We start from the raw sequence: 72,089 nt of genomic DNA on the forward strand, positions 1-72,089 counted from the left end.
TTCAGCTTTTTTCTTAATGAGGAGCCGAATGCACTGCGGTGTGCTCCAGCTAGCACTGCACCCCTAGTCATAAGGAAAGATTACATAGGCTAGGTTAATTCTCACCTGAATGTAGTAGCTGAGGGATGACTTTACTAGGTTTATGAAATTAAGAGGGGCATAGATAGGGTGTACAGTAGGAAATTTTTCCTCATTGCTGAGCTATCTATAGGGTGCATGAATTTAGTGTAAGGATAAGAAATGATCTGAAGAAGAACTTGCCGTCATGTGGCTGAAATCAGGAATACACTGCCTGAATGTAGTGGTGGTGGCAGGTACTGTCAGAATATTGTTCATGTGCCTCGTGGAGTATTCCTTTCAATATTGGGCACCTGAAGGACACATTTTTGTCTGACTCAGGCAGCCTAGAAGCGGAAGGTGCCACCTTCCGAGGCATGTCCTGGCAGTCCTTAACACTACAACCTGCCTGAGTCCGTTTGACAGGTGGAACCTCCAGCTTGGCCTCTAACCCTCCCAGAATGGAGGGCTCTGCAGTCCTAGGTTGGGATGGACCGTGCATAGTGTCAGGAAGTCTGGCATGTGGCCAAAGCTTATCTGCAGGGCTAATAGCTGTCAGCATTCAGAGAGGAGGCATCCAAAGCAGCGGGGTTGGAAAGATTGGACATGAGCAGCCTGAAGTCATGTGGGCTGAAGATATTTTAAGTTAGGGAATTAAAGGCCAAGAGTAACGTGCAGATGAATTGTTCAGAGAACCCGATGACAGGAGTACAGAATTATAATAGATGAGCAAATGCAAGCAGGCTTTTCTACTGAGGTTGGGTGGGACTATAACTATAGGACATAATTTATGGGTGAAAAGTGAAATATTTAAGGGCAACCTGAGGGGGAACTACTTCAGTCTGAAGTGGTGGATGTGGGTTTGATTTCAGCATTTGAGAGAAATAGGTTAAGTACATTGATGAGAGGGGTATGGGGAGCTAGGTTCCATATGCAGGTCCTTGAGACTGGTCAAAGTAACAGTTTGGCACAGTCTGCATGTGCTGAAGGGCTTGTGTCTGTGCTTTTGTGCTGCGTATCTCTATGACTCTATGGCAAAACCCCTCTCAAGGCTCACTACTTTTGCTGGATCACTAATCTCCAGAAAGTCCTTCTACGGTTAATGGGGTGCACACACCACTGTTGTAGGCGTCAGGTCAATAAACCCTTTTCTACATGGAATCTCAGTCTCTTTACTAATGCTCTTCCACTGATTCTGCAGTTACCAGTGTTTGCTGGATATTAGATCCGTACATTTTCCTGGTTGTTAGAGAATCTGTCCATCCTTAGTCTCGTTCCCCCCATGTGATCTTCTAAGGAGGAACTAGAAGGCCTCCAAAAGAGGTCAAAGGGTTTTGTTCAACACCCTTACAACAAAGACTAAATAGCTGAAGTTATCCTCTTTATTTTGCGCACAAATCCATTATATTATTTGATGGTAATAAGCCATAATTTTCCCCACAACAAATCATAGTCTGAAAGAGTTCTCAAAACAGCACTGGAGTGGTTTACAAATTTAAAAATGTGAGAAAACAGGTTGTCACCTGTTGAGAATATCGGTCTAATATACTCTTTTTGGTGTGATTGCTCACTGAAAATCATAGATTGCACCTTGAAGTTCTAATTCATGCTGAAAATAGAATTGCACATATAGTCTTGACACCAGGAAAGCATGAAGCACATTGATGGGAATAGTAGATATACAGTAAGTTCTCAATCTCTTGCTGTGGAAATGATTGACTATACTGGGCTGAGTTGACTTTATGTGTGATTTGTACTTAATAATTGGGTACTAATTGACCCAGTTGCTAGGTTGACCTCTCAAAGGTCAATTCCAATTTTCATTTTGGGAAGGAATTGTGCAGTGAAAACAGATTATTTGGTTACTTTCAAATTAAGCCACTTAAAACTATTTGAATAAGGTCTGGGAGGTCAGTTACCTCGGTTACTGATTCAATCATGTTTGTCACTTGCTCTGCTGAGCAGATCCCATTCCTGGACTGAATTATCCCTCCAGTTCATGTGCGGCACAAAATGGATGTTTCTGATCCAAGTGAGAATGTAATATGGACAATACTAGATTGGCCACCTTTATACAACCTCCCAAATTTAAACTGGAAAAGAGAATGTAAAAACAATGACTGACCTTCATAGGATGATTTTGTAAAATTTTAACAGCAAAAGCATTCAGCTATGCAGAAATCAGTCCTGATCACTCACCATTGTTCTTCAAGATTACTTTTACTGATGATGCAAATCTCTCCACAAGTCCATGACCATATTTCAGCTTCTCCCTGCTGCAGCATAATTTAGTTTTATTCTATCTACCATAAAGTAGTTAATAAGTTCTATAGAACTTTTGAGTGTATTACATACCAAACCTGGCAGGTTATACAGCGTCTATGGAAATGAATAAACAGTTGATGTTCCGAGCTAAGACTCTTATTGAGGATTGAATAGAGTCATAGAGTCACACAGGAAACAGACCCCTCAACTCAACTAGTCCACGCTGACCAGGATTCCTATCGATGCTAGTCCCATTTACCTGAGTTTGGTCTGTATCCTTCCAGTCCTTTCCTATCCATTTACCTGTCCAGTGTTGTTCATATGCCTGCCTCAACTACTTCCTCTGGCAGCTCATTCCATCTATGGAAGATGTTCCCCCTCAGGTTCCTACTAAATTTCTCCCCTTCGCACGGCAAACCTAAGCACACTAAGCCTTGATTCCCAGTCTTGAATCCCAAGGATTCATAGTCTTCGAACAAAAACCAGCCCTTCAGGCCATCTAGTCCATGCCAAAACCATTTAATCTGACTACTCTCAACGACCTGCATGAGGACCATAGCCCTCCCATGTCCCTACCATCCATCTACCTATTCAAACATCGCTTAAGTGTTGACATTGAGCTCTCACCACCCTCTAAGTGAAGACATTTCCCCTCATATTCCCCTTAAACTTTTTGCCCTTCAATGTTCTAAGGAATAAAGTCCTAACCTATTCAATCTTTCCTTATAAATCAGGCTCTCCAGACTTGGTAACATCCTTGTAAATTTCTCTGCATACTTTCAACTTTATTTACATCACTCCAGTAGGTAGGTAATGAAAACTTCACGCTTTACCCCAAATGAGGCCTCACCAAAGTCTTATACAACCTGAACATGACATCCCATCTCCTGTACTCAGTACTTTGACTTATGAAGGCCAATGTGCCAGGAGCTTTCTTTACACCCTATTTGCCTGTGATCTTATAATCTCTATAACATCACTCATTTTGTTACACTCAAATGAGTAAAATTTCAACCTGTTCAGCTTCTTTCCACAGCCCAGTCCTTTGAGTCCACGCAACATCCTTGTAAATCTCCTTTGTACTCTTTCCAACATAATGACATCATTCCTACAGCAGTCTGTTCCCAGCTGAACACAGGGTGGCTCAGCAACTTCCTGTAGAACTACAACGTAACATCCCAACTTCTGGGCTGAGTGATGACAGGCTTGATGTAAAAGCATCATTGAAGAGACCAAGATATCAAACAACCTACTTAACTTTAGGGATAAACCTTTGAGATTGTTGGGATAGCAGGAGGGTGAATCAAGCAGTTTATCTGTAAAGAATAATAATTAGTCTTCAATTGATCATCTGATCCATTTTCATGCGAATGAACATGGCCTTGAGGCATTACTGTGAAGAGATCAAGGGAGATATTTGTGGTATGCTGGCTAATATTCATCCTTCAATTAGCAAGTAGATTATCTTCTCACCTTAATGACATTTGTGGGAGTTCAATCTGGATTACTGAGTTCAATCTGGATTTTGTGTCTTCTAGATTACAAAGGGGATGGTGCTTCAAGAAGTACTTTGTTGGCTGTACACACTTTAGGACTTCTGTGTCTACTCCTATCCCCAGCCATTTCCAGAGTTATCTGCACTTGATTGCAATTAAACCTGCAAAATCCTTAGGGACCTTGACAGGGGAGATGTGGAGTTGGTTTCCCTTGTCTGGGATATCTAGCACCTGGGGGGTGGAGGGGGGTTCACATTCCTAACAGAGGTGAGAAGTGATTTCTTCATCCAGATAGAATAGAATAGAACTTTGTTGTCACCACTCAAGATAACAAGATTGTGGTGCTACTCCAGTTCATGCAAAAGAGATATTTACAAAGCATGCGGTACGGCTTAATTAAAAAAAATAATTCCCATATTTACATGCAACAAGTGATTTGGATAGTCCACACCACTCAAAGGCCATTCACAAATGGGGTGTAACATTATTCAGCTGTACAACAGCCCTCGGGAAGAAGCTGTATTTCAATCTGACTGTTTTGGCTAAGATGTTTCTGCATCTTCCTCCAGATGGCGGGAGGTTGAACAGACAGTGTTCGGGTTGGGATGGGTCTTTGAACGTGCCGTAGGCATTGAACGTTGTAGGCTGTCTCCAGTCCGGTAGTTGAGCCCCAGTGATGTGCTGAGCCATCCTAATCACTCGCTGGAGTGCTTTGTGATCTGTCTTGCTGCAGCTAGAGTACCCCACTGTCATTCCGTATGTCAGTATGCTCTCTATCGTATATTGGTAAAAGCTGGCCTGCAATTTTTGGGTGAAATGGTAAAATTTACCCAGAATTTTTCACAGATGAAGAAACAGATCAGCTTTGGACCTCACTATCCAGGAGAGCCGTGGGGCTCATTCACTTAGTGTATTTAAGGCAGATGAATAGATTCAAGGGAGATGGGGTTAATACAGGAGAGTGCTTTTGTGGTTAAAAATAAAATCAGTCACAATCGTATTGAACAATGGACAGGATATGAGGGATTGAATAGGATACTCCTGCTTCTATTTATTATGGCCATTTTACGTTAGCACTTGATTGTGTAGCGACACTTGCAGGCTGCTCCGGGCTGTATATTAATGCATACACTGCATTTCACTATATGTTTCAATGTACCTATGTGCATAGGTTCCTTAAGGTTGCTACAACCAGTGATGGTATGGGGATAAGTGCCCATACCTATTAAATATTCCCATGGCGTGTGCCTCAAACAGCCTCTGACAACCAAGTCCAGCTCCTGGCCTTTATGTGTGTCTTAGCTACTAAGCTTGGAGGAACCATTTCTATTGACAGCAGAAGGAGCAAACGCGGGTTACTGGCCACATAAAACCGGTTGCTTCAGGCAGATGGGGCTCATCAACCATGGTTGGCAGCTCACCTAGGAGAAGGAAAACTCTAATCTCAAACGTCTGCTGCCCTGTGGCTATACCCACTCATGGGGAAGGCTTCGGGAGTAGACGCTGAGTGAAACATCAGGAGCTGGACTCCCGAAGGCAGTCCTACATTTGAGTTCATCACTGACTGGCAACTCCTGCAAAACTGCTGGTACCAAACTGCATCGGTCTCAGCCATTCCTTTGAGTTCATCAGGTGCATGGGGGTGGCAAACTTGCTACAGGGCCAACATCTTGCTCTCCATATCGTACTGCCCAGACTTGTGTACCTAGACAGCTAAGGTGCAACATCCATGGTCGACCCTGACCGACGGAGCAACATATGATTTATAAATAATTCTAATCTAATCTATTGGGTTGTCCTGGGAGGCAGGTATTTTACTGCTGGTTTTCTTGAGGCTTTCAGAAGCAGTGATAAATATAATTTTATAAACTTTCTATTTTTCTCAGTGTCAATGAGAAATCATCACGTTGAATACAGAATAATATCAGTTTCTTAACTTAAGAATATAGGCAAATCCCTTTTGTCAGAAGAGACCATTAGCATGTAATTTTCTGATGCCCTTTAAATGCTGCATGGTTCTTTATGACAGATAAATGTTTGAAATATGTATCTAACTTCATTTGGTCTGCAGCTTATGTTCCTTTACTGAGAAAGCTCTTCCCTATTGCTTGCAGCAGACAGTAGTAAGCACTAATTAATTATTTTATTCAGATCATGGAAAACACTTCTGGAAGTTACAGATAAACTTTACAGCCAATCTACCAATACTTTAAACATAGTTCAATTTTGCAAATTCTAATACATGCTCCAACCTGAAAAGAGCTTTTACATGCTGAAATTAGCTCTTGGATAATTTATTTACAGTATATGGTCGAGGTTTAACATTAGAATTCAGCGACCACAGAAAAAGACAGATAGCATGTAGTGCATTCACCTTAGTTATCTGGACTGGCTTATAAAATCTAATACAAAATCCTCTTCTGTTAATTACTAGTTTCTAAAAATATTTGATTCAAAGGCATCAAAGTACATTGCTGACAATGTTTATTAAAAAAAAATAAATAATAGACACAATAAATAGTACAGATCTATTTAATTGAACGGGCAGACATCTCAATAACCATGCCATTTTCATTTAAGCTACCCTAACCTTCAAAGATGAACAGTTTTAAAGGTCAAAATATATATGTTGTAAATCTGAGGGGCACTGCCACTTCCTCAAGTATTCATTAGCAGGTATGTTAGCCTGCAAAGAGTGGTTTTGTGAAAAGCAGAAACTATTTCCATACCTGTCAACAGAATCCAGGACCTTGTGAACAGGCATTGAGTTAGCTGGTTTCTATCAGCTCAGTACCATTACACACACAGGTATTGTGAAGTATATCTTCTTGCTGAGACCTGAACCGAAATTAAGAATAAATAAAACTATGTATGTAAAATTCCATTTTAACATCAGTGTAATGAGTAGCCACATGCAGTTTTGAAATACTGCAGCTTTTACTAGCTTTGGAGTTATGCACTAGATTAATCGACAAGAGAAAGCACAACCAGGCAGGTCACCATATGTCATCTCCAGCACTGCTTCGGGTGCTGGCTCTTTCCCTGTTCTTGATCCGTAACATTTCCATAATACTGCGAGCATAAATATCTCGCAAGTTAACGTTGGCAACTGAATCGAATGCCGAATTTTTGGTGAGCTTCTTCAGAGCGTCATGGTGTCGAAGGGCTGCCTCTTTCATCTTCTGGGTGATGTAGCAATTAGAAAACCTATCATTTATGATAGCTATGGGCAGTGACAAGACCAGGATACCAGTCAAAATACATAAAAAGGCAATGATCTTCCCACTGGTGGTTTCAGGTCGGATATCTCCATAGCCAACAGTGGTCATGGAGGTTGTTGCCCACCACCATGCACAGGGAACACTAGAGAACGTTGTGCCTGGGACGCTGTGCTCCACAGCGTACTCCACCGTCGAGAAGATGGAAATTCCCACAGAGAGGAAAAGCAGAAGGAGGCCAACCTCTTCGTAACAGAGAGCAATTGTCATTCCTAGAGATTTCAGACCTGTAAAATGAATAATATACCAGTGAGATCCAACATTCCATAAATTATGACAGATAATTCAACAATACCCGTCCAATCGATGTCCCACTACACCACAGATAATTCAATAGTACCCATCCGATCAATGTCCCACTACATCCCAGATAATTCAACAATACCCGTCCAATCGATGTCCCACTACACCCCAGATAATTCCATGGTACCCGTCCAATCAGACATCATAGTGCCAGTCCTGAATTAAACAAACATCAACAATTTGAATGACTATCGTCCCGTTGCCCTCACACCAACAATAATGAAGTGCTTTGAGAGATTGGTCCTCTCCCACATTAAAGTCACTATCCCTGCTACACTGGACTCACACCAGTTTGCCGATAAAGCAAACAGGTCCGCGGAGGATGCCATCTCATTAGCTCTTCACACTGTCCTGACACACCTGGAGGGAAAGGGCACATACGTGAGGATGTTGTTTGTTGATTATAGCTCTGCTTTTAATACTGTCATCCCCAGCAAGCTCATCTCCAAACTCCACCAGCTAGGCCTCAGCTCATCACTCTGCAACTGGGTCCTGAATTTCTTGTCAGAGCGCTCACAGGCAGTGAGACTGGGCCCTCACCTGTCCTCCACTACTACCATGAACACCGGTACACCACAAGGTGGTGTATTGAGTCCCATACTCTACTTCCTCTTCACTTACGACTATGTACCTGTACTTAACACCAATACCATCGTCAAATTCACAGATGACATGACAGTGATCGGGTTGGTCTCCAACAGAGACGAATCAGCGTACAGAGCGGAGGTACAGAACTTAGTGAGCTGGTGCTCAGAGAACAACTTGTCTCTTAATACAGCAAAGACTAAGGAGCTAATTATCAATTTTGGAAAGTCATGGGATGACTAGTGCACTCCAGTCTACATTAACGGAGACGTAGTGGAGAGAGTGTCCAGTTTCAGGTTTCTGGGAAAACACATCTCAGAAGACCTTACATGGTCCACTAACACCACTATCATAGTTAAGAAAGCACAGCAATGCTTGTTCTTCCTCAGGACGTTGAAGAAAGCTGGTCTACCTGAACAGATGCTGGTGACCTTTTACCGCTGCACCATAGAGAGCATCTTAACATACTGCATCTCTGTGTGGTATCTCAGTTGTACAGCAACTGATAGGAAAGCACTTCAGCGGGTCGTCTCTAGCGCACAGAAGATCATCGGGACACAGCTCCCAGCCCTGGAGGACACCTACAGCTCTCGCTGCCTAAGGAAAGCTACAAGCATCTGTAAGGACAATACACACCCATGCAGTCATCTGTTTGAACTTCTTCCAGCTGGCAGACGTTATAAGATATTCTATGCCCGCACTTCCAGACTGAAAAATAGCTTTTTCCCCAGAGCTATAATTGTTCTGAACCAATTGATCAAGCATCATCCATAAATGTGTTATATTGCTACTTTAATACCGGTTTTATGGCTGTCATGCATCTGAGTTGCACTTTTGTACTGCTGGACATTGCTTGTACTGGCTGGTTACTTGATTTTATTTATTGTTTATTTATTTTATTTGTTGTTTTATAGCATTGAGTATGAGAGTTGCAAACTCATTTTCGCTGTGTTGGTGCCTGACAAATTGTACTATGCAATGACAATAAAGATATTTCAATTTCTATTTCAATTTCAATCGATGTCCCACTACATCCCAAATAATTCAAAGGTACCCATCTGATCGATACCCCACTACATCCCAGATAATTCAACAGTACCCATCTGATCGATACCCCACTACATCCCAGATAATTCAATAGTACCCATCTGATCAATGTCCCACTGCACCCCAGATAATTCAACAGTACCCATCCGATCGATGCCCCACTGCATCCCAGGTAATTCAACAGTACCCGTCTGATCTATGTCGCACTACAGCCCAGATAAACATACCATTGAGTCATAAAGCACAGAAACGGACCCTTCAGCCCATCTAGTCCATGCTGAAATAACATTCTACCTCGTCCCATCGACCCACACCTGGTCCATAGCCTTATATATAATTGTAATAACAAAATTGTGATACTTAAGGTAATCAATTATTTTTAATTACGAAACAGAATTGAAAGTCATTCGAAAATAGCAGCAGTATTCCACTTTGAGGACTGTGGGCGGGCTTTGACAGAGAGTTCTATAAACAGCTGATTTTCTCAGAGACCATTATGTTAGATTTCTCTCTATGCTTGCTGTCATTTCTCTTGCAATTACTCATCCTCACCTGCAGATTTGGGGCAAGACTAACTCCAGGTGGATACTAGCTCAATAACTTACCCATTGCACCAGTGCAGACAAAATGAAAGAAATCCAAATTAAATCCTAGAGTTATGATGCCCAATACATTTGGGTGCAAGGTATGATTTTCAGTGAGAGTTTCTTTCTAAAAATGAAAGCTAAATGGAGGAGTGTGGTATTTATAAAATGGAGCTAAAGCAGTTGCTGACAGTACTCCATTCTTCTGATTTAGCAGCTGTGCAAATCGAGCAAATATTTCCTCGCAAAATGGTTCTCTGTGTTTGTAATCACCCTCATACATAGTAAAAAGTCTCTCATATCACTGATATTAATTGGATGTCCTTGTACTTGGCTGATGTGTTTAATTATCCAATTAGCCCTGTCTCCTGCCACACACTGCACCCAGTGGAGCAGAGAAAGACCACTGCATGATTGCCATCCTGTGTAATACTTTGGCTAATTACCTTGGCGTGCAAGGCAAAATATTTAGTCTGCTCTGATATCAAAAAAGGTAGAAATTTAAATCTGCAAAGTGAACAGCAAAGTAAATTTTAATAGTCAATCTGCTGTGTGACTATGCTGCTTTTGGTTTGAAGCTCACTTGATGTACAGTATTATTTCAATCAAGATAATCACAAATATTCTACCTTCAGTACGATCAGGTCTGTTACACTATGCTTTTGACTTACCACCACTACAAACACACGACCCAACGTCACTTTATGTACATACAATGTCTATCTATCTATATATATATATATATATATAAAACAGATACGTGTACATTGTGTTTTATAGGATTTCTTTTATACTTATATATATTTTTGTTTTTTTTGTGTGACTGTATTATACTGATATCTTATATGTGCCTTGTGCTGTGCTGTGTGATTGTTGGTACTGTGTTTTACACCTTGGACCTGGCGAAATGCTGTTTTGTTTGGCTGTATTAATGATTTTCATGTATGGTTGAATGACAATTGAACTTCAACTTGATAATAAACAATCTTGAATCTTGAAACTTGAATTTGATCTCTCCCTATTCGGGATATTTCCCCTTTCTCTGGCTCATATGGTACTAAAAACTAACTTGCTTTCCAAACGCAAGAAAATCTGGAGATGCTGGAAATCCAAGGCAAAAACTTACAAAATGCTGGAGGAACTCAGCAGTTCAGGCAGCATCTATGGAAGTGAATAAGCAGTCGAGGTTTTGGGTCATGACCCTTCATCAGGACTAAACTTCTCATCTACTTTTTCCACTCCTGAGAGATTTGCTTACTCATTGGTTTTGCTTCTCTGGAGAAAACTTGCATTCTGTTTCCTTTCCGTCAGAATGTTTCTTGTATTGACTACCTTGTAGGTTTTTTAAGACTAAAACACAGAACATATAATATTATAGCAATACTGTGCTGATCTTTTAACTTACTCTAAGATCAATCTAACCTTTCCCTGCCACAGAGCCCCCCCATTTTTCTTTCATTTATGTGCCTATCCAAGGATCTCTTAAATGCTCCTAATGTATCTGCCTCCAGCCCACCCCTGGCAGCATGTTCCACGCTCCTACCATTGCCTGTCTAAAAATCCTGCCTCTGACATTCCCCCCCCCCCCCGTACTTTCCTCCCAAAACCTTAAAAGTATGCCCCTTGTGTTAGCCATTTCTGGACTGGGAAAGTGTCTGGCTGGTAATTTTATCTCTGTCTCTTATCATCTTATACACTATCTTATCAAGTCACTTCTCAGTCCTTTCTCTCCAAAGAGAAAAGCCCTAAGTCGCTCAACTTTTCTTCGTAAGACATGCTTTCTAATTCCGGTGGCATCCTGGTAGATCTCCTATGTGCCCTCTCCAAAGCTTCCACATACTTCCTAAAAAGAGATGCCCAGACCTAAAGACAATACTCCATGTATGGTCTAACATGAAGCAGAGGTACTTCCTAGGATGAGCTGGGAGACATAATCAGTGAAGTAACCTGGTGTGATCAGGTGTTTTGGGACTTCCAGCATCAGGCACTCTCACTCAGGTGACCTTCTGGCATGTCCCAGCAGCATTGGCCGATGGGCCACACCTCTTGATCCATAGCCATCAGGAAACTCTCTCAGCAGCCTCTGTGACGGTCCTGATGGCTCTTTTCTTTGCAGGCACCATAATGCCAAGGAGGAAGTAGGTTCTGTGCAGCAAGTAGCCAAAAAAACCTTTACACTCCACCTCTATAAGCTCACATCGTGCCCTCCACCCCTGTCTCTGGCACTGCTCTACCAGCTCCTGGTATTTGGCTTTCTTACGCTTAAACTCCTCTTCAATCCCAAGGAACCGTCAGCTCTACTGTGACCACCTGCTTTGAGGTTTCTGACAGAGTGACCATGTCAGTCTTCTGGGATGACGATGCGATGAAGTCAGGGAACATTCATTGCTGGCTAAGATCCACTTTCGGTTGCTAGTCAGACACCGTGTCAGTCAGAATTTTATAGAGATGCTACATTACCTCATGGCTCATGATCTCAACCTTCAGACTAACTGGGAGAAAGACTGCATTGGGAGATCTTTCTGAATTGGCGGAGGAAGGATAGGTTGCTGGTTGTAGGATAATAACTACAGATGAACTTGGTGGTATTGAACTCCTGTACCTCCTACCTGAAGCTGAAGAAACTTGGCCTGGATAGTGAGGGTCCTAGATCGATGGATGCTGCTTTCCTGTCACAGCACTCCTTGTCAATGTGCTCAGTGACAGGGAGGGCTTTGCCTATGATGCGCCAGGCTTTATCCACCACTTACTGTAGACTTTTCCATCAATAGGGTTAAAGACTGTAAATTATTTCATGAAGCAACTGCATTAATTAAAAAAAATTAAACCAATACTTATTAGAAATAGCATTGCACAAAATAGCAGTATGTGAAATGTGGAACTTACCTGTTGAGTGTCTTCCAAGTTTCAACATGCGCAGTGATCTCATTAATCTCAGGATCTGGACAATTTTCCCAACGTTTTCCAGTTCTGTAGAACCTCCATAAAGCTGCTCCACCAGCATGGTGATATAAAACGGGACCACAGCAATGAGGTCAATAATATTCACCAAGCACTTAACAAATCTGCACTTGTTCTTCACACATAAGAATCTTAGTAGATACTCTGCAGTGAACCAAGTTATGCAAATATACTCAACTGCATTCAACAAGGGAGGATCCAGTACGTTATACTCAAGAGAAAAGACAGCCATATTTGCAATGGAAATGAGGACAAATGCCACAGAAAGGATTCCAAATGTCTTAGCTAGCTTTGAAGAATCAGGTTTTTCCATTATGACCCACAGTTTTTGTCTTAGTTTTTCACAAATCACTCCGGAGAAATCTTCCTCTTCATTCTCAATCAATTCCGTATCGCGTTTTATATCTAAGGCTTCATTAATTTCTTTCCGCCTGTAATATCTTTCTCGGCAGCAAATGTCAATGTTAAGTTCATCTATTCCCCAGTATTCAATTTCCTGCAAAAATGACATTGCACAGAGTTCTTCGTTTACATGCAGCTTTCCAGTCTTGTAATAATGTATAATGTACTTGAACGTCTGTGAACTCCGATCAAAGAAATATTCATTGTCCACAAAGTTGGCATCGTCGCATAGATCCAGTATGGAGTCCTGTTCAGACGTAGCCAGCTTCCCCAGGCGTGTTTCAGGATAGCACAACAGAGTCTCATGTGACAGAGTGAATCTGCTGCCGCCGACGTTTATTATAAAGGTGTTTAAAGGATTTTTATTCAAGTGCTCTTCACTGCAAAACACACTGGATTCCAGAGAGAAGACAGAAACATGGTCTTCATTCCGCTCAACGAACCAAGGAGAACAGTTGGAAGACTTCATGGTACATGTTCATTAATGATGACCTGAAAATTAAACTGAGTTATCATCGTTACTTTCTACTAGAAAATGACTGTTGGTAACATTGGAAGGCAATCACTGAAATTTACCTTCCACATTTTTATTGGAACATTCTAATAAAGTTAAAGTATGTTATGATAGGCACTTCATGGCATGTTTCATCACAAAGTATAAGTCACTCAAGCTATCAAACCATTTTTCTGTGCAATACCATTTCTTCCCTACAGTGTTTCCTTTAACCTATCTTTTCTCACATGCCCATCGACTCTCTCATCCACAGAATGCTGGGGGATCTCAGCAGACCAGGCAGCATCTATAGAAGAGAAAATCGTTGCTGTTTCAGGTCGAGACCCTTCTTCAGGAGTGGAAAGGAAGGGGAGGTCAGAGTACAAAGGTGGGGGGCGTGGAGGAAGAAGCACACTGTGGTAGGTGATGTCAAGCCGGGGTGGGGGCGGTGGAAAGGGTGAAGTAAGGAGCTGGAAAGTTGATTGATAAAGGGGATAAAGGACTGGAGAAGGAGGAATCTGATAGGAGTGGACAGAAGACCATGGAGAAAGGGAAGAAGGAGGAGCACCAGAGGGAGGCGATGGGCAGGTAGGGAGATAAACAGAGAGAGGAAAACAGTAATGGGCAATGGGGCTTGTTGAAGGGGGGGGCAATTACCAGAAATCGATGTTCATGCCATCAAGTTGGAGGCTACCCAGATGGAATATGAGGCATTGTTCCCTGAACCTCAGTGTGGCCTCATCGTGGCAGTAGAGAAAGCCATGGACTGACATGTTGCAATGTGAAGGAGATTCCCAGCATCAGCAGATTTTCTCGTGTTTGTAACTCTCCCATCCATACGCTCGTGGTAATTTTAAGCTGCCAATTAACCTACCTTTAGAATATGGAGCACCTGGGGGAAATCCATATTGTCTCAGACAGAATGCGTGAACAGAAAACAGACAAGTACAGAGGTCAGGACCGTACCCAGGTCACTGGATCAGAGCTAACAGCTATTCCCCTTGTTAAAATCCAAAAATAGATTCTATGAAACACTTAATGAAATTAACATCCCCCTCCCAGTGATGTTCAAACTAATTATTTTTAAGGCTTTAAACCCTTAAGAAAATTGTGAAGGTCTCTTGTGCTACTGGCAGCTACTATGAAATAGGATGGTGACTGAGGCAATGGAGTTCTTTCCCAACAGGATATTTCAGTTTTACAGTACAGCTTTAATGCAACTATGTTAAAACAACTCACTGCTATGTTGAGCTGTTTCAGAGTTGAATTACACTTCAATTGTACTTTTCACTGGAACACACAGAATTAATGTTCAGCCAGGATTGTTGAAAAATCTCCAGTGTGCTGACTCAGAAAGGTGTGTTTAGAGTTTTATTGTATTCCTCGGCAAAAGATTCTTCACCGACTGACATGGTTGTCGTACTTCTGAACTGCTCATCTTTGAATAATACATTACATAGTACTTGAACTTTAAAATAATTGAACGCTCGGGATATGCCACTTTCCAGTGCCAATGATTTACCATCAACACCAATAACTTCCAAGTTTATTGAACTATGTTCATACCAAGTGTGCAATGCGACTCATATCAATTTACCCTTTCCCCCAAGGTGTTTAAAGTATTTGGCATTGCGGACTGAGGAGGCATTTTAGAGATTGTTATCACAAGAATCCAAGAGCAAAATTAATACTTAAAAAGATATATTCCTGGGCAAGTCAAACAAAAAGAGGAAATGTGAAACAGATTTATCATCATTGATGAACTAAACCTTCAGCTGTGACTGTCTGTCCTGAATTGAGGGGAAGAAAAGATGAGAGAGATAATTGAGAAAGTTTGATTCTTGAAAACTAGTTAAAATCATCTCAATAAGTTACAAAGGAATAAAGGCCGTGAAAATAGTTAAGTAGGGCAGTGAAACAAAAGCATAAAAGCTGAAGAGAAGTAAAAAGCAAATTGCAGTGGATGCAAGGCATGGCAATGTTTCTAATTTTAAGGTAGGTCACATGCATAATGTTACATTTTCTTTTATAGATGCAATATTGCAAATTCTCAAAAGTTGTTGGGAGTTTTAATGAACACAGCAGGCCAGGCAGCATCTCTAGCAGCAGGTACAGTTGACGTTTCAGGCCAAGACCCTTCATCCTACCGAAGGGTCTCGGCCCGAAACATTGACTGTACCTCTTCCTAGAGATGCTGCCTGGCCTGCTGCGTTCACCGGCAACTTTTATGTATGTTGCTTGAAATTCCAGCATCTGCACATTTCCTCGTGTAGAAGTTTTAATAGCCTCTCTGAGTTTTCAATGCTGCAAGTCTAATTGATTTATTTTAGGAAGCTGTCATCACACAGGCCTTAATTTCCCAAGAGCCACTCCTTCCTAGAAATACACAACAACTGAATCATTGAACACATGACCAAGAGTTTCAGCACAAACTGCAATATTTAACTTTTAAGAGTGAATGAAGTTGTAGGTACATTCAGACTTTGGTTTATCCAATGTTAGCAAGTTGCATTTTAATATTTGTATCATCCGGTCTTGTTACTGTCGGAAACTCCACTGTCTTCTGCTTGAAAACAATCTGTGTTTCACATGTTCATCTGTATCGACAGAAACAAACATATTGAGATTCAAAGATCATGTATTATCAAAGTATGTAGGCAGTATATACAACCCTGAGATTTGTCTTCCCACACACTGCCATGAAACAAAGAAAACCATAGATCCCGTTTGAAGAAAATCATCAAACATCCAACATGCAAAATAAAAATCACGCAAACGGCAAAAAAAAGAGCAAGAAACACAGAATACAAAACTCCAAATCAGAAAGACATTGGAAGAGTCTGGGTATATTCAGTTCAGTTCAATGCAGCGCCACGTCTCTTGTCTGCAGTCTGCGGCACTGGTCTGCCCTGATCAAAATCGCACAAAACAGCAACAAAAAAGGCAGCAACCAAAAAGCAGATACACATCATAACATGAAATACAGACTCAATATTAGATCCAAACAGCAAATATCCTTTTAATTTAGAGGCAAAGTAACCCTGTAATTGCTTAATAAAAGTATGTTAATTTAAAGTAAGCAAAACAACCAAAAAAGCACGATAAACAATACTGAGTGTTTCACAGGATGCAACTCGATGGAAAACAGTAAAAACACTGAACAAACTGTAAATAGCATCTTTATTAACACTATGCTGAGATGAAGCACAGCAAAAGAAAACTTAGAAGTTTGCAGTAATATACGTGTTAAAGTGCATAATTATAACATATTCCTTGATTGGTTATTGGGAAATTCTAGCCAGTTAAGACCACAGTTAAGAGTTCATTGATTGATTCAGGCTGTCCAGAAACCAATAAGATAGTAGATATGTGCTCTAAATCAGTGATAACATTTAAGCCTCATACCCACTAATCATAAACCTTGTATTGAAAAAATAATTGCAAAGGACAAGTTAATTTAAATCTGTCTCACCAGATGGCTTGGCTGCTTCAGTTATGGAGCAGATGCTAATGCCACATTTTAAGCTGTGGAGAAGAGTTATGATATCTCCACACTGTGACAAAAACATAGCAAAGAACACTAAGTTTTAACTGTTAATTGCCTTCAATTTTATTTTATGCATTCCATTCTGCTGACCTTTTGATCTTCTAAATTCACATTTGGCAACTCATTAGCATTCTGCACACCTTTCATTGACAGCTCTTATCCAAAAATAATACTGAGCAAACATTTAGCCAGTTCCTCTGAGTCAAAGAAGTTTTGCTTGCATTCCACTTCTGCAATTCCATAACTAAAGGAGTGGTGAAATGAGATTTAGTGAGACATTACAGAAGTGAACAGGAATAATATTTGAATGAGAAAATGTTAAAAGTGAAGTAGTCATCAGACAAATGTTGGCTGTGTATTCCTCTCCATTGATATTGCCTGAAACGCTGACTTCCTACAGCATTTTGTGTTTATTGTTCTAGCTTTCCAGCATCCACAGAATCTCTTGTGTTTGTGGCAAAATAATGTTGGGGATAAAAAAAATAGTGAGAATAATTGCTTAGGCCTTAGAAAGACTGGCACAGGTTTGACAGACTGAATTCTATATTTAGTAATTCCGTGATTCATAATTATACCCTTAAGTTCATGCTTCTCTCCAGGAATACAAATATTTTTCTGTTAGCTACTGTAGATCTTTACAGATTTCAAATATTTAGCAACAGAGATGACACAGAAGCTTAAAAATTCTTTTTTATAACTTTGAAGAGAATATTGCAGTTTAAATTCAGTTCAATTTGAAGGTGCAGTGACATTTCAGGTCTCACAGCATCTAGTGGGAAATTGAACTCCTGACTGTTGGACAGGATCTAGTTAGAACAAGACATTTTTTTTTCTGGCCCATTGCTTTCCCAGCTGACATCAACAACACAATATCTAATGTTTACAGTCAGCAAGATTTGCAACCTCAGTGGTATGAGAAATGGCAATTTGTACTTATTCACTGAGCATCCATCTTTTACAGATTTCATTTTCCTCAAACCACGCTATTCTAAGTAACTTCTTTGACATGGACTGAGATCTGTGCTCTCTTGTTCCTTGACAGCTTTCCCAGTGGTGATCAGGGTCATATTATTTTCAGCTTCCTGGCCTCAGAATCATTCCATGCTATTGCCACATCTCTCCGACACAGTTTGCTGCATTCGGCCACAGGCATGATTAGGAATTTCATTCAACCTCTGTACTCAAGGAGAAAGGATTGCCACTAATTTCCCTTTAACTCCTTAGAAGACTGCTATTGCAGTATTCTTCAAAGCGCAAGTACACTTGCTTGTTTTCATGTGAGGCATTTAGACTTTCTTATAGATCGAGGGGTCCCTGCCAATATCATGCCTTCTGTAAATATCATTCTTCACTATCCTGGCCAGCCTTTGCTGACTCCTGGGATCATCTTCCCTTCTTTTTCCAATCCACCCTTGAATTAGCTTCACTTTCAGGTAGCTAAGAGTGTACTGTTTATTTTGCACACACATCCATTTACGGGGTGGCTGCCAAGATCGCAGCTGAAAGTCTGAGTGCTGGCAGCTTTGAGAACTTCCAATTGAAGAATACTCCAAAATCATCACACCATGGGGAAATCACAACAGTGTTCTAGGAATTTCATAACTGAAGTACATGATTCTTCCGGGACTTCTAAGAAAGCTTTAATGTGATAGACAAAACTGTCAGCATTAAAAAGTAACTTCAAGGCCAAACAATATTCGTCTTTTAAAATTAATTAGTGATACCCTATCATAGTGGCAAGTGAAACAATAAGTTATTTTCATGGTACTCTGTCTATTTCCAACATTGTAAGTAAAGTTACAGCTGGGAGAATGGAGTGTTCTTGGAAGATTGCAGGAACAGAGAATGTTAAGGACACAAGGATGGGGATAGCACTTAAGATTTAAAACTTGAGAGTAAGCATTTAAAATGTGAGACAGCTAGACCAGGAGGTGAAATGGTTTAATGAGCAGTGATACAATAAACAGTCTGTGGTTCCAGCAACAATGAATGCAATTCTCTGAAGTGAATATATCACAATATCTCAGCATAACCAAGTTTCACATAATCACAATATTGAGTAGTTTGTATCAAGCTTGTAACTGCACTAGGAGTTGGCAAGGTATTGACCACATATATAAATTATCTCTCTGGATTACTTTATGTGAGGTCCTGATTTCTAAAAGGAGGAAGGAACTTTTGTTCATTAAATTTTCCTGATTTGTAAACTTTTATCTTTTCAGCAAGATTTACAATAGACTATTCAGCCATTGTCAATAATATAGAGATATCTCATTTAAATCCCAGCTAAGTAGGTACTATTTGCAAGTAACACTTTAATAACAAGAGGACTGAAATGTCACTTGTCAAGGCTTTAAATTTTCTTGTATCTATGTCTGCAGTGTGGTTTTGAGCAGTTAATTTTCAAATAGGCATTAAACCAGAACAGATGATGCATAATGAAGTATAAAGATTAGCTTTATTTGTCAATTGTACATTAAAATACCAAAACAGACAGTGAAATGCATCAATGAGGAACACAGATCGAGGATTAAGCTGGGGCAGCACGCAACTGTCGCCATGGTTACAGCATCAACGTAGCATACCCATAAATCTCTAACCTTAACTGCAGGTCTTTGGAATGTGGGAAGAAACCAGATTACTCGGTGGAAACCCACATGTTCATGAGGAGAACGTACACGTTTTACACTCAGTGGTAGGAATTGAACCCCCTTGGTGATCTCTGGCATTGTAAAGTGATTGTCCAAACTGCTATGCTACCACGCAGGGAAGCCTGAAGCCGGAAATTGAGGTGGGGACTGAGGCTGCAGCAGGTGACTGAAGGGGCACAATGCAATGAATGAGAAAAATATTCTCCTTGAGGAGGAAGTCCTAAATATGATTCATAAAACATTCACTGATGATATTAACAGCAAATATCATGGATGTAGGACTTGAGGGAGCCTAAGACCGGAAGACATAGCTTCAGAATAGAGGGACGTCCATTTAGAACGGAGATGAGGATGATTTTCCTTAGCCAGAGAGGGTGAATGTGTGGAATTCATTGCCATAGTCGACTGTGAAGGCCAAGTCATTGGCTACATTTAAGGCAGAGGCTGACAGAGTCTTGATTAGTTAGGGCACGAAGGGACACATGAAGAAGGCAGGATATTGGGACCAAGAGGGAAAATGGATCAGCCATGATGAAATGGCGGAGCAGAGTCGATGGGCCAAATTGCCTAATTCTGTTCCGATATCTTATGGTCTTATGTATCCAATGTGAATATAATTTGATTAATTCCACAGGAGTACAGGAGCAATAGCTGGCACTGATGGGGATAGAAGTTCAAATCCACTTCTATTCAATCCGACTTAATAATTAGTATCTGCACTGCAAATTCAATACAAAACATTCTTTTAAAATTATGAAATTCAGTCAGCTTCAATTATTAGGTAAACAATACACCATTCACTGTGACCTTTCTCTCAGCATCTCACTGAAACTGTCACCGGTGTTCTTTACAGAAATTAGTGCTCTGCTATTTTCATACAGGATAGTACAAGGGTTTTTAAGGTGAGAATCTTGATAAAACAAACGGTTGCAACACACTCTAACAACTCTCAGTAATGTACTCAAATAGTTACGTTTATTTCTAGGGCACCAGCATAAGGAAAAATTTAAGCAATCCTCAAATCTCTTTTTTTCGCTTATCTTGAGCTGTACTGAAAATGACTTGGAGGAGGCAATCTTCCCCTTTGGGTTCATGTCGGCTCCCAAATCTCATCAATGCTTTTGCCCCATTTCATTTCTCTATACCCCGTTCAACTTGTTCTCTCATGCACTGATCAATTCCCCTTTGATTCTTTTTGTCATTAACCTGCAATAATGGGCAAGCTACAGTAGTCAATTAACCAAGCAACACATCTTTGGGATGTCAGGGGACACTGGATCACCTGCAGGAATCCTACACAGCTATGGGAGAATATATGGTAGGATTTTAGAACATAGAACATAGAATAGTAGAGCACAGTACAGGCCCTTCGGCCCACAATGTTGTGCCGACCCTCAAACCCTGCCTCCCATATAAGCCCCCACCTTAAATTCCTCCATATACCTGTCTAATAGTCTCTTAAACTTCACTAGTGTATCTGCCTCCACCACTGACTCAGGCAGTGCATTCCACGCACCAACCACTCTCTGAGTAAAGAACCTTCCTCTAATGTCCCCCTTGAACTTCCCACCCCTTACCTTAAAGCCATGTCCTCTTGTATTGAGCAGTGGTGCCCCAGGGAAGAGGCGCTGGCTATCCACTCTATTTATTCCTCTTATTCACGTTTTGTGAATAAACCGTGTGAGAGTCATTTTAGAATTCATCAAATCCAGCATCATATGTCTGTCTGGTGCTCATACATGCCCACACGGCTCAGTTCCTATGTTCCTTGGTTGGAGTAACAGCAGGTACCTCTGGCTCGTCCAGGGGTATGTTGACACACATATGGTCATGTCATGATGCAGGGGGTATGGTAGTGCAACTATCCGGGTCTTGGTGGGTCAGTTTAAGGCAATCTATGGAAATACATTCAGGTTTACCCTTCTTGCCTACGATTGAAGTCTTTTTGCTCCTTTCCAAAATGCAGAACAGGCCATCATAAGGGCACCTATGGGGTGCTGATGTGCACAATGGTGGTCAAAAACGATCAAAGTAGAACATAGGTCAACTGGAACTCAAGAGTGCTGTACGTAATGCCCCAGAATTGTGTTAAGGAGTTGTGTTTATTGATGAGGGTGGAATGCTGTTGGGATGCCAACCAAGCAGTCATAGTGTCAGGAATAAAATCACCTGGCACCCATAGCGGCTGCCCGTACACCAACCCCGCCAAGGATAACTGCAAGTCCTCTTTTGGAGCCGTTCTGGGCCCCAGCAGGACCTAGGAAGGACAATCATGCCATCAGGGACACCTTCAGAGCAGTCTTTAAGGAGCAGTGAAACTGCTCACACAGGCCGTTGGACTGCAAGTGATACATCATGGTGTGATGCAATTTTACGCCGAGGTTCTGGGCCATTGTGGCACAGAGGTCTGGTGTGAATTAAGGATTGCAGTTGGAGGAAATATCGGATGGGTGGCTGCTGAGCGGAGCAACCCAGGCGTTGACGAATGCCCGAGCCTTGTCCGTGGCCTTCGTTGACGCTATAAGGACAACCTCTGGTGGTGCTGTCCACCAGGGTAAGGAGATGCATGAATCCATGGTGTTTAAGGTGTGGGAGGAGGACTAATCAGGTCCACACTGACGCGGTGAAACCATTGCTCAGGGACCTCGAAAGATGCCGATGGTCCTTGAATGCGACAGTTAACTTTTGCCTGCTGACACACAGCACAGGCTGCACTCCAGTCTTGTACGTCTTTCCTAAGGCCATGCCACACAAACTTTAGAGCAACCAGTATCTGTGAAGCCTTCATGCAGGAATGCGAGAGGCATTGAATGGAGTTAAAAACAGTACACCTCCAATTTGCAGGCACTATGGGGCAAGGGCGACTGGTTGAGAGAAACGCCTGCGCCCCGTGACTGCTGTCCTGCGAGCCTGGACCTCTGGGTTGGTAGCTTGCTGCACGCTGGTATAGTCAACTCTACTTGTGTATGGCAGCAACGGCGGGTGGTGAGAAGCAAGCAGCCACAGGAGGAATTTTTCCTTTGTGTTGACGTATGTCAGTAGTGAATTCTGAAATGTAGCTTTGCTGCTGTGTAGACCAAGGCTTTTTCCGTGCCATGCATGAGGGGTTTGGGGTTAATGAACGCTGTGAAAAGTGACCCTCCAGTAGAAAATGAAAATGCTGGACAGCCAGATAATGTGGGCAGGAGAAAGTCCATAGCAGCAGAGACTTTTGATGGCAGAGATGTCACACTTTCTGTGAAGATGTGGTGGCAGAGAAAGTCAATGGTAGACAACTCAAAATGGCATTTAGTGGGGTTAATAATCAGCCCATGTTGGCTTAAGTGCTTGAAAAGTGTGCAGAGATGTGATAACTATTTGGATTTGGATGTGCTGGTGACAAGTATGTCATTCAGGTAAACAAAAAGAAAATCTAAGTCTTTTAACATAGAGTCTTTTAGTCGCTGCTGCATTTTTCAGCCTAAACAGCATGTGCAGAAACTCAAATAAACCTAACAGGGTTATAACAGCAGTTTTGGGAATATCCTCAGTACACACAAGCACCTGATGGTACTCTCGACTAAGTCCACTTCAGAAAAAATTATCTTTCCAGCTCAATGTGCCAAAAAGTCTTGACTATGTGGAGCTAGGTGATGATCCGGGGTGATGTTTTCATTAAGGTGGTGGTAATGTCCACATGGACAGTAACCACCGTCGGGTTGAAGGGTCATATGGAGGGGTGAAGCCGAGTCGGTATTTGACCTGTGTACAATGCCAACAAACTCAGCCTTCTTCTGGCAGCACATTCTCTTGAGTGCTTGTGTCACACAGGAAGTGTCGCCCTGAAAACGTCACCGTAGTGAACAATAGATGACCATTGCCGCTAGAACCCAGGGTGTCACAGACCTCCCATGTCCCGATGTGCTGGCGCTGTCAAAGCTGCACGGTGGTTGGTACTTAGCATGTGTGCCGAAATTTTTCTGGTAAAAACATAGGTCCAGTTTTGTCAGGTTTGGAGCCACAGGCATAAGTCCGTAGGAGACTCTGCTGACAGGGAAGGGAGGAGGAAAAATGCATTTCTGCCTGGCTGAGTGTAGACTATCGGCCATTTTAGCAAGCTCCCTATAGTGCTTCACAGGTGTATCAATGAAGGCTGAGTGAACTTGATCCGGCATTTGTTGCATAATGAGTTTTTTAAAGATAAAACAAAGATGGTGATTGCCCAGGAGAGGTAGCATATGGTCTATTTGTCCCGAAGGTCTACCCTCACCTAGGCCAGGCAAGGAGAGCAACAATTTGGCGTGCTCAGTCTCAGACAGTCCAAAAGTCTGTAATAAGTGAGATTTCAGTGACATTTTTATCACATACAGGTGGATCTTCCAGTAGATTCACCAGACTGGCTGCAGTGGAACTACTTAGCGATGCTACAATGTAGTAGAATTTGGTATTGTTCACATTGATTTCTCACAGCGCAAACTGGGCTTTTGCCTTGGTGCAAACCATGTTGTGGTGTGCTGCTCCCCAAACTCTAGCAGTTTCAAAGCAACTGTGTTTGCCGACATGTCGTTGAGTATCTCCAGAGGTCATAAGAGAGCTTAAGGTTAAGGAACCCTTAGGGAACAGTGATCACATTATGATCGAGTTCACTTTGAAATTTGAGAAGGAGAAACTAAAATCCAATGTGTCGGTATTTCAGTGGAATAAAGGAAATTACAATGGCGTGAGAGGGGAACTGGCCAAGGTTGGCTGGAAAGAGACACCAGCAGGAAGGACAGCAGAGCAGCAATGACTGGAGTTTCTGCGAAAAATGAGGGAAGTGCACAACAGATACATTCCAAATAAGAATAAATTTTCGAATGGAAGAAGGACACAACCGTGGCTGAAGTCAAAGCCAAAGTAAAAGCAAAAGAGAGAGCATACAAGAAAGCCAAAGCTAGTGGGAAGATAGGAGATTGGGAAGCTTTTAAAAACTTGCAGAAGGAAACTAAGAAGGCCACTAGGAAGGAAAAGATGAATTATGAAAGGAAGATGGTGACTAATATCAAAGCTTTTTTGGGGTACATAAAGGGTAAAGGAGAGTTGAGGGGAGATATAGGACCAATACAAAATGATGCTGGAGATATTGCTGTCAGAGATGCAGAGATGGCAGAGGAACTGAATGCATATTTTGCATCAGTCTTCACAGTGGAACACGTATGCAGTATACCGGACATTCCAGAGAGTCAGGGAAGTGAAGTTTGTGCAGTGAAAATTACGACTGAGAAGGTGCTCAGAAAGCTTAATGGTCTGAGGATAAATAAATCTCCTGGACCTGATGGAATGCACCCTCGGGTTCTGAAGGAAGTAACTGGAGAGATTGCGGAGGCATTAACAATGAGCTTTCGAGAATCGATGGATTCTGGCATTGTACTGGATGACTGGAAAATTACAAATGTTACTCCACTATTTAAGAAGGGTGGGAGGTAGCAGAAAGGAAACTATAGACCTGTTAGCCTGACATCAGTGGTTGGGAAGTTGTTGGAGTCAATTGTTAGGGATGAGATTATGGAGTACCTGGAGGCACATGACAAGATAGGCCAAAACCAGCATGGTTTCCCAAAAAGGAAAATCCTGCTTGACTGACCTACTCAACAGGAATTCTGCAGATGCTGGAAATTCAAGCAACACACATAAAAGTTGCTGGTGAACGCAGCAGGCCAGGCAGCATCTCTAGGAAGAGGTGCAGTCGACGTTTCAGGCCGAGACCCTTCGTCAGGCCTTGGCCTGAAACGTCGACTGCACCTCTTCCTAGAGATGCTGCCTGGCCTGCTGCGTTCACCAGCAACTTTTATGTGTGTTGCTTGACTAACCTACTGCAATTTTTTGAGGAAATTACAAGCAGGGTAGAGAAAGGAGATGTAGTAGATGTGATGTACTTGGATTTTCAGAAGGCCTTTGACAAGGTGCTGCACGTGAGGCCGCTGTGCAAGATGAGATCCCATGGAATTACAGGGGAGGTACTAGCATTGGCTGGATTGGCAGGAAACACAGAGTGGGAATGAAGGGATCCTATTTCAGCTGGCTGCTGGTTACCAGTGGAGTTCCACAAGGGTCAGTGTTGGGACCGCTGCTTTTTACGATGTATGTCAATGATTTGGACTATGGGATTAATGAACTTGTGGCTAAATTTGCCGATGATACAAAGATAGGTGGAGGAGCGGGTAGTTTTGAGGAAACAGAGAGCCTGCAGAGAGACTTAGATAATTTAGGGGAATGGGCAAAGAAGTGGCAAATGAAATGCAATGTTGGAAAGTGTATGGTCATACACTTTGGTGGAAGAAATAAACAGGCAGACTATTATTTAGACGAGGAGAGAAGTCAAAATGCAGAGATGCAAAGGGACTTGGGAGTCCTTGTGCAGGAACCCCTAAAGGTTAACCTCCAGGCTGAGTCGGTGGTGAAGAAGGCGAATGCAATGTTGACATTCATTTCTAGAGGTACAGAATATAAGAACAGGAATGTGATGTTGAGGCTCTATAAGGCATTCGTGTGACCACACTTGGAGCATTGTGTGCAATTTTGGGCTCCTTATTTTAGAAAGGATATACTGACATTGGAGAGGGTTCAGAGAAGATTCACGAGAATGATTCCAGGAATGAAAGGATTACCATATGATGAACATCTGGCAGTCTTGGGCTGTATTCCCAGAGATCAGGAGAATGAGGGGGGGATGTCATAGAAACATTCCGAATGTTAAAAGGCCTGAACAGATTAGGTATGTCAAAGTTATTTCCCATGGTAGGGGAGCCTAGGACAAGAGGACACGACTTCAGGATTGAAGGACATCCATTTGGAACAGAGATGCAGAGAAAATACTTTAGTCAGAGGGTGGTAAATCTTTGGAATTTGTTGCCACTAGTGGTTGTGGAGGCCAAGTCATTGGGTGCATTTAGGGCAGAGATAGATAGGTTCTTGATTAGCCAGAGTATCAAAGGGTCTGGGGAGAAGGCAGGGGAGTGGGGATGACTGGAAGAATTTGGATCAGTCCATGGTTGAATGGTGGAGCAAATTCGATCAGCTGAATGGCCCACTTCTGCTCCTGTGTCTTATGGTCTTCTGGTCTTATGGAATCGACTGAGAACGTGGGGATCGCCAACGTAAGATTTTGTGAATAAAACATGCGAGAGTCGTTCTATGTGCGCAACAAAGCCACGGTCCTTTACTTCCATGATAAACAAAATCAAAAGCAGCTGCTTTGCGCTGATGTCATTACATCAGACACCATCTCTCAAAGTGAAGACAGCATCTCAATAACAATGTTTGTGACTTATGAACATAGCCATTTTGCCTTTAGAACTGTAATTGACTTACTTCATGAATTTATCATTTATTTATATAATTTTTCTCCTTGATTGGGGCGGCACGGTAGTGTAGTGGTTAGCACAATGCTTTACAGTACCGGTTACCAATATTCCCTTTAAGATGGGTGTGCGCACTCAACTTCTGCCACGAGCGCAAAAATGCATTTAAACTGCGCACAAAATGCTGTCACCCTCTGCCTCGTTGGCATGTTAAATGCATTTCATGATTGTACACAACCACATATCTTTTCTGGTTTCTGATGCGGACAGTATTTGCAATGTTGAATTTGCAATGGTTTTTCTGCGGATTTTAGAACTGGCTTATTTATACTGTTTTTATTGAAGAAATTATTCAGTGCTCACATGTTGTTGTCACTGGGCAATAAACTGCACAGCACAAGATTTTTTCACACACTGGTCATTACAGATTAGAAGGAACATTGCCAATGACCCGGATTCAATTCCCACCTCTATCTGTAAGGAATTTGTGCGTTCTCTCCATGAGCACGTGGATTTCCTCTGGGTGCTCCAGTTACCTCCCACAGTCCAAAGATCTATCAGTTGGTATTAATTGGTCACTATAAATTGTCCTGTGATTAGGCTAGGGTTAAATGGGGGTTGTTGGGCAGAGTGGCTTGAAGGGTCAGAAGGGCCTATTCTGCATTATATTTCAAAAAATAAACAAAAATTAAAATTTAAAAAGTAACATTATGAACAATATGTTAAGTGTCACGTAGGAGCAGAGTTAGGCCACTTGGCCCATCGAGTCTGCTCCACCATTTCATCATGGCTGATCCAATTTTCCTCTTAGCCCCAGTCTCCTGCCTTCTCCCCATATCTCTTCGTGCCCTGACCAATCAAGAAACTATCAACCTCTGTTTTAAATATACATAAGGACTTGGCCTCCACAGCGGCCTGTGGCAATGATCCACAGATTCACCACTCTCTGGCTAAAGAAATTCCTCCTCATCTCTGTTCTAAAAGGATGCCCCTCTATTCTGAGCCCATGTCCTCTGGTCTGAGACTCTCCCACCATAGGAAATATACATTCCATATCCACTCTATCAGGCCTTTCACCATTCGATAGGTTTCAATGAGGTCACCCCTTCACCCCTCATTCTTTTGAATTTTAGTGAATACAGGCCCAGCGCCATCAAACACTCTTCATATGTCAAACCATTCAATCCCGGAATCATTTTTGTGAACCTCCTTTGCACTATCTCCAGTTACAGCACATCCTCTCTATGATAAGGGGCCCAAAACTGCTCACAATCCTCCAAGTGAGGCCTCACCAAGGTCTCAGCATTACATCCTTGCATTAAATACTCATCCTCTTGAAATCAATGCTAATATTGCATTTGCCTTCCTTACCAAAGACTCAACCTGCAAATTAACCTTTAGGGAATCCTGCACAAGGAGTCCTAAGTCCCATTGTACCTCAGTTTTTTTTGTATTTTCTCTCATTTCCCTAAGATGCAAACTCCACACAGACAGCTCCTGAGGTCAGGATCAAACCTGGAGGCTGAGAAGCTTTGAGGCAAATAGTTTCCAGTATTTGCCTGTTAAGGAAATGTGAAAACTGGAATGCTTCGTTTCCATTTCAATAGCAAGACCCAATTAAAAGCAGACGGCAGGATTGCATGAGTTGATAACGTGATCTGAAAGAAGACACATCCACAAAATATCACTCAGATGGGAATAGAACTGATTAAAACTAAAGCGAGTGCTGAGATAGAACAAGCAGAAAGTGCTTTTAATTCACTTGAGCTTTGAAATAAACATCTGCCAAGGAGAGATTAGAACAGGATATACAGTACTGTATAATGTCTGTGAAGTACAGAACAGGAAAATCATTTGTTAAATGGTAACGATGAATTATAAATAATTATAAAACATCTGCATTGAAATCTAACAATGAGGAAGAAAACCATTTCAAAACAGGTGTTGCAATAAGAACAGATACTTTGGAATTCATTACGGTCTTCCAAGGCAAATGCTGACCTCAGTGCACTGCAGGTGACAACCTACAGGTCCAAACAAAACCTTTTGTTTATAGAGCAGTTGTTCCTCCTACATTACTGTATTGAGCTGAATCTTGGAGCACCTGCAGTAGGCACTGAAAGTCCTGGAACAATACCACCGAAGATCATTACAAAATATTTTGAGGATCACCTGGAAGGACAGATGCACTATTACTTTTAAGTTCCTTTAAACTTGAAATTCCTCGATCCTTGGTGTTATCATTTCACAGGTACTTCTCCTGGGCCAAGCACACAAGTGCTTAATTACCAAGAAGGCATGACAGTGCCATTACTTCCTTAGGAGTTTGTGAAGATTCAGCATGACGTATATAACTTAGATTAACTTCCATAGATGTGTGGTAGAGAGCATATTGAGGGGCTGTACTGCGGCTTGGTATAGAAATATCAATGCCCTTAAAATGGAAAATCCTACAGATTTCTCTCCCCACCACTGGGCACATCTACGTGGAGTGTTTTCGCAGGAAAGCAGCATCCAGCATCATGGACACCCCCACCCCCACCATCACCCAGGTCATACTGTCTTCCTGCCATCAGGGAGAAGGTACAGGAGCTTTAGGATGCACACACCCTGGGGGTTCAGGAACAGTTATTACCCCTCAATCATCAGACTCCTGAACCAGAAGGGATAACTTCACTCAATTTCACCTGCCCCATCACTGAAATGTTCCCACAACCTATGGACTCACTTTCAAGGACTCTTCGTCTCACGTTCTTGTTACTTATTGCTTATTGATTTATTCTTGTGCTTTTTTTTCTCAGCTCAGGCTGGTAGAAGCTGAGGTACAGACATCGCAAGCGCACTCATTTCTTAACTGCTAGGAACTTTCAGACTAATCAGTGATGTTTAGTATTGTTGCCCTCTGAAGATTTACATAAATATTACTGTGTAGGCCTAATTGTTTAATGCTATTGTTCAGTGACTTTGTGATGATACTAGTTGTAGATATTACTATCTGACAATATATACCCTGTTCATGTTCCATAGTCTTTCAATTTCCTCTTTTATTTCATCATATTTCTGATGTTTTTCACTTATTGATTTCAGCATGTTATATATGCTTCGAAAGGCTGTATCTATTAAGTAAGTTGTTCTTGCTTGTTTATCCTGTAATATTATACCTGACTGGTTATTATGGATTCTCCTATCTGTAGTAATGGATCTGTCATGGTGTAATTTGTTGGAGTCTGACTCTAAAACTGGATCAGGCTTCTATTTATAGTAAGGCATGGTTTCTTTTATGAGTTTATACTTTAAAGCAAGATTTTGTTTGCCACTTGATTTTGCCTGATAACATCAGAATCCGCCTGAAGGAAATTCAACGTTACATTGAAAAAGTGGGAAGACTTTGCACGCAATAGACGCAGCGGAGGGAAATCTGTTCAGGAGGGAGCTGTGCTACATGAGGACGACCTCTGTTGTGTTACAGAGGACGAGCAGCTGTTGTGAACGGGGGGACTCAACGACCAAAAGATCCAACCACTGACAACGACCTTCATTTACTCTTGCTCACACGGCACCAGAATGTGGATCCTGGATCGGCTTCTACAACCACCTGTAGGCCCACCAATAGGCAAGTCCTGAGGAGAAGATCCTACTCTTACTTTACGTTACTTTATTGTCGCCAAACAATTGATACTAGAGCGTACAATCATCACAGCGATATTTGATTCTGCACTTCGCGCTCCCTGGAGTACAAATCGATAGTAAATATAGTGAAAATTTAAATTATAAATCATAAATAGAAAATAGAAAAGGGAAAGTAAAGTAGTGCAAAAAAACCGAGAAGCAGGTCTGGATATTTGGAGGGTATGGCCCAGATCCGGGTCAGGATTCGTTTCAGCAGTCTTATTACAGTTGGAAAGAAGCTATTCCCAAATCTGGCCGTACGAGTCTTCAAGCTCCTGAGCCTTCTCCTGGAGGGAAGAGGGACGAAAAGTGTGTTGGCTGTGTGGGTCGTGTCCTTGATTATCCTGGCAGCACTGCTCCGACAGCGTGCGGTGTAAAGTGAGTCCAAGGACAGAAGATCGGTTTGTGTGATGTGCTGGGCTGTGTTCACAATCTTCTGCAGCTTCTTCCGGTCTTGGACAGGACAACTTCCATACCAGGTTGTGATGCACCCTAGAGGAATGCTTTCTACGCTGCATCTATAAAAATTAGTGAGGGTTTTCACTCGACCTGAATGATCATACTACTACTACTGAACTCAATTACCTAATGCAATTTGATTTACCTAACACACGAAAAAACAAAAATGGTGGGAGTTCACTATCGTCAAAATATAATTGCTTTGAACTTTTGTACTATATTGTTACATAAATTTGCCTTTGTCACATATAACCCTCCACCAAAGCCCATGAATGTGTTCTTATCTTCAAAATCCACAACTCTCTGTATTTAAACTCATTTAGTCCACATCAACCCCAAACTGAAATGGTGCATATCAATGTACCAAAGGATATGCTCAGGGATAAGGACCATAACAGAGTGTCCCTCATCATCTTTAACATGATTGAAATTTAATGATAATCAAATAGGATTTTTTTTTGCCCAAGCAGATGTGAAGAAAGTGTGCCTATTGCCGAGCTGTTAAGAGCGATGCCCTCTGAGGATTGCAGATGGTCAGTGTGGACTTAATGGGTGAAGGGCCATGTACGAGTATGACTCAGCTGGTGTTGGATTTGGGTGTGGAATTGTTACTTTTCTTGCATTTTTCTTGTAGTTTAACTTTCCTAATTGCTTGTATTTCTGTATGATCATGTCTATACACGTTAGATTAGATTAGATTATGAGGACAAGCAGTCCTCTTTTATTGTCATTTAGTAATGCATGCATTAAGAAATGATACAATTTGTTCCTCCAGAATGATATCACAGAAACACAAGACAAACCAAGACTAAAAAAACTGACAAAAACCACATAATTATAACCTATAGTTACAACAGTGCAAGCAATACCATAATTTGATAGAAGAACAGACCATGGGCACGGTAAAAAGTCTCAAAGTCTCTCGAAAGTCCCATCATCTCGCGCAGACGGTAGAAGGGAGAAACTCTCCCTGCCATGAGCCTCCAGCGCCGCAGACTTGCCGATGCAGCACCCAGGAAGCACCCAACCACAGTCCGACTCCGAGTCTGTCCAAAAACTTCGAGCTTCCGACCAACTCTCCGACACTGAGCACCGAGCACTATCTCTGCTGAGCGCTTCGACCCCAGCCCCGGCAACAGGCAATAGGCAAAGATGAGGATTTGGGGCCTTCCCATCTGGAGGTTCTCGATCGCACAGTAGCAGTGGCAGCGAAGCGGGCATTTCAGAAGTTTCTCCAGATGTTCCTCCGTGCTTCTCACGTCTGTCTCCATCAAATCAGGATTGTGCATGGCATCCTAGTTCACAAATACGATATCAATTCGGAGCGGCCGCGCTGTGTCGCGCCGCTATCTTCTTCTCCCCCTCCAGTGAACAGTGTACAGTGTACTTTCCATCAATTACAGTACAGTTGCTTTTGTATTTTCCTAGGTGTCACACACCTGAATCCAGCTATTTTCTGTATTAATTGTTATCACTGGAATTTTCTTATCTCTAGTCTGAGTATGACATGACTATAACTACTTTTTTTTCCCTTTGTCTTTACTTGTTCCCTCATCACCTCTTTTGACATTCTTTGTTCTTGTAACATTTAATAAAATAGCTGTAAGCAAAAGGTTTTACACCTCATTCTTGACTTCCGAAGAACATTTAGATCGCAAAAGCATCACAATCCAACAACACAGACACGGGGAAATCTGCAGATGCTGGAAGTTCAAGCAACACACACAAAAAGTGCTGGTGAACGCAGCAGGCCAGGCAGCATCTCTAGGAAGAGGTACAGTCGACGTTTCAGGTCGGGACCCTTCGTCAGGACTAACTGAAAGAAGAGATAGTAAGAGATTTGAAAGTGGGAGGGGGAGGGGGAGATCCGAAATGATAGGAGAAGACAGGAGGGGAGAGATGGATCTAAGAGCTGGAGAAGGGAGAGGATCATGGGATGGGAAGCCTGGGGAGAAAGAGAAGTGGGGAGGGGAGCCTGGAGGGTGAAGAGCAGGCAAGGAGTTATAGTGAGAGGGACAGAGGGAGAAAAAAGAGAGCGAGAGAGAGAGAGAGAAAAAAGGGGGAAAAAATAAAAAATACATATTTAAAAAAACAAATAAATAAATAAGGGATGGGGTGTGAAGGGGAGGAGGGGCATTAACGGAAGTTAGAGGAGTCAATATTCATGCCGTCAGGTTAGAGGCTTATAGGCATCCGTTAGTCTCATGAGACCATGGATTTGCGCCTTGGAAGGTTTGCAGGGCGCAGGCCTGGGCAAGGTTGTATGGAAGACGGGCAGTTGCCCATGCTGCAAGTCTCCCCTCTCCATGCCACCAATGTTGTCCAAGGGAAGGGCATTAGGACCCATACAGGTTGGCACCGGTGTCGTTGCAGAGCAATGTGTGGTTAAGTGCCTTGCTCAAGGACACACACGTTGCCTCAGCCAAGGCTCGAACTAGCAACCTTCAAATCACTAGACGAACGCCTTAACCACTTGGCCATGCACCAACATGTTTTGGAGGCTACCCAGACGGAATATAAGGTGCTGTTCCTCCAACCTGAGTGTGGCTTCATCTTGACGGTAGAGGAGACCGTGGATAGACATATCAGAATGGGAATGGGACGTAGAATTAAAATGTGTGGCCCCTGGGAGATCCTGCTTTCTCTGGCGGACAGAGCGTAGGTGTTCAGCAAAGCGGTCTCCCAGTCTGCGTCGGGTCTCGCCAATATATAGACGGCTGCACCGGGAGCACGGGACGCAGTATATCACCTCAGCTGACTCACAGGTGAAGTGTTGCCTCACCTGGAGGGACTGTCTGGGGCCCTGAATGGTGGTGAGGGAGGAAGTGTAAGGGCATGTGTAGCACTTGTTCCACTTACAAGGATAAGTGCCGGGAGGGAGACCCCTCCCCTTCTTCCGTCTTCAACCCTCCTCCTCTTCATGGACACCCCGCTCTGGTCTTCTGCTTGCTCTGGACCTCTTTATTGCTAACTGCCGACAGGATATCAACCGTCTTGACTTCACCACACCTTGTTCCCATTCCAACCTTACTCCCTCCGAACGCTCTGCTCTCCACTCTCTCCACACTAATCCTAACCTTACTATAAAACCCGCCGATAAGGGGGGTGCCGTTGTAGTTTGGCATACACCCTCTACATTCCCGAGGCACAGCGACAACTCACGGATACCTTGTCTTATTTACCCCTCGATCATGACCTCACTAAGGAGCACCAGGCCATTGTCTCCCACACCTTCACCGACTTTATCCGCTCAGGGGATCTCCCATCCACTGCTACCAACCTTATAGTTCCCACACCCCGCACTTCCTGTTCTACCTCCTACCCAAGATCTACAAACCTGCCTGCCCTGGTAGACCCATTGTCTCAGCTTGCTCCTGCCCCACCGAACTTATTTCTGCATACCTCGACACTGTTTTATCCCCCTTGTTCAATCCCTTCCTACCTATGTTCATGACACTTCTCACGCTCTGAATCTTTTCAATGCTTTTAAGTTCCCTGGCCCCCACCGCTTTATTTTCACCATGGATGTTCAGTCCCTATATACCTCCATCCCCCACCAGGAAGGTCTCAAAGCTCTCCACTTCTTTTTGGATTCCAGACCTAACCAGTTCCCCTCTACCACCACTCTCCTCCATCTAGCGGAATTAGTCCTTACTCTTAACAATTTCTCCTTTGGTACCTCCCACTTCCTCCAAACTAAAGGTGTCGCCATGGGCACCCGTATGGGTCCCAGCTATACCTGTCTTTTAGTTGGCCTTGTGGAACAATCCATGTTCCAAGCCTATACTGGTATCTGTCCCTCTCTTTTCCTTCGCTACATCGACGACTGCATTGGTGCTGCTTCCTGCACGCATGCTGAGCTTGTTGACTTCATTAACTTTGCCTCCAACTTTCACCCTGCCCTCAAGTTTACCTGGTCCATTTCCGACACCTCCCTCCCCTTTCTTGATCTTTCTGTCTCTATCTCTGGAGACAGCTTATCTACTGATGTCTACTATAAGCCTAGTGACTCTCACAGCTATCTGGACTATTCCTCTTCTCACCCTGTCTCTTGCAAAAATGCCATCCCCTTCTCGTAATTCCTCCATCTCCGCCGCATCTGCTCTCAGGATGAGGCTTTTCATTCCAGGACAAGGGAGATGTCCTCCTTTTTTAAAGAAAGGGGCTTCCCTTCCTCCACCATCAACTTTGCTCTCAAATGCATCTCCCCCATTTCACGTACAACCGGTCTCACTCCATCCTCCCACCACCCCACTAGGAATAGGGTTCCCCTTGTCCTAACCTACCACCCCACCAGCCTCCGGGTCCTACATATAATTCTCCGTAACTTCCGCCACCTCCAACGGGATCCCACCACCAAGCACATCTTTCCCTCTCCCCGCTCTGCTTTCTGCAGGGATCGCTCCCTACGCAACTCCCTTGTCCATTCTTTCCCCCCATCCCTTCCCACCGATCTCCCTCTCAGCAATTATCCTTGTAAGGGGAACAAGTGCTACACATGCCCTTACACTTCCTCCCTCACCACCATTCAGGGCCCCAGACAATCCTTCCAGGTGAGGCGACACTTCACCTGTGAGTCGGCTGGGGTGATATACTGCGTCCGGTGCTCCCGGTGCAGCCTTCTATATATTGACGAGACCCAACGCAGACTGGGAGACCGTTTCGCTGGACACCTATGCTCTGTTCGCCAGAGAAAGCAAGATCTCCCAGTGGCCACACATTTTAATTCCACATCCCATTCCCATTCTGACATGTCTATCCACAGCCTCCTCTACTGTAAAGATGAAGCCACACTCAGGTTGGAGGAACAACATCTTATATTCCGTCTGGGTAGCCTCCAACCTGATGGCATGAATATTGATTTCTCTAACTTCAGTTAATGCCCCCCTCCCCTTCACACCCCATCCCTTATTTACTTATTTAACATATTTTTTATATATATTTTTAATTTTCCCCCCTTTTTTTCCTTTCCTCCTCTTTTTTCTCCCCCATCCCTCTCACTATAACTCCTTGCCTGCTCTCCACCCTCTGGGCTCCTCTCCCCTCTTCTTTTTCTCCCCAGGCTTCCTGTCCCATGATCCTCTCCCTTCTCCAGCTCTTAGATCCATCTCTCCCCTCCTGTCTTCTCCTATCATTTTGGATCTGCCCCTCGCCCTCCCACTTTCAAATCTCTGTTAGTCCTGACAAAAGATCCAACAACAGTAACTTGCCCATTCAAAAGTAGATCACTTGAAGATAAAGTATGCCTCTCAAAAGGAAGATGTCTTTCCTCTATGTCAAGGGCTCCTAATGTGGGGTACACGGACCCCCTTACTTAATGCCATTGGCCCATGGCATAACAAAGATTGGGAATCCCTGCTCTATGCAGTAACTTCAGATTTCAGACAGCAGACGGGTCTTTAACTTGAATCGTTAACTCCATCTCTCTTTCTGTTGCAGTATGTTGAGTATTTCCAACATTTCTGAAAATTTTATTTCAGTTCTGCAAGGGTTCCAAGGTTTCTGCAAAAGCGCCATACAAATCAATAAGGTTATAAGACAGAGAAGCACAATTAGGCCATTCAGCCCAACAATTCAGCTCGACCTTTCCATCATGGCTGATTTACTATCCCTTGCAACCTACTGTTCTGTCTTCTCCCTGTAACCTTTGGCATCCTTACCAATTGAGAACCTATCAATTTCCAATCTAAATATACCCAAAGATTTGGCCACCACAGCCGACTGTGGCAATAAATTGCACAGATTCACCTGCCTCTGGGTAAAGAAATTCCTCCTCTAAAGAAATGTATCTGGTTCTAGAATCCCCCATGGAGAACTTCGTCTCCACGTCCACTCTATCTGAACCGTTCAATATTTGATAGGTTTCAATGAGATCCCACCCCTTCATCCTTCTAAACTCTATGGAGTACAGGTCCAAACCCCTCATTGACTCCTCATATGTTAACCTTTTCATTCCCAGATCATTTTCTATGAAGCTAACCACATCAGAAGGGGAAAATGAGCAGGAACATCCGCCAGAAAGAGTAGAATGCAGTGTTCCTAAATGATTACTCTGTGCCAGTATGTACAAAGGGGAAGGATGTGGTGGATAATGAAAGCAGTGTGCAGGTTACTGATAGAAACATAGAAGACCTACAGCACAATACAGGCCACTCAGCCCACAAAGCTGTGCCGAATATGTCCTTACCTTAGAAATTACCAAGGGTTACCCATAGCCCTCTATTTTTCTAAGCTCCTATGGCAGATGATTCCAAGAAAAAGAAAGAAATAGTGTTAGCTCGCTTAAAAGATAAGGCGGATAATTCCACTGGGCCTGATGTAATATAGCCTAGGTTATAGAGAGAGGCAAGAACTGAGGTTGCTGAGGCCTTGACCTAGATCTTTGTACCTTCTCTAGACACAAGCAAGGTCTTAGAAGACTAATATTGTGACTAATATTGTTCATTTACTCAACAAGTGAAATAGGGATAATCCTGGAAACGATAGACCGGTGAGTCTCATATCAGTGGCAGGAAAGTTATTGGACAGAAATAATGAGCATTGGAAAACCATGCTCTAATTAGGGGCAGTCAGCATGGCTTGTGCAGGGCAAGTCATAATTTATCAACTTTATTGACTTTTTGAGGAGGTGACAAGGGTTATTGAATGAAGATATAGCTATGGATGTCGTCTATATAGATTTTAGTGAAGTGTTTGACAAGCTCCCTCACGGGAGGTTAATTGAAGATTAAGATGCATGGAATCCATGGTCAATTGGCCATTTGGATTCAGAATTGATTTGCTCATAAAATACAGCGGGCAGAACTTATTGGGACTTATTTGGGGTCATGACTACTGGTGTTCTGCAGGGATATGTATTGGGACTTCTGCTGTTGATGTTATCTATAAATGACCTGGATAAAAAATGTGGCAAAAGATAAGTATTGGGGACAGAATGCACATGGCTGAGGTGATTGCTACAGATCCCACTGCCCCCAAACTGCAAGGGTATGTGGTGTGGAGAAAGAGTCAGAGAAGTAGAGCACATAACCAGACCCTCCAGTTCATCTAGTCTGTCCCGAACTATTTAAACTGCCTGCTCCCATCTACCTGCAAACCTCTACTATCCCTGTGCCTATCCAAACTTCCATTAAACATTGAAACTGATCTCACATGCATCACTTGTGCTGGCAGCTTATTCCACACCCTCATGACCCTGAGTGAAGAAGTTTCACCCTAAGTTCCCCTTAAGGCGTTCACCTTTCATACTTACCCCATGACCTCTGGTTGTAGTCCCACCCAACCTCAGTGGAAAAAACCTGCTTAAATTTACCCTATCCATACACCTTATAATCTCCTCCCAACCTTCTACATTCTAAGCAATAAATTCTTAACCTATTCAATCTTTCCCTGTAATTCAGGTCCTCCAAACCTGACAACATCCTTGTAAATTTCCTCTGTAATCTTTCAATCTTATTCACATATTTCCTGTAGGTAGGTGACCAAAACTGCACACAATACTCCAAATTAAGGCTCACCAATGTCTCATACACCTTCAGCATAGCATCCCATCTCCTGATTTAGGAAGGCCAAAGTGCCAAAAACTTTCTTTATGACCCTATCTACCTGTGATGCCACTTTCATCGAATTATGGATCATTATTCCCAGATTTCTTTGTTCCAGCACACGCCTCAGTGCTCTACCGTTCACTGTGTGAGACCTACTCTGGTTGGCCCTACCGAAGAGCAACACCTCGCACTTTGCTGCATTGAATTCCATCGGCTATTTTTCAGCCTATCGTTCCAGCTGATGCAGATCCCTCTGCAAGCCATGATAGCCTTCCTCGCTGTCCACTACACCCTGAATTTTGGTGTCATCTGCAAGTTTGCTGATGCAGTTAACCACATTATCATGCAGATCATTGATACGGATGACAAGCAACAAAACGGACCCAGCACCGATCCCTGTGGCTCTCTACTAGTCACAGATACTTGATTCCATTCCTTCTGAACATTTCGGCAAATTCAGCACAAATGAAGTGTCTTCCATCGCCTCTTGCATGTATATCTGGAGGACACTGTGTGGCTAAGATTATTCTCAAACTTAAGAACAAGCATCTGAGATGCAGAAGTATCTGATACGGTGTAAAAATGGTTTCACAGGTTGATAAAGTGAAAAATAAGGCTATATGACTTAATTGCTTTTATGAGTGACAGAGTGGACATCAATTTCTACTAAAGGAGGTGTAAGATGCTCTTTCCTAACATGCCTAACATACCCTCTTTCAAAAGCTTAATTTAATCCTATTCTACTACTACTGCATGCAGCAAATTCCAGCTGTTCACTCTATCTGTGCCTCTTATAATCTTATACACCTTATCCCTATTAGTGTAATTGATCTCTGTACTCCGGGCTGGTGGGGTGAGATACGTCTCTACCAAAAGGAGATCTAAGCTGCTCCTTTCCTCCACCAGCTTGCAGGTAGCCCTTGGGCAAGGTGCAGCACCTGCTTAGCCCTCCTGAGCAGGGTCAAGTGAAACCATGGGAGAAGGTGGTGGATGGTCGTATGAGCAGCTGGTGCAGATCACAAGTCCTGGTTATGCGACCACTGATGCCAGGCAGACAATCACTGAACAGCGGTGATAATGGCTGGGGTCACCCATCTTGTAAAGACACTGCCCTGAAGAAGGCATGGCAACCACTTCTGTAGAAAAATTTACCAGGAACAATTATGGTCATGAGATCATGATCGTCCACATCATATGACATGGCTCATAATGACGATGATGCTTTATTACTTGGGACACTGAGCTCAAGAGTCAGTAAAGTATCCTAAAACAGGTTTAATGATGCGATAATAGTATTTCTGTGAAGCACCGTTGTTAGCTGTTTCAATGTGTTGAAATAAAATAGGTTTACTACCTTGCAAGTATGTACAGAAGAATCACACAAGTGTGTGAATCAACCTGCAAGAGAAATCAGATTGGTACCAGAAAATTACTCTGCTACTCATTTTCAAAAGGACATTTAGAATTAATTGGGCAAGAGAGTGAATGAACTACTGAGAGAGACCAACAAATTGAGGGTTCATTATAAATGTCTTGCAGGTAAAATGATTCTTTAACACACTACCAAAGTGTTTCTACTGAAGTACACAGGACTGTAGCAAATGGTGCATCTACAAGAGCTGGTTATCATTAACCCACTTTAATGCAAGTGACTTATCAAAGATAATTTTGGAACGAACAAAGCTTGAACAGGCCCAAGGTAGCTGTGACATTGGCATAGCCGTTCAATCGCAGAATGGAAAGTGTGCTTCAAATGCCATCACATTCATCCCCTCTGACTTAGAATGTCCCACAAACTAACCGATGTATTTAGCACTTCCTGAGCATGAAACATTGATTTTATATTTTGGATTTATTACTGATGCAGATTTATCTGTGCTGGCTTCAAATTAATTGTAGACTTTGAGCAGTTTTAAAAGGGATTTAAATATCAGCTTTATTTCTCGAAACATCAGAACATTTAGTGAAATGCATCATTCGTGTAAAATCAAATCGATGAATATAGTGCTGGGCAGGAATATGTGCCACCACTCTTCTGGTGTCACTCTGCATGCCCACAACTAACAGTGCATCTTTAGAACGTGGGATGAAACTGCAGCACCTGGAGAGATCCCACATGTTCATGGGAAGAATGTGCAGACTCTTCACAGACAGCAGCAGAAATGAACCCATGCTGCAGACGTTGTAATAGCATTGTGTTAACCACTTCACCACCATGCCGCTGAGATGTTGCAGAGTCACAGGAAATAATTTTTTTTCCCCTCCTTCCTGCTTCTAATCCAATTCTGCAGGTCTTGAGGTGCCTGATGAGGCCACTGTGGGTCAGGAGCTGCTTGAAGAGGTGGGTGAATGGGCAGCTTCAGACAGGTTACGTGCCTTTCACATTCTCCTGGTAACAATACAAGGTTGTCAGTGCTTTTTCTGTCTGCTCTTCCAACAATATGAGTGTTCTTGAGTGGTGTTTCCCACAGCTCAATGAGAAGGTTTCTCTTCTTTCTATTTTCAGCATTCCCAAAACACATCAGTAATATCTAGTACTGTGTTAAAGAATCTTTTTAAACCAGTGAAACATTGAAAATTAACCACTGATTTGTTGTTCTATCTCTCAGTAGTTTAATCACTTCCATATATTCTAAGCATCTTTCTGAATTTGTGACTCCCTGGATCATCCTTCCATCTCCATCAACATGATCTCCCCCTCTGGAGATATTTTCCCTCGCAACCTACAAGAAATTCAATGCCTGCCCTTGACCTCTTCCTTTGGCATCCACCAGGGATTGGAACGCTCTTTTCCAGAGAAAAAATTGTTCACTTGTATTTCTTCCCAGTTGTCAATATCTCTGAGGATCTAACCTGGACCAACATATTGATGGAGCTACAAAGGAGACACAACAGTGGCTATATTTCATAATGAGTTTGAGGAGATTTGGTATGTCACCAAAGGCACTTGCCAATTTCAACAGTTGTGCTATGGAGAGCATTCTAGCTAGCTGTATCACTGTCTGGTATGGGGTGGGGGGGGCGTGGGAAGCTACTGCACAGGATGAGAATAAGGTGCATGGAGTTGTAAGCTTAGTCACGTCCATTATGGGCACTAGGCTCCGTAGTATCCAGAACACCTTCAAGGAGCGATGCCTCAAAAAGGCGGTGTCCATCATTAAGGACCCCCATCACCCAGGTCAGACTGTGTTCTCATTGCTACCATCTGGGAGGAGGTACAGAAGCCTGAAAGCACACACTCAACAATTCAGGTACAGCTTCTTTCCATTTGCCATCTGATTTCTGAATGGACATTGAACCCATGAACACCACTTTTTTGTTTTCCCCACTACTTACTTGATTTAACTGCTTAATGTTTATTGTGTGTGTATATACAGCAATTCACAATTTTATCTATTATTATGTATTGCATTGTACTGTTGCCACAAAGACGACAAATTTCACAACATATGTCAGGGAGAGAGAAACCGGGGAATTATAGGCCGGTTAGCCTAACGTCGGTGGTGGGGAAACTGCTGGAGTCAGTTATCAAGGATGTGATAACAGCACATTTGGAAAGCGGTGAAATGATCGGACAAAGTCAGCATGGATTTGTGAAAGGAAAATCATGTCTGACGAATCTCATAGAATTTTTTGAGGATGTAACTAGTAGAGTGGATAGGGGAGAACCAGTGGATGTGGTATATTTGGATTTTCAAAAGGCTTTTGACAAGGTCCCACACAGGAGATTAGTGTGCAAACTTAAAGCACACGGTATTGGGGGTAAGGTATTGGTGTGGGTGGAGAATTGGTTAGCAGACAGGAAGCAAAGAGTGGGAATAAACAGGACCTTTTCAGAATGGCAGGCGGTGACTAGTGGGGTACCGCAAGGCTCAGTGCTGGGACCCCAGTTGTTTACAATATATATTAATGACTTGGATGAGGGAATTAAATGCAGCATCTCCAAGTTTGCGGATGACACGAAGCTGGGTGGCAGTGTTAGCAGTGAGGAGGATGCTAAGAGGATGCAGGGTGACTTGGATAGGTTGGGTGAGTGGGCAAACTCATGGCAGATGCAATTTAATGTGGATAAATGTGAAGTTATCCACTTTGGTGGCAAAAATAGGAAAACAGATTATTATCTGAATGGTGGCCGATTAGGAAAAGGGGAGGTGCAACGAGACCTGGGTGTCATTATACACCAGTCGTTGAAAGTGGGCATGCAGGTACAGCAGGCGGTGAAAAAGGCGAACGGTATGCTGGCATTTATAGCGAGAGGATTCGAGTACAGGAGCAGGGAGGTACTACTGCAGTTGTACAAGGCCTTGGTGAGACCACACCTGGAGTATTGTGTGCAGTTTTGGTCCCCTAATCTGAGGAAAGACATCTTTGCCATAGAGGGAGTACAAAGAAGGTTCACCAGATTGATTCCTGGGATGGCAGGTCTTTCATATGAAGAAAGACTGGATGAACTGGGCTTGTACTCGTTGGAATTTAGAAGATTGAGGGGGGATCTGATTGAAACGTATAAGATCCTATAGGGATTGGACAGGCTAGATGCGGGAAGATTGTTCCCGATGTTGGGGAGGTCTAGAACGAGGGGTCACAGTTTGAGGATAGAGGGGAAGCCTTTTAGGACCGAGGTTAGGAAAAACTTCTTCACACAGAGAGTGGTGAATCTGTGGAATTCTCTGCCACAGCAAACTGTTGAGGCCAGTTCATTAGCTATGTTTAAAAGGAAGTTAGATATGGCCCTTGTGGCTACAGGGGTCAGGGGGTATGGAGGGAAGGCTGGGTTCTGAGTTGGATGATCAGCCATGATCATAATAAATGGCGGTGCAGGCTCGAAGGGCCGAATGGCCTACTCCTGCACCTATTTTCTATGTCTATATTAAACCTGATTCTGATTCTCATTCCAATTTTGTGCACTGCATTTGGTGCTGATCGATGCACAGTAGGAAACCAAGCACAGATTGGATGACTGAGGCATCACAGGTAGATAGGATCATGAGAAAAACTTTTGTTACATTGACCTTCATAAATCAAGGCACAGCGTATAAGAGTTGGGATGTAATGTTGAAGTTGTATAAGACATTGGTGATGCTGAATTTGGAGTATTTTGTGCAGTTCTGGTCACCTACTTACCAGAAAGATGTCAATAAGCTTGAAAGAGTGCAGAGAAAACTTACAAGGATGTTGCTGGGACTTGAAGACCAGAGTTGCAGAGAAAGGTTGAATGTATTTGTACTTTATTCCTTGGAGCACAGGAAAATGAGGAGAGATGTTACGAATGTACACAAAATTATGAGATATAGACAGGGAGAATGCATGCAGGCTTTTCCCCCTCATGTTTGATGAGATTAAAACTAGGGTGGAAGGTGAAATATTTAATTTCAAGTGAAGAAGGGGAGTTTCTTCACTTGGATGGTGTTGCTAATGTGGAATGAGATAGCAGTGTAAGTGGTATATACAGATTGGCTAAAGGGCCTGTTTCTGTACTGTTGTACTCTATGAATCTGTGACTGCTTCTTCAGAAAACCTCAGTATATCCCACGATGGTGAGCCAAATATCTGGTTTACCAGCAACCTTAATTCTTCACACTTCCATTCTTCCTGCATCTTTTGCTTCTTACTTTGTTCTAGTGAAGGTCAACTCAAGCCCAGAGAAGAGCAACTTATCTTCTGACTTGGGAGTCACAGCTCTCTGGACTCAACATTGAATTCAATAATACGAGATAACCAGACTGCACAGTTTCTATAAGGACAGACTTTCAGCCTTAACCAGCAACTTCATTGATCCCTCCCCTGGTGCTGCCGCACCTATTTTCATTTCAGATTTACAGCATCTACAGCAACACCTCTAAGTGTGCTTCTGTTTCTTTTTCATTTTATTTCCCTCTCTCCACCTTTGTTTTTATTCATCTCCTTCAATTTGTTTCTCTTCATTGCAGTCAACAAATCTTCATCTCTCTCCTCGATCACTTGTGATATTCAGTCTTTCTTCTGTCTTGTTATTTCAGACATTCCATTATTCTCTCTGCCCTTTCACTTTCTCTGCAACTTGAACTATCTGTGATTTTTAACTTTTGTCGCTTCTTATGAATGTTTAGCATTGACCTTTCCTCTTGTTCCATAGATGGTGTCTCACCTCCTATGAACTGTATCTGCAGGAAGATCCATTTTCATTTGAGGTTTTACTAAATTAGTTTCATCTGAAATAGAATTACTTGAAAATGAGCAAGTCTCCAAATTCTTTCTTCATTCTCTCAGATTTCTCTTCCAACCTCCTCAAATAATCCTTTGCAGTAGAGCAGCAGTTAGAGTGTCTTACCGAACTGTCAAAAAGAAGATTTAAAATTCTTCAGTATAGGTATACTCGAAGACAATTCAACGAGGTTTCTGATCTTGACTTTTTTTTTCTTTCCTAGGGATGAGTTCAGGTTGCTGCTGCTCTCTGTCACAAGCCCCTCTTTGCAGCTCAGTCACCCAAATTCCATATGAAAGAGACCTCAGTGCAATGTATACCATAGATCCCCCTGTGAACCACTGCTTCTTCCCAACCCTTTTCCCATGGAATTCAGTATACTGCAATTCCACATACGCCCATAAAACATAGGAGCAAAATTAGGCCACTCACACATAGATCCATTTCCCTCTCAATCCCAGTCACCTATTGTCTCCCTGTGACCTTTCATGCTTCAACTAGTCAAGAACCTCTGCCTGAAATGACCTGGTCTGCACAGTTTTCTGAGGCAACAATTTCCACAGATTGACTACTCTCAGTTAAAAGAAATTGCTCCTCATCTCCGTTCTAATGGAGGTTGTGTCCTCTGATCATAGACTCCCCCCATATCCACTCTATCAAGACCTTTCAACAGTGTACAAGTTTTAATTCAATCCACCCTCATTCTTCTAAATTCCTGTGAGTACAGATCCAGAGCCATCAAAGGCTCCTCATATGATAATTATTTCATTCCTGGAATCATTTCTGTGAACCTCCTTTGAACCCACTCCAATGTCAGCACCTCCTTTCTTAGATAAAGGGTCCCAATCTGCAAATAACACCCCAAATAAGGCCTCACCAGTGCCTTATAAAGCCTTAGCATTACATCCTTGTTTTTATACTTTTGTCCTCTTGAAATGAATGCTAATATTGTATTTGACTTCCTCACCACTGACTCAACCTGCAAAATAACCTTTAGAGAATCCTGCACAAGGACTCTCAAGTCCTTCGGCGCCTCAGATTTTTGAATTATCTCCCTTTTTAGAAAGCAGCTAATGTTTTTATTCCTTCTACCAAAGTGCATGACCATACACTTCCCAATACTGTATCCTGTCTTCCACTTCTTTGCCCATTCTCCTAATCTGTCCAAGCCCTTCTGCAGCCCCCGTGCTTCCTCAACATTATGTGCCCCTCCACCTATCTTTGTATCATCCACAAAGCCATTGCTTAACACTTTATGTTGGGAATCATGGATTTATCCAGTTCATAAAACTCCCAATTGGGGATCTAACTGTTTTCTTATCTAAGGAATTATAAACAAGGACAGAACGCTGCACAATCTTCAGTGAATGTTCATAATTCTGTCATTTATCCTTGAAGTGGTGGGAGGTGGGATCCTGTCCTGTGGCTAGCGGTGTGCCACAGGGATCAGTGCTGGGTCCATTGTTATTTGTCATCTATATCAATGATCTGGATGATAATGTGGCAAATTGGATCAGCAAGTTTGCTGATGATACAAAGATTGGAGGTGTAGTAGACAGTGAGGAAGGTTTTCAGAGCCTGCAGAGGGACTTGGACCAGCTGGAAAAATGGGCTGAAAAATGGCAGATGGAGTTTAATACTGACAAGTGTGAGGTATTGCACGTTGGAAGGACAAACCAACATAGAACATACAGGGTTAATGGTAAGGCACTGAGGAGTGCAGTGGAACAGAGGGATCTGGGAATACAGACACAAAATTCCCTAAAAGTGGCGTCACAGGTAGTTAGGGTCGCAAAGAGATTTGGTACCTTGGCCTTTATTAATCAAAGTATTGAGTATAAGAGCTGGAATGTTATGATGAGGTTGTATGAGGCATTGGTGAGGCCGAATCTGGAGTATTGTGTTCAGTTTTGGTCACCAAATTACAGGAAGGATATTAATAAGGTTGAAAGAGTGCAGAGAAGGTTTACAAGGATGTTGCCGGGACTTGAGAAACTCAGTTACAGAGAAAGGTTGAATAGGTTAGGACTTTATTCCCTGGAGCGTAGAAGAATGAGGGGAGATTTGATAGAGGTATATAAAATTATGATGGGTATAGATAGAATGAATGCAAGCAGGCTTTTTCCACTGAGGCAGGGGGAGAAAAAAACCAGAGGACATGGGTTAAGGGTGAGGGGGGAAAAGTTTAAAGGGAACATTAGCGGGGGCTTCTTCACACAGAGAGTGGTGGGAGTATGGAATGAGCTGCCAGACAAGGTGGTAAATGCGGGTTCTTTTTTAACATTTAAGAATAAATTGGACAGATACATGGATGGGAGGTGTATGGAGGGATATGGTCCGTGTGCAGGTCAGTGGGACTAGGCAGAAAATGGTTCGGCACAGCCAAGAAGGGCCAAAGGGCCTGTTTCTGTGCTGTAGTTTCTATGTTCTATGGTCTATGGAACTCCCGTAGTGATGCCCTCAGGGCTAAGAAGATTGAATTCCACAAAAGCAGCACCATCGTTCTCTCAAATTAAAAACTTCTGCCTTTGCAGTTTTAAAGAATTAATGGCAATTTATCTAACTTTACATCTTGTTGGTGTTTGAAGACAGCTATTAGAATTCTGGAGGCAAATGATCCTGAAGAAACCAGACTAAGTATCCAATAAACTACTGGTAGATTTTAGTGAAGAAAGTCATCCAGCATTTTAGGAACAAAAATCGGATTACAGGTATACAAATTACTGCAGTGGGTTTGTAGTAAGGCAAACTGTAATTTATTTTGGAAGTGCAGAATAAAGACAAACAAGGGACCAATATCCTCCCAAAAAAGTACCAGTTTGACATTTATGGCACTGAGTATTGATGTTGTTACATCCTCATTTTGTACCCATGACTTTTCTTGCAACAGTTGATTCAAAGCTAAGTCTGTCAATTAACAGTGATGGGCTGGGAAGGTGGAAAAATAATTGACTTTGAAAATAAATATGGTCAAAAATAAAGTCCGAAGATAACAAGCCTGAAGGAAAAGGCAAGCGAAGGTAAGAAAAGGCAAGGATGACAGTTACTAAAGGTGTAATCTTGAATAAAAGGACAGAAAAGTCTTTAAAACCAAATGAACAACTATTAAAGACATATCAAATTGCTAGCCTTTACCCAGTATACAAAGTAAAGAAACAAAGGAGGAACTGAAATACAGTCATGTAAAAGAACAGGTGACAAATAAAATGTGTGGGTTGGAAAATACTTAGGAAAGAGGGGAGGGGCAAATATTATTCCAAGGACTGCAATTAAACACTTATTACTATTCTTAAAAGAACACTCCACTCACTAAATGATGGAAACATAATTCTTATGGATTCAGAGTCATCATCATCACTATGTGCCATGTGATATGATGTAGGTAACCATGGTCTCATGACCGTGATTGTTCTTGGCAAATTTTTCTCCAGAAGTAGTTTGCCATTGCCTTGTTCTGGGCAGTGTCCTTACAAGATGGGTGACCCAGGCCATTATCAATACTCCTCAGAGACCATAAACACAAGAAAGTCTGCAGATGCTGGAAATACAAAGCAACACACACAAAATGCTGGGGGAACTCAGCAGGTCAGGCAGCATATATGGAACTGCGTAGATAATCGAAGTTTTGGGCTGGGGGGGAGAGATAAAGATAAAGATATGTATCATGGTAGGATCCCTTTGGAGATGGCGGAACTTGTGGAGGATAACATGATGGATGCTGAGGCTGATGGGGTGGTAATAAGTTGGCAGGGGACTAATCAGGTGCTACATCTTGTCCAAGGGTAATCAGGCTAATGGAGGGAAGGAGCGCCTTACACCTCATTTGGTAGTGACATATTTCCACCCCACCCCTCTGGACATTGATTACACTTATGGAGATGAACACACTTACACACATGAGATGTAAAAGATTAAAAGAGGCAGAGTGGACAGCTAGAATTTACTGCATCCAGAAGTAGTAGAACAGAATTAATTTAAGCTTTTGAAAGACAACATGTTAAGCACTGGAGACAACAAATTGTAGGGTGATGGGGAAAGAGCAGGGAATGGGGCTGTGAAGTGTCATAGACCTGGTGGGCTGACACCTACACCTGTTGGATTAATTATATGATTCTGTGAAGAAGGTGGCAGAAAGCCAGGTGTCCCAAATTACTCATTTTCTGCTATAAATACTGTGTATATGATTTGTGATTTGGAATCTCATTCAGAGGAGTTTACACAGATTTATTTAGCATGCTAAATGAAACAAACGCGTTAGATGGCTCATTTCTTACAGAGAAGGTCTGAACACCTCTCAGAACACCTTCATGTAGACTTCAGAAGGTGCAGGTCCACCACTCTCTGTTGTACATCAATGCTCTGCTGTGGAGAGAGTGACGAGCACAAAGTTCTTTGGTGTGGACGTAGAAGACAATCTAACCTGGACCCACAACGTCTCCTCATTAGCCAAGAAGCGACTGTACTTTCTGAGGAGATTGAGGAGTGCAAGTCTCCACACCTCTATTCTAACAGCTTTCTACCATCAAGAGTGTCCAGTCTGTCTGCCTCATTGTGGGTATGGAAGCTGCAAACTACCTGACTGTAAGACCCTACAATGGATAGTAAAAGCCATCGAGCAGATCATGGGGGTCTCCCTCCCTCACTATTTTGTGAGCTTTACAGTTAGTGTTGTATACAAAGGTCTTAAGAACTATTGAGGATCTCTACCACCTATCCCACAATCTCTTTGATCCACTACCGTTTGGAAGGAACAGAAGCATTAGGACTAGGACTGCCAGACTGGGTAACAGCTTCTTCCATCAGGCTGTGAGACTAATGAATACCTGGCCATCACTGAAGTCTTGTCATCAGGACAGTGAGCTGTTTACCTGTGCTGTGCACTACATGCACTTCCAATTATAATTTATTAACTTATTTTGATAATATCTTGATGGGTAAAAGCTAGAGAAAGTTGTAAACTTAACCAGCTCTATGATGGGCATTAGCTTCCCCAGCATGGCAGACACCATAAAAGGCGACGCCTCAAAAAGACGGCATCCATCATTAAGGACTTCCATCACCGAGGACATCCTCTTATCTCATTGCTACCATTGGAGAGGAGGTACAGGAGTCTGAAGACCTGAAGACACTCAGGAGCTGCTTCTTTTCCTCTGCCATCAGATTTATGAATGGAAAATGAACACAAGAACATTACCTTACAATGCTTTTCTTGCTCTGTTTTTGCATTACAATTTATTTTTTCATATATGCTTACTTTAATTTATAGTTTCTTAAAATTATTATGCATTGCATTTTACTACTGATACAAAACAACAAATTTCACGACGTAAACAAGGCGACACTTCACCTGTGAGTCGACTGGGGTGATATACTGCGTCCAGTGCTCCCGATGTGGCCTTCTATATATTGGCGAGACCCGACGCAGACTGGGAGACCACTTTGCTGAACACCTACGCTCTGTCCGCCAGAGAAAGCAGGATCTCCCAGTGGCCACACATTTTAATTCCACGTCCTATTCCCATTCTGATATGTCTATCCACGGCCTCCTCTACTGTAAAGATGAAGCCACACTCAGGTTGGAGGAACAACACCTTATATTCCGTCTGGGTAGCCTCCAACCTGATGGCATGAACATCAACTTCTCTAACTTCCGCTAATGCCCCACCTCCCCCTCGTACCCCATCTGTTATTTATTTTTATACACATATTCTTTCTCTCACTCTCCTTTTTCTCCCTCTGTCCCTCTGACTATACCCCTTGCCCATCCTCTGGTTTCCCCCCCACTTGTCTTTCTCCCCGGACCTCCTGTCCCATGATCCTCTCATATCTCTTTTGCCAATCACCTGTCCAGCTCTTGGCTCCATCCCTCCCCCTCCTGTCTTCTCCTATCATTTTGGATCTCCCCCTCCCCCATCTCTTACTAACTCATCCTTCAGTTAGCCCTGACGAAGGGTCTCGGCCTGAAACGTTGACTGTACCTCTTCCTAGAGATGCTGCCTGGCCTGCTGTGTTCACCAGCAACTTTGATGTGTGTTGCTTGAATTTCCCGATGTACGCTAGTGATATTAAACCAGATTCTGGTGTGCTGTGTGATATACTGTATGTTTAGTGAGTTCATCAGAGTCCAGAGGAACAATGTTTCATTTGGTTGTATATATGCACAGTCAGATGACAGGAAACTTGAATGTAAACTTGAACTTGGATTTTTCTTGCTAACATAATTTATATTTAACTTATTTTAACTGGATATACTATAAACGGCAATGGTGTTTGTGTATAATCACTTCTGAACATGTTCCAATTGGTAAAAATATTCCAAAACAGATTTCTTTTAAGACAATGAAACCTCTAATAAAAAATCTCAAATAGTTGGATCTCCAATATCCAATAACAATAGAGAAAAAGAAAATGTTCAAGAGGACAGGAATACAGTGAATATGGTAGGAAATTACTGGAGCAACAAGCAAGAAGACACAGAAGCAGACACATAAGTAGACACAGCCAATAATTTGCCAAGGATTTTAACAAGTTGACATTATACACTAAGGAATTAAAGCTTCAGTTACAGATACAAGACTGTGCAAATACATATGGCCTAAGACTTTCACTGATTCTACTGAATTTTAACCAATATTAATAAAATTTAATAATCACATATATGCAGAGATTCAACATGTCATTGGAAACCTTGGCAAACTTCTATCGATATGTGGTGAAAAGTGTGCTGACTGGCTGTGTTACAGCCTGGTATGTGAAGATCAATGCCTTTGAGTGGAAAGTTCGACAAAAGATGGTGGATTTGGCCCAGTACATCACAGATAAAACCCTCCCAACCATTGAGCACATCTACTGTGCATGAAACATTGCCATAGAAAGGCAGCATCCATCATCAAAGATCCTCACCACCCAGGCCATGCTCTTTACTCACTGCTGCCATCAGGTCGAAGGTGCAAATGCTTCAGGACTCACACCATCAGGTTCAAGAACCGTTACTACCCCTCAACCATCACTACTACTACTATGTTGACTCAGGCCTAGGGGGCCGGCGTCGGGCACGATGACGGACCCTCCACTTCTCCCTCTCCCTCATCAGTGTGTTCAGTTCATCTACGTTACCCATCATGCTCATCTTCATCAACCATCGCACTCTTGAACAAAGGGGGATAACTACACTCATTTAAGGACTCCTTTATCTTGTTATTTCATACTCGTTATTTATTGCTATTTATATTTACATTTCCACAGTTTGTTGTCCATTGATCCTGTTTACAGTTACAGTTCTATAGACTTGCTAAGTGTGCCCGCAGAAAAAGAATTTCAGGGTTGTATGTGACTACACGTATGTACTCTGATAATAAATTTTACTTTGACCTTATTGCTGTTTCAAGGGCAAATAAAGAGAGAGTGGAGATGGATGTCTTTTCACCATGCGTTTCAAATCAAATCAAAATTAACCCATGCAGGGAAAAATATTACAGTACTGTGCAAAAGTCTTAGGTACTCTAGCTATATCAATGAGCCTAAGACTTTTGAAAGGTATTGTATAAGGGAATTCCAAGTCCCCTCCACTTACCACTGTTATTGTTGACAATTGTCTACCTTATCTCAACTTGGCTCACTGTCTGGTACTACCATGGCCTTAAGCTCACTGTGGCTTCTGCTCCCCTCTTGCCTACCTGTGTGTTACACCATTAGACTCCCAGAACTCAGCAGAACTATAAAAAGGGTTCCCACCTCTCATGTCGCAAAACTGCCCAGTGTGCCTCAGCCAGATACATCCCCCTTCAAATAACCGAGATGAATCCCCGTCAGGTGAAAAGTAAGTGGGGCTTCCTTCAGTTAGCTGCTCGTTTAAATGTTTTAATTGTTCTTTTTTAAGTTAAAAATGTTGATTAATGTTTTTATGTTTTGTGGTTGTGACTTATTTCATTGTTGCAGATGGATTGTCAAAACTGCCTGCAAATTCAGCCCTGCCGTTTGTGCCAAGACGGTCTCTGTGCCCCAGCCAGCCTGCCAGGCGGCTTGGGTGCCAGGCTCCCAGTGCCGAGCTTGTCCCTAGGCCACGCCGGGAGAAGTGGCCCACGAACTTTGAGCAGTGGAAGATCAGCTTCAGCCAACGACAACCAGTAACACGCTGTTTCTAACAATCCCAGGCACTTCACTGTAGCATTATCGAGGCTCACGGAACAACGCAATAACAGGCAATTGCTCAAAAGCTCATAGGTTCATTTTAAAGGGCACCTTAAAAAAAAAGAGCGGCAGAGAGGTGTTACTCGTTAGGGAGTGAGTTTTAGAGCTTCAGTTGAAAGCAAGGCAATCAATGGCGAAGCTGGGGAGTTTGGTGAGAATCAAGAGGGGAGAATTGAAGAAATGTGGATTGCTCAAAAGTCTGGGAGAAGGCTTAGTGGGTCAGAGGGGCAAGGGTGCGGGAAGCATTTGATGATGTTTGACTATGAAATTGAGCTATTGCTTATTATCTGCCCACACTACAATTTCCCGGCAACTCTGCCTTCTGGAACTGCTTTTCCCTTGTACTACCTGCAAGTTTTATGTTTGGAAACGGCCTGCAGGGATGATTTGCAAAGCCGAGTGTTTCACTGTGTCTTTCTGTTCATATTTTTACTGAGATACAGCACAGGTTAGGCCCTTTCGGTCCCTGATTTAACACTGGCCCAGCCTAATCACGGGATGATTTTCAATGACTAATTGACCAACCAGCCGGCTGGTCTTTGAAATGCGGGAGGAAACCGGATCACCCGTACGAAACCCACATGGTCACAGGGAGAACATACAAATACTTTACAGGCAGAATCGATCCTGGGTCGCTGGTACGGTAAAGCGTTTTTGCTAACCGCCACGGTGCCCTGCCGCCCGCACATCTTGGTACTGTCGTGACAATAATACACTACTATGAATAAAACAAGAGTGAATACAGTAAAAGCTACCCAATGTTTGCAAAGTTAGGGCTCACCTTTTGAAAGGAACCTCGTGGCAACGTTACTGACCGCCGACCGTGACAATTCACGGAAACGCCTTCCGATAAACTCCCCAGGCTGCTTCACTAGAAAGTCATCCAATTAAAATGTCATCAACACGATTGGAAGCAGTGACCACAAACTAGGTTAGAGACTAGTTTTGGGTTTGAGAAACTAAGAGACTGAATTTCCTACTTTTCCATCCTGGGACAGCAGGGAAACAGCACCAATTTTCTTTCACCCGAAGCAGCGTTGTTGTTGGTTGGAGGTCCAGGATATGGATAAACGCCGGTCTGTCGATTCCCCGTATTGTCCGCTGTACCCTACATTAAAGCCCGTTGGAAATTCGAGTTTGTTTCTTTGCCTCCGAACAGCCGAAACCACGAGTCAGCAGCGGGCAGGATTCAGGAAGCATTTACTAATATGAGAGTAAAACAGTATAAAGTGCGTCTATTTAATGTGACGGAGTGTTAAAATTACTTCGCTATTCGATTTTTCTAATCGTTTAGTCCTAATGGTTTTTGCTTCAGATCTCGTTCGATTAATTTCCTGCGTAAACACAGTCGGATCGCGTTTAAAACCTTCAGAATTATATGCCTATCGCAACTCAAACCTTCACGGTTACCTTGTCCGTCGGGTGGTTCAACGAGACCGCGCGCGGGTTATCCACAGATAAGGCGAAAAGAAAAACGCTGAACAAACAGACCAGTAAATTTCAAGTGCATCAGAGTCGATGCAAGACATGCAAAAGTTTAAAACAAAGTATAGCAAGTGATAGGTTGGGAGATATAGTTCGGAAAGAAGCCGAAGGCTGCGCTGGGAGACGTACCTCACTGGTTTCCTCGCTGGAGGTCCCGGGCAGAAGCCGGTACTGGCGTGAATGGCGAGTCCTTGCCCAGCGTTATGAGTTCGGTCTGAGAGCAGTAACCCGGGCAGCTCCCTGCTCAGCCCCTTTCTCTCCAATCCACATGGTCCTAGGGGAAAGCGTATCAGCGACCTAAACCACACGGCATCCCTCCCGGCAGTAGCGGCTGCATTTGAACATCGAATTCCTGCCGGCGTGAGCCTCCCTCATTGGGAGTACTCGGCGGACCCGCGTCGAAGTTGCGATCAACCGCTCCGCCAGGACATTTCAACGCCGTTGTATGGCTCCTACAAGTCAGCCTGACAGGCGGCACCTTCAAACTGCCCGGCGCAGGAGTCACTCTCCCTCCGGGACAGTGGCCAGAGACCTGGGCGACCGTTCCCGTTTGGCGGCTCCCTGCAGGGGGACCGGCTCTGCGCTGACCGGTCCCTGTGACTAATCAGCCTGCGAAAACCGCAGAAGCCAAACACCCACCTTCATTTCCAACTCCGTTAAAATGAAGTGAATTCCCAAACCCCACGTCGTGTGACACACGGCGGGTTCGATAAAGTACAGTAGTCCCGGATCCCCCGTCACAGACAACACAAGGATGTTTCATTAAACCCAAATATTTGAAACCTCCACTCTTCTTTCTGCTTTTATTCGATCCCACTTCCCCATTGTCACTGTAATTTTAAAATTCAAATAAAAATTTCAGAACTATTTTGTCAATGCCACCTTCTATCTCTTACATTGGCGCTAAATTAGTTGTTAAAATCTCTTACATTAAAGCTAAATTACAGAGGCTGAGTGACGCTTCGGAGTCATAAACACGAGAAATTCTGCGGATGCTGGAAATCCAAAACAACACACACAAAATACCGTAAACTCAGCCCATCAGCAGAGATGGAGAGGAACAAACGGTCGAAGTTTGGGGGGTGAGGCCCTTCCTCGGGGCAGAAAGGGAAGGGGAAAGACGCCAGAATATAAAGTTTGGGGGGGGGGTGGTTGGAGGGTAGAAGATAGCTAAATGGTGATGAGTAAAGCCAGGTTGGTGGGAAAGGTAAAGTGGAAAATACCCAGACTGGTTCAAGGTGACATGAAGGCGAAAGTGACTCATATAATCACATATTACAACAGTGTCGTGCTGAAGACCGTCTCTGAACATCATACCTTGACTTTGGATGGACTACAGCAACAGAAGAACGTTAGCATACACTCAGTGGGCACTTTATTTGATACGGGACGGGAGATACCTAATAAAGTGACGGCTAAGTGTATATAAGTGTATATACCTTCAATGGCTTGAAACCAAATAGTTTAAATGTGACAGTCCAAGTCAGATTAATATTTGCTTCTTAGTTCAGACCATAGTCTCTGCCCGAAATGTCGACTGTACTTCTTCCTATAGATGCTGACTGGCCTGCTGTGTTAACAACCAGCACAGCTGAAGGTGTGCAGGGGCAGCCCACATTCCTGATTGTTCCGTTACAAGAAGCATATAGATGCTTTGAAGAGAGTGCAGAAGAGGATTACCAGAATACGGCCTGAACTAGAGGATATAAACTATAAGGAGAGTTGGACAAACCTGGATTACTTATTCTGGAGTGCTGAGGGTGGGGGGGGGGGGAGGCCTGACAATGGTACCTAAAATTATGAGAGGCATACATAAGATAGCCAATAGGGTATCCAACATCAAGGTATGATGATCAGAGATGGCCTATTGAGCCAATAGGCTGGTCCTGGACTTATTTCCTGGCATAATTTACTTTTTACTATTTAACTATTTATGGTTTATTACTATCTATTATTTATGGTGCAACTGTAACGGAAACCAATTTCCCCCGGGATCAATAATGTATGACTATGACTATGATAGACAGTCAGGATTTTTCTCCCAGGGAAGAAATGTCGAGTACTAGAGAGCATAGCTTTAAGGCGAGAGAGGGAAAATCGAAAGGAGATGCATGGGACACAGGTTTCTTCACACGGAGAGTGATATGTGCCTGGATGGGCTGCCAGGGGTGGTGAGTGGAAGCAGATACTTTGACAAAGTTTAAGAAGCTTTTGGCAAAGTTTAGGAGGCTTTTAACATACAAGGGATGGATTATGTTCAGGCGGAAGTAATTTAATTTAATTTGTTATAGTATTCAGCACAGGCATGGTGGGTTGAAGTGCCTATTCCTGTGTTGTACTGTCAACGTTCTACCAAAAAGAGTTGAGTTGACTGATTCCAACATGACTTTACGCTTAGTTTTGAACTAACTCTGATTAAAGGATCTACTTAAAAGGAAGTCTACCATACTTGCCTCACCATGATTTGTTGGAAACTGTTTTCTCTTGTAATTTACTTACCGCCTCTTACATTAGAGCATTTAGGGCAGCAATAAGGTCCTCCAATTGTCCGTCCTTGGCCACTTAGATACAGAAGGATTTTTCATTGCTGTTTCCTTAATAATTTTATTTTACCAGTCAGGGTTGTTAGCCCTGAGTTGAACCCAAACCTGGAGGACTGGTGGACTTCTCTTAGTCTGGCCTCTACACTTTGACCAGTTTGGCATGGGTGACCCTACCAAGAGCCAAAGCATGAAACCCTAACTCCAGTCAGCATAGTTATCTGGGTCTTTGTGGCACACAGCCTACAAACCATGACAAGGTTGTGGTCTTCTTGGAAGGTTCTCTTGTAAGGAGGCATAGAAAAAAAAAAGGGGGTGAGAGCCTTGAGTTACAAGAACATAATCACAAAGAGGAAGGTTTTGAAGCATTCAGTGTCTGCAGAGGAAGAAAAAGGAAGCACATTCTGTGTTTAGTAGAAGTGAAAATCGAATTGAATCTTAAAGAAGAACACGGCAAAGAAATTGGGGGTTGAGGGGTCATTGTCACAGAGTCATGGAAAGATACGGTATACAGCCATGGCTTTTGACCCACTGAGTCCACACGAACAATCAATCGTCCATTTGCATCAATTTCATGTTAATTCTATTTTTTTAATTCTCCCCATTTTCTCATCAACTCATCCCAGTTTCCCCACTCGCCCACACACCAGAGATATCTTACAGTGGCCTATTATCCCACCGAGCCGCACTTCCTTGGAATGTGGGAGGAAACCGGAGTACCCAGTGGTAACCCACGTGGTCTGGGAGAGAATGCAGAAGCTCCATGCAGACAGCAGCTGAGGTCAGTTTTGAACCTGGGTCTCCAGTGCTGTGAGGCTGCAGCTTTGCTGGCTGTTGCAAGATGGTCATCACGTGCCATGTCATATTGACGTGGATGATCATGGTCCATCAGATTTCAGAATGGTCCATGAATCCTCACTATTTTGCTCTGTTTTGTACTACTTCTTAAAAAATATATATTTTTCTAATTGTAACTTGTAATTTTTTATATATTGCACCACTCTGCTGCCACAAAACAACAAGCGTCACAATGTATTAGTGACAATAAACCTGATTCTGATTGTGATTCCTGCTTGTGAACTGGTGCAGATGGTAAGAAATGAAATACCTTTACAATGGACACCATTCATTGATATTGTCACACAGAGTGAGTGAAATCTGCAAATTTGTCCTCAGTTGGCTGCTGAGGTTGTGTCTGTTGGGCTTCCAATATATTTGTCAAGCAAGAGTTAAAGATCTAAGGGAGAATTCTAAGTTATAATATAAATCCACTACTATTTGAATATTGCAAAGGGATCAAGGGCAGAATGGCCTGTTTCTGTTGCAGTGTTATGAAATTCTCACATTCTCATTAAGTCAGTGAACCAAGGAATGTATTCGAGAAAGGTAAACAGCAGACTATCATTTCAGGTCTATTACAGTAAGTGTTGCAGCTCACTGTTGCCATCTACAGGTCAAATGTTTATGCATGTTCCCACTTAGCTATCGGAAAGTTAGCATTCATAAGTCGAGGGATAGAGTTTAAGAGTTGCAATGTAATGATACAGCTCTATAAAACTCTGGTTAGGCCACACTTGGAGTATTGTGTCCAGTTCTGGTCACCTCACTATAGGAAGGATGTGGAAGCATTGGAAAGGGTACAGAGGAGATTTACCAGGATGCTGCCTGGTTTAGAAAATATGCATTATGATCAGAGATTAAGGGAGCTAGGGCTTTACTCTTTGGAGAGAAGGAGGATGAGAGGAGACATGATAGAGGTGTACAAGATAATAAGAGGAATAGATAGAGTGGATAGCCAGTGCCTCTTCCCCAGGGCACCACTACTCAATACATGAGGACATGGCTTTAAGGTAAGGGGTGGAAAGTTCAAGGGGGATATTAGAGGAAGGTTTCTTACTCAGAGAGTGGTTGGTGCGTGGAATGCACTGCCTGAGTCAGTGGTGGAGGCAGATACACTAGTGACGTTTAAGAGACTACTAGACAGGTATATGGAGGAATCTAAGGTGGGGGCTTATATGGGAGGTAGGGTTTGAGGTTCGGCACAACATTGTGGGCCGAAGGGCCTGTACTGTGCTGTACTATTCTATAAACATATAATTTTCACTGTTGCTCCAGTGCTCTGCTGATAAGGGGATGGATAATTCAGAAAACATTCTTATATCTTTAGATGATGTTATGGTAGTAAGTGATTCATAGACTATAGAATGGTGTTATTAATCAATAAGGACCCCTATCACTGAGTACATGCCTTGTTCTCATTGCTACCATCAGGAAGGAGGTACAGAAGCCTGAAGGCATACACTCAACCCTTTAGGAACAGCTTCTTCCCCATTAGCATCCATTTTCTGAATGTTCATTGAATCCATGAACACAACTTCACTACTCTTTTATTTTTTTTTTGCACTACTTATTTTTAAGTTAAGCATTTTATCTCTCTCTCTCTCTCTCTCTCTCTCTCTCACTCTCTCAGTTCACAGTTTTTTTCTATTATTGGATTGACTGGGAAAGAACACTGGCAGGGATGATGGCAGAGCAGCAATGGCTGGGATTTCTGGAAGCATTTCGGCACAAGATATATACTTCCCAAAAAGGAAGAAATATTCTAAAGGCAAGATGATACAACTGTGGCTAACAAGAGGAGTTAAAGCCAACATAAAAACCAAAGAGAGGGCATATAATACAACATAAATTAGTGGATTAGTGGGAAGTTAGAGGATTGGGAAACTTTTAAAAACCAACAGAAGGTACCTAAGACGTCATTGAAAAGGTAAAGATGGAAGACAAAAGTAAGCTAGCTAATAATATTAAAGAGGATACCAAAAGTTTTTTTTTCCAGATACATAAAGTGTAAAAGAGAGGTGAGAGTGGGCATCAGACTGCTGGAAAATGATGCTGGAGTAGAAGTACCATTTCTAGAGGGAAGGTTCTTTGGAAACTGAAAGGCCTGAAGGTAGACAAGTCACCTGGACCAGATGTTGTATACTCTAGTGTGGGTGAAGAGATTGTGGAGGCATTAGTAATGATCTTTCAAGAATTGTTAGAGTCTGGACTGGTTCCAGAAGACCAGAAAATTGCAAATGTCATTCTACTCTTCAAGAAGGGAGAGATGCAGAAGAATGGAAACTGTAGGCCAGTTAGTCTGATCTCAGTGGTTGGGAAGATGTTGGAGTTGATTACTAAGGACGAGGTCTCAGGGTACTTGCAGGCACGTGATGATATAGGCCATAGTCAGCATGGTTTCCTCAAGGGAAAACCTTGTCGGACAAATCTGTTGGAATTCTTTGAAGAAATAACAAGCAGGATAGACAAAGGAGAATTAGTTGATGTTGTGTACTTAGATTTTCACAAGGCCTTTGACAAGGTGCCACATATATGGCTGCTTAACAAGCTACGAGCCCATGGTATTACAGGAAATACCCTAGCATGGATAAAGCAGTGGCTGATTGGTAGGAGGCAAAGAGTGGGAATAAAGGGAGCCTTTTCTGGTTTGGCTGGTGATGACTAGTGGTGTTTCACAGTGTTTTGTGTTGGGACCGATTATGTTATATGTCAATGATTTAGATGATGAAATTGATGACTTTGTTGCAAAATTTGCAGATGATATGGAGGGACAGGTAGTTTAGAGCAAGTAGAGAGGCTACAGAAAGACTTAGACAGATGAGGAGAATGGGGAAAAAGAAGTGGCAGATGGACTACAGTGTCGGGAGTGTATAGTCATACACTTTGGTGGAAGAAATTAAAGGGTAGAATACTTTCTAAGTGGAGAGAAAATACAAAAAACTGAGGTGCAAAGGGACTTGGGAATCCTTGTGCAGAATCCCTAAAAGTTAATTTGCAGGCTGAGTCTGTGGCGAGGAAGCAACATGCAATGTTTGCTTTCATTTCAAGAGGAGTAGAATATAAAAACAAGGATGCAATGTTGAAACTTTATAAAGCACTGGTAAGGCCTCATTTTGAGTATTGTGAGCAGTTTTGGGCCTCTTATCCTAGAAAGGATGTGCTGAAACTGGAGAGGGATCGAAGGAGCTTCACTAAGATGATTCCGGCATTAAATGGCTTGTCTTATGAGAGCGCCTGATGGTTCTGGGCCTGTATTCAATATAATTCAAAAGAATAAGGGATGACCTAATTGAAACCTATCAAATGGTAAAAGGCCTTGATAGGGTGGATGTGGAGAGGATGTTTCCTATGGTGAAGAGACTGCGGCCAGAGTACACAACTTCAGAATAGAGGGGTGTCCTTTTATAATGGCAATGAGGAGGAATTTCTTTAGCCAGTGAATGGTGGAATTCTTTGCCACAAGTAGCTCTGGAGGCTAAGTGTGTCTGTATGCTTAAGGCAGAGGTTGATAGATTCTTGATTGGTCAGGGCATGAAGGGATACGGGGAGAAAGCAGGACCTTGGGACTGAGAGGGAAAATGGATCAGCCATGATGAAATGGTGCAGCATGTTTGACAGAGCAAATGACCTAATTCTGCTCCTGTATCTTATGGTCTTATGGTATTGCATTGTACTGTTGCTGAAAAGACAACACATTTCATGACATCTGCCAGTAATACTAAACCTGCTTCTGATTCTGAACGTAGTACTGTACTGTACAGCACAGCGGTAGCCCACAATGTTGTGCTGACTTCTTAACCTGTGCTAGGGTTAATCTAGCCCTCCCCTCCTATATAACCCTCAAATTTTCTATCATCCAAGTGTCTATCTAAGAGTTTTCTAAATATCCCTAATGTATCTGCCTCTACCACCCTTGATAGAGTGTTCCACACACTGAACTCTCTCTGTGAAAAAAAATTACCTATGACATCATTTATTCACTCTGACGAGATCCTCTTTTTTGTCTATATTGAATACTGAAAGGAATAGATAGAGAGGATGAGGAGAGGATGCTTCCTTTAGTCAGGGAGTCTAAGAGCAGGGGGCACATCTTCAGAATAGAAAGACGTCCCTTCAGAACAGAGTTGAGGAGGAATTTCTTACGCCAAGGCTGGTGAATCTGTGGAATTCATTGCCACAGATGACTGTGGAGGACATTGGGTATATTTAAAGGTATATGGAGGAATTTAAGGTGGGGGCAGGGTTTGAGGGTCGGTACAACATTGTGGGCTGAAGGGCCTGTACTGTGCTGTACTATTCTATGTTCTATATGTTCTATTAAAGCAGAAATTGATAGGTTCTTGATTAATAAGAGCATCAGAGCAGACAGGAAGAAGGCAGGAAAATGGAGTTGAGTTAATAAATCAGCCACGATAGAGCAGACACAATAGGCCGAATGGCCTAATGCTGCATTTATATTTTATGGTCTTGAGGTCTTATTCATTCACTGAAATATTAATGTTTTTTTTATTACTGGATTTTTAACTAGCAAATGAACCCATCAAAACATCTGAATCCGCGCCGATCAGAAGTCTGCTAGAATGGAAGTATGTTTTGAAGACTCAGATTGATGATGGAGAAAGAACAATTTATTAAAGTATTAACAGCGGAACGAGTTACTAAAATATTAATAAAGTGGTGAGTTAATGACCTTCTGTCCCCTGGGGTCTCAGAGAGACAAAATTACAGCTGGTCTGGCGAATTTAAATGTCCTGGGATTGAGGATCAATCCAGTCAGCTTGCTGCTAGTTCATACTCATGTAAACGTATCTGCTTCATTGCTAATTTCACAGGCATCTGTCAATCACTTTAAGGAACCAGTTATATACTAATGCAGATACGTTTTTTTTTGTACCCGGTATCAGGCCAGTCTTAGTTCCTTTCCTGCCATAACAAATTTATGTCTTACATAAAGTCCTGAAATTTTACGTTAGGTCCCAATGAAGGGTCTCAGCCTAAAACGTTGACTGTTTACACTTTTCCATAGATGCTGCCTGACCTTCTAAGTTCCTCCAGCATTTTGGGTGTGTTGCTTTGGATTTCCAGCGTCTACAGACTTTCTCATGCTGTGTTTGACAACTGCGTATTCATGGTTTACTTGTTATTCCAGTGAGCCTGAGGACTCTCAGAAGATAATTCCGTTTTAATTAAAGTTATGCTTTTAACCCTTAAACTACAGATGTATTTAGAAAAATGTAATGTAAGTTATGGGCAAATTGGTCAAACTCCTTCTTAATTGTCCTGTGTGGCTTTTAGTAGCAGTGAATTCAATAGATTTACTGCTGTTCAGAGGTGAAGTCATTTCTCCTCATTTCAGTCCCAACCTCTTGCACTATGATCCAAAATGGAGACACCTTACTGTAGACACCCCAGCCAGGGGAAACACCCTCCCACTTCCAGTGTTGTCAGAATTCTTGAAGTTTCATTCAGGATCTTATCTCATTCTTCTATGGTCTTGGTGAATATAAAGCTGGTTGACTTAATCCTCTTATGACATATGATTCCAGGAACCAGTCTGCATTCCCTCTCAGACAAATATGAGGGGTGATTGATAAGTTCGTGGCCTAAGGTAGAATGAGTCAATTTTCACTTATTTTCCCTTCATTTACACACTTAGTCTAGCAGTTGTGGAGCAGATGGATCCCTTCTTTGTAGAAGTTGGCGGCTTGGACCTCCAGAGAGTGGTCCAGAGCAGAGGTGATTGATAATTTCGTGGCCTAAGGTAGAAGGAGATGAGTTACCAACTTCAAACATTCTGCATTTTCACTTAAAGAGTTGAACTGCACGTGGATGCAACAAGAGCTGTATAACTCATCTCCTTCTACCTTAGGCCACGGACTTATCAATCACCCCTGCTGTGGACCACCTGGAGGTCCAAGACGCTCTCGTTACATGCATGTGCAGTTCAACTCTTTAAGTGATAATGCAGAAAGTTTGAAGTTATTAACTCATCTCCTTCTACCTTAGGCCACGGACTTATCAATCACCCCTGCTGTGGACCACTTCTCCAAAGAAGGGATCTGTGTACTCCACAACCGCTGGATTAAGTGTGAACATATTGGAGGGGACTATGTTGAAAAATAAATGTGGTGGGTTTTCTAAAATTGACTCCTTCTACCTTAGGCCACAAACTTATCAATCACCCCTCGTATATTCCCTCTGAAACAGGGAGACACCTCTAACAAAGCTGCACACAATACTCCAGTTTATGGTCTTGTGTTTAACTAATTGTATCCAAATATCATTGCTCATTTGTTCAGGAATAAGCCCATTGACCCACAATGTGTCACAAGCCCTGTGGGCCCACGTAGCATACTGTAGAGACTGTTGGGCTTTTCAAGCACCTGCGTTTACTAATTGTTGCCATTATGAGAGCCATTAAGCCCTTGTGTTTTCTATTTAATCTTGTTAAATTAATTGTGACTGGCACAAGTCTTCCGCTTTCGATGATTATTTAATTCAGACTCTTGCTGCCTGTGGAGTTCTTGTGTTGGGTTTTGCAGTGGTGCTTGGTTGTGCCACTGATGCACTGTTGGTATATCCATGTATCACCTCTTGCTTCCTTCTCTACATGGGGTCTGTCTTTCCTCTGCACCCGGGCTGAGTCGTTGCCAGTGCTCAGCGTGACACAATGTCTGCATCTGAACTAATCCTGTACTGTATGTGTGCACAAGGTACGTATCCCCCTATTCCCTGTGTCTATTCTGTTCTGATGAAGGGTCTCAACCCAAAATGTCCACTGTTTGATCATTTCCGTAGATCTTGCCTGACCTCTTGATTTCCTCCCGCATTTGTGTCTGTTGCACTTACAAAGGAATAAGTTAACTGTTGCAATTTCATAATCTTGTGAGCAAATAAAAGTTTTCATTTCTTTCATTAATTTAATCCTCCAAAATCACCCTCTGGAACATGCCAGAAACCTGTAGAAATAAAAGAGAACAATATAATAGTCACTGCAGGGCAATGGACAACTAGTAATTTTTTAGCCATATTCAGTGCACATTTAGTCTTTCAGTGTATTTTTAGCTAAAGGTTTTCATAATATAATGGATTCAAATTACAGGTTTTAATATTTTATTCAGCTGAGGAGAGATGTTATGTATCACAAGAACTCTCTTGTAAAACAAGGATCATTATATTTTTAATAAGGTGCTCAGAAATAAGAGAAAGTGAAATGTGAAAATGAAGGGGAAATGTCCCTCACTGTACTTTTTTCAATTCCTCCAAAAAGTATGAGCACATAACTGATTACATCACACATTTGGAAGTCTGCTTATGATAGAAACCTTGTAAAATGTTTGCAATACAGGAATCACACTGTTAGCCTGATCATAAATGGCAATTCCTCCACTGTTCAATAAGGCCCATGCCATTGAAAGGGAAAAGGACACTATACCTGTGCGAATTCCCATAGCATCATCTGGCGATCCTATGATTTGTGTCTCGGAGGCTGATGTCCAAATGTCCTTCCAGAGGGTGAACCCTTAAAAGGCATCAGGCCCCAACAGTGTACCTGGATGGGTCCTACAAACCTGCACGGATTGGTTGGCTGGAGTAACGGAGGACATCTTCAACCTCTCACTGCTGCGGTCTGAGATTTGCGCCTGCTTTAAAATGGCAGCAATCATTTCAGTCCCCAAGTTGAGCTGTGTCAATAGCTATTGCCCAGTAGCAGTCACATCTTCCATAAGACAGTGCTTCAAGCATTTGGTGATGGCTACAATTAACTCCTGAGTAAATGCCTAGTTCTGAGGCAGTTTGCCTATTGCTGGAACAAGCCTACAATGGACACAGTCTCGCCAGTTTTCCTCTCTGTTTTGGAGCACCTAGCCAACTGCAAGACATATGTCAGGCTACTACTTATCAAACACAGCTCGGTGTTCAATACCATTGCCCCCTCAGTATTAATCAGCAAACTTCAAAACCTGGGCCTCTGTATGCCCTTCTGCAACTGGAACCTTGACTTCCTTGTTGGGAGCCCACAGTTAGTGTGGATCAATATCAACACCTCTTGCTGGCGATCAACACTGCCGCACCTCAAGGATGCTTACTCAGCCTATTAATCATCTCTCTCTGCAACCTTCACTGTGTAGCTACGCATAGCTCAGATGGCATCAGTAAATTCACTGATGACGCCACTCTTGTTGGCAGAATCTCAGATGGCAATAAGGAGGCATTCAGGAATAAGAGAGTTCAGCTGGTTGAGTGATGTCAAAACAACAACTCAATGTCAGCAGGACAAAGGAAATGAATATGGACATAAGGAAGGCGTCGTTGGGAGAACACACACCAATCCTCATTGGGGGGGGGGAACTATTTCCTGGGTATCAACGTCTCAGAGGATTAACTCATCAATATAATCATGAAGAAGGCATGCCCGTGGCTTTAGTTCTTTAGGAGTTTGAGGAGATTTGGTATGTCACCAAAGACTTGCAAATTTGTATAGATGTACTTTGGAGAACATTTCGATTGGCTGCATCAAAGCCTGGTGTGTATTAAAGTTTGGATGCTGTAAATATCCCACTAGTTTAAATATGATTAGTGTTAGGGTGATCATTAAATGGAATGAAAGAATTAAAGCAAATGTATTTACAGTGGAAAAAAAACAGGTATATTTTGTTCCCAACTGGACTGGCTATAAGTACATAAGTAGACGTTATGTACATCAAGGAGCACAGGGTAAAGCAAAGACAGAATGTAGGATATAGTGTTACAGTTAGAGAGAGAATGCAGTTTAGGTAAATATTTAAGGTGGAAGAGCAATGGCAGGGTAGATTGAGAGATCAGGAGTTCATCTTTATCATTTAAAGGACCATTCAGAAGTCTTCTAATAGCAGGGCAGAAGTTGGACACGTAGCTGCCTGGTGGTGTGTGTTTTCAGGTGTTTGCGTCTGCTGCCTGATGGAAGGGGGGGAGATGAGAGAATGACCGGATGGAAGGAGTTTTTAATTATTTTGATTACTTTATGGGCAACACGAAATGTAGACAGAGTCTATTTAGGAGAGGCTGATCTCTGAATAGACTGGGTTGAACTCTCTGCAATGTCTTGCAGTATTGGGTAGAGCAGCTGCATACCAAGCTGTGATGCATCTGGTTAGAAAGTTCTCTATTGGGTGTCTATAGAAACTAGTGAGGGTCTTTGTGGACATGTTGAATTACCTTAGTCTTATGAGGAAGTAGAGGTGCTGCTGAGCTACCTTGACCATAGTGTCTATGTGGTTGGACCAGGACAAGCCATTGGTCAAGCTCTCAACAATCTCCACCTCAGCATCATCAATGCATACAGATGTGTGTAGTCTGCCCATTTCCTGAACTCAATGACCAGCTCTTTTGCTTTGCTAACATTGAGGAAAAAGTTGTTTCAGGACACTGGGTCCACAGTTTCTCTTTCTTATTCCTGTACTCTGTTATTTTTATTTGAGGTAGGGCCCACTATGGAGGTATCATTTGCAAAGTTGTAGCTGGTGTTAGAGCAAAATCTGGCCGCAGTCACGAGTGTATGGTTAGTAGAGTGGGGGCTGACGATACTGCTCTGCAAGCCAGCAGTGTTGAGGATAATCATGCCAGAGTTGCTGTTTTCTATCCTTAATGATTGCAGTTTGTTGGTCAGGTCTAAGACTTTGGAGAGGGACATTGATGAACATGAGGTCAACAAAGAAAAGGCTAATGTGCTGGAGCATGTTGAGGTTAAGAAAGAGGTAGTGTTAGAGTTTATCTTAAAGTGTATTTTAAGCAGAGGTTGGTAGGTTCCTGATTATTTATTATTATTTTTATTATGTTATTTAGAGATCAGCACAGAAAAGGCTCTTTCGGCCCTCCGAGCCACACTATACAGCAACCCCCAACAACCCCGATTTAACCCTAACTTAATCACGGGACAATTTACAATGATTAATTAACCTACTAACTAGGGCAAATGTGGGAGGAAATGGGATCACCCAGAGGAAACCCATGCACTCATGGGAATGATGTACAAACTTACAGTTGGCATCAGTATTAAACTCTGAACTCTGACACATTGCGCCGTTACAGTGTCACACTCACCAGTACGCTACCGTGGGGTTTTCCTTAATCCTACTCGCATGTCCCATTCTAGCTCTCTTAAGTCCCTTCTTAAACTCCTTCTTGGCTAACATAATTTTCTGGAGAACTATCTGATTTTTACTTCCTAAGTGCTGTGTATGCTTCCTTCATGACTAAATCTTCCGCTTATCTTGTGAAGCATTGTTTTAAATCTAAATTTCTTTCCCCAAATCAATGGAACAAACATATCAAGAACCACATGCTCCCTAAACAATCTCCACATTTTTGCCGTGCATCTTCATGAAAAGATCTGTTCTCAATTTTCTTTTCCAAGTTTTTGCCTAGTACTATCATAATTAGCCATCCTCCATTTAAATGCTTTCCCATATAATCTGCCCCCATCCTTGTTCATGGCTAGGCTTAAGGTCAGGGAGTGGTGGTCTCTTTCTTGACCAATGAACCTGCCTAGGTTCATAGATAGTACTTGACCAGTATGGCCTTTCCTCCAATCAGTCTGTCCACATACATTGTCACTCTTAAGGAAGGTATTCGGCTCATTGTGAATATTCTGGGTCAGAGCTTCCTATCAATTCCATTCCCCACTTACAACCTGTGACTTTTTCTCTCTCACACTTGGGGAAAATGGGAAGAACATGGTTGTACTTGGGAGCTGAATGTCCAAGGAGTGATAGGAAAGTAGACAGAGAGGATGGCATGACTCTGCTGGTAAAGAATAGCATCAAGTCATTAGAAAGATGTGAGATCAGATCGGAAGATATTGAAACCTTGTGGGCTTGGTTAAGAAACTGCAAGGGTAAAAGAGCCCTAATGGCAGTTATGCACAGGCTTCCAAACAATAGGTGGGACGTGGACTACAGATTTCAATGAGAAATAGAAAAGGTGTGTTAAAAGGTCTGTGTTATGACAGTCATTGGAGATTTTAACATGCAGGTAGATTGGGAAAATCAGATTGGTAATAGATCCCAAGGGAGAGAATTTGTGGAATGCATATGAAATGGCTTTTTAGAACAGTTTGTTGTTGAGCCTATGAGGGGATCAGCTACACTCAATTGGGTGTTATGTAATGTATCAGAGGTGATTAGGGAGCTCAAGGCAAAGGAACCCTAGGGTGAGATGATCACAATATGATTGAATTCAACTTGAAATTTGATAGGAAGAAAGTAAAGTTTGCCATAGCAGTATTTAAGTGGAGTTGATAAAATCACAGTGGTATGAGAGAGGAGCTGGCCAAAGTAAATTGAAAGAGAGATGCTGGCAGAGATGACAGCAGAGCAATAATGGCGTGAGTTTCTGGGAAAAATGAGAAAGGTGCAGGATAGATGTATTCCAAAAACAAAGAAATACTCACATGGCAAATTAGTACAACTGTGGCTGATAAGGGAAGTCAAAGCTAATGTAAAAGCAAAAGAGAGGGCATACAACGAAAAAAAAAAAGCAGAAAGATAGAGGATTGGGAAGCTTTAAAAACCTACAGAAAGGAATGAAAATAATCATTAGAAGGGAAATGATGAAATATGAAAGCAAACTAGCAAACAAATTCAAGGTGGATAGAAAAAGCTTTTTAAAGTGTATAAAAAAACTGAGAGATGAGTGTATATAGGACCAGTAGAAAATGAGGCAAGAGAAATAATAATGGGGGACAAGGAGATAGCAGTTGAACTAAATAGGTATTTTGCATCAGTCTTCACTATGGAAGACATTAGCAGTGTGCCAGGTATTGAAGGGTGTGAGAGAAGACAAGTGAGTGCAGTTACTATTACAAGGTAGAAGATGCTTAAAAAGCTGGAAGATCTAAAGGTGTCACCCGGACCAGATGAACTGCACCCTTGGGTTCTGAAAGAGGTAGTGGTTGAGACTGTGGAGGCATTAGTAATGATCTTTCAACAATCATTGGACCTGGCATGATTCTGGAGGAGTGGAAAATTGAAAATGTCACCCTGCTCTTAAAGGAAGGAGAGAGGCAGCGGAAAGGCAATTATAGATCAGTTAGCCTGATCTGAGTGGCTGGGAAGACATTGGAGTCAATTGTTAAGTATGAATTTATGGAGTACCTGGTGACACAGAACAAGATAGGACAAAGTCAGCATAGTTTCTTTAAGGGAAGATCTTGCCTGACAAACCTGTGCCTCTGATAGTTTTATTAATTTATTCATTTAAAGGATATGGGCGTCGCCAGCTAAACCAGCATTTGTTGCCCATCCCTAGTTGCCCTTGAGAAGGTGGTGATAAGCCTCCTTCTTGAACTGCTACAGTCCCTGAGGTGTAGATACACCCACAGTGCTGTTAGGGAGGGAATTCCATGATCTTAACCCAGCGACAATGAAGGAACAGCGATATGTTTCCAAGTAAGGACGGTGAGTGACTTGCGGGAAGATTTCCAAATGGTGGTGTTCCCAGATATCTGCTGTTCTCGTCCTTCAAGATGATACTGGTTGTGGGACTGGAAGTGGTTGTGGGTCGTTTGTGCGAAATTAGCTGCTTGATGGTACTGAAAGATAACCATAATATTAAACACTGCTAGTATGTTTCGTAAAATATTCCATCTGGGTAGCCTGAGCATCAATTCCTCGAATTTCCCTTAATCCCCTCCCTCCTTTCACCATTTCCTGTTCCCATTTCCCTCCCTCGTTTTATCTCTTAATCTTCTCTCTCTGGTGCTCCTCCCCCTTTCCTTTCTTCCACGGCCTTCTGTCCTCTCCTATCAGATCCCCCTTCTCCAGCCCTGTATCTCTTTCACCAATCAATTTCCCTGCTTGGATTTCTAGTATCTGTGGATTTTCTCATGTTAGTAAAATCTGTTCCTGGTTTTGATCTCATCTGGGATAATTTAGTAGGTATTCAGTTCAATTTTTGAATTTACATTGTGGCTGTGCAACACTGAGAATAATGAAGATTATCTGAATTGTTCAAAGTGTACAATTTAAGATTACCAGAAAAAAATTCATCTTTGGAGTTCATAGCCTGATACAGCAAACAAGATTTTGATGTACAGTTGAAGTCAGGAAGTTTTTTGTCCAGTTTGTTTAGAGTAGAGAGAATGCCAGGCAGGATGTTGGAATGCTCCTCTTGCAGGATGTGGGAAGTCAGGGAGCCCTCTGGTGTCCCTGACAACGACACCTGCAAGAGGTGCATCCAGCTGCAGCTCCTAACAAACCGCGTTAGGGAACTGGAGCAGGAGCTGGATGACCTGTGGATCATTCGGGAGAATGAGGAGATTATAGATAATAGCTACAGGGAGGTAGTTACACCAAAGGAGCAGAGCACAGGAAATTGGGTCACTGTCAGGCGAGGGAAGAGGAAAGGGCAGGCAGAGCAAGGTTCCCCTGTGGCCATTCCCCTCAACAACAAGTATATCGCATTGGATACTGTTGGGGGGGATGACTTACCTGGGACAAGCTGCAGCAGCCAGATCTCTGGCACTGAGTCTGGTTCTGCAGTACAGAAGGGAGGGTGGAAAAAGAGGAGAGCAGTAGTCATGGGGGACTCAATAGTTAGAGGTACAGATAGGAGGTTCTGTGGTCGTGACTGAGAATCCAGGATGGTTTGTTGCCTCCCGGGTGCCAGGGTCAAGGATGTCTCTGATCGCTTGCATGACATTCTGAAGTGGGAGGGTGATCAGCCAGATGTCGTGGTGCACATCGGTACCAATGACATAGCAAGGAAGAGTGAGGAGGTCCTGGAGAGTGAGTATAGAGAGCTTGGTAGGAAGTTGAAAAGCAGGACCTCGAGGGTGGTAATCTCAGGATTGCTACCTGTGCCACGTGCCAGTGAGGGTAGGAATAGGATGGTCTGGAGGAGGAACAAGTGGCTGAGGAACTGGTGTAGGGGGCAGGGTTTCAGATTTCAGGATCATTGGGACCTCTTCTGGGGCAGGTGGGACCTGTACAAGAGGGACGGGTTACACTTAAACTACAAGGGGGCCAACATCCTTTCAGGAAGGTTTGTTAGTGTTATTGGGGAGGCTTTAAACTAGATCTGCAGGGGGATGGGAACCAGAGTGCCAGAGCTGACAGTGGGGCTGGGGTGAAAATAAATGATGTTAAAAGTTCAAGCAAAGCCGCTAATAGAAAGGTTGTGAGTGGTGGTAAAAATCTTCTGAGGTGT

General features: G+C 42.6%; 1 protein-coding gene across 4 annotated transcripts; it reads right to left on the reverse strand.

The window, feature by feature from the left end:
* Positions 1–5,962: 5,962 nt before the first annotated feature.
* kcnv1 (potassium voltage-gated channel modifier subfamily V member 1) lies at positions 5,963–55,239 on the reverse strand. Of its 4 annotated transcripts, none has more exons than XM_063042207.1 (4): positions 54,652–55,239; positions 15,946–16,068; positions 12,502–13,470; positions 5,963–7,323 (listed from the first exon to the last, which is right to left on the reverse strand). In XM_063042207.1, exons 3-4 carry the CDS (start codon positions 13,445–13,447, stop codon positions 6,815–6,817), a joined length of 1,455 nt encoding a protein of 484 aa, XP_062898277.1. In that variant the 5' UTR covers positions 13,448–13,470; positions 15,946–16,068; positions 54,652–55,239; the 3' UTR covers positions 5,963–6,814. The 4 variants fall into 4 exon arrangements, with proteins under 4 accessions (XP_062898277.1, XP_062898284.1, XP_062898292.1 ...); XM_063042214.1 differs by having other exon boundaries at positions 15,918–16,068; XM_063042222.1 differs by lacking the exon at positions 15,946–16,068.
* Positions 55,240–72,089: the final 16,850 nt, after the last annotated feature.

The sequence above is a fragment of the Mobula hypostoma genome, chromosome 1 (genome assembly GCF_963921235.1).
Source record: "Mobula hypostoma chromosome 1, sMobHyp1.1, whole genome shotgun sequence".
Lineage (NCBI taxonomy): Eukaryota > Metazoa > Chordata > Chondrichthyes > Myliobatiformes > Myliobatidae > Mobula > Mobula hypostoma.

What these genes read in the sequence shown, in the direction of transcription:
- kcnv1 (XM_063042222.1), bottom strand. Translation starts at nt 13,447, where the DNA reads ATGAAGTCTTCCAACTGTTCTCCTTGGTTCGTTGAGCGGAATGAAGAC. An exon ending in ACTTGGAAGACACTCAACAG is followed by an intron (nt 7,324 to 12,501) that starts GTAAGTTCCACA and finishes TTCATTTTACAG; the next exon opens with GTCTGAAATCTCTAGGAATG.